Below are 72089 nucleotides of genomic sequence, written 5' to 3'. Positions count from 1 at the left end.
AAAGCTCTAGAACCTTTGAAAATGTGATTTTAAGCTTTTTCTTTGATTTGAATATGTGAAATTGTAAATTAGGAGCTGTTAAGGTTTGAAGTGCCTAAGGTTCGAATTTTAGGGTTTAGTTGAGTTGATTCTAAGTCCTAGCTGCTGGTTTTAATGGGTGTTGATGGTTTTATGCAATTTTAAGTTTAGAGTTCAAAGCTTTGAGCTTTAATGGCATAATTTGATTTATTAGTTTGTTCTGTGAATTATTGGTTGGAAATGGTTGTTTATGCATTGTATAGGTGTACTGGAGAGTTTGATAAAGTTTGGTTGAGATTTGACGTCATGGGGGGAATTTTTGGGTTCCCAGCACAGAACCGGAATTCCGGTTCTGGGGGACCTGTACCAACCGGTCGACCGGATGGTGACCCAGAACCGGATTTCCGGTTGGGAACCGGTCTGCCTGTTGGGGGAAATTCCAGAACCCTAGTTTTGGCCAATTTTGAGATATTTAGGGTATTGCCATGAGGTTTATCGATAGGGAAACTTTTAGTTTCAAGTTTAAGTCTCGGAAAGTGATTTGGTGAGTCACTCATCTGTGTTACAATTATTGTGATTAGGGCATCCATCTAGCACGAGAATTCCGTTCAGGTCGGCCAGCACACTTGAATTCGGAAAACAGGTAAGAATTGTGTATAATGTATGATGTGATTATCTGAATGTGTGTATATGTGATTGTATATGCATGCTTGAATTATGTTATGCACTACCAATACTTGTATGATTAAGTTATAGAGTGCATTGGTATAGTGATTATTATCACTGTGAGTACGATACAGTGATACCAACACGGGCACGGGAAAATGCTAAGGTGTGTGGTACATCACACAGTGTTCTGGGTAAACCCTACCAACACTCGTACAGTGAGGTACGATGTGTATGTGGTATAGTGGTTGTACCCCGGTATTGAACGTTCATACTCATCTGTTAAGCTCTGTAAATAGGTGTATGGGCGCCTATTTACAGGTCGAAAATTATATGGTATGTTATATGCATTTCTTACTGAGTCTGTTGACTCACAGTTTCTGCTTCTATGTGTAGGTAAAGGAAAGGCGAAGGCTGAACAGGAGTGAATCTGAGCTCGGGTGAGATTGTACATGTCAAGCAGCGCGACCTGGAGTGTTCGGTCTCGGGACATCTGGGAGTTATATTTTGAAAGTCGCTGTGCGACCTGGAAATTATGTATTTTGAAATGTATAGTTTGAAAAGTATATTTTACAAAGTTTGAAAACGGGATCCCGGAATCTGTAAATATTATATTATATTACAAAGTTTAATATTTAAAGCAAAAGTTTTAATTTGACACGTTTTTTGAGAAATTTCTTTGATTAGCAAAGATTGCACAATAATTGAAAAAGCACTGTAGCGTGCCTTAGCATTAGGGCGTTACACTAGGGTTTCATCCAACGCCTAGGTTGACAACCAAACTAGGGTTTGGGTTTTCAAGAACATCTTAGTGCAAATGGGTCAAACTTTGTACTGAGACTGAACTAGACATGTCATGAACATATTTGAGGCATTACAATTAAATTCAGAGTACCTTTTTTAGCAACCAAAGCACCGGGTGCCCCAAGCACCCAACACCCAAGGTTGACATTTTTTCAACTTGGGGCACTTTCAAGCACCAAACTGAAGAATTATCCAAAGCATTTTCTTCGTCTTCATAAAAAATAAGGAAACAAGTGCTTTTAGGGAAAAAATAGATCAATTTGGAGGCAAGAAGGGGGACCCAGCGCCCAGGTTGACATTTTGACAACCTTGGCCATTTCCAAACATTTTTTTTTTTTGGAATTTTTTTAAGAAAATTCTTCTTTTTCATCAAAGATTAAGATACAAGTGTTTTTGAGAATCAAATGGAGTCATCTGGTGGCCAAAAACTGGTCTGATTGCCTAGGTTGAAACCTAGTGTTGGGACGAGCACCTAGGTTGATATATTTTCAACCTTGGTTGTTTCCAATCACTTTCCTAAAAAGAGTTTTAGGCATTTTTTCCTTTGTCAAAAATAACAAAGATACAAGTAAACTTGGGGGAGAAAACGAGAATCTCGAGGGCCTAAACACTAAGTTGAGCACCCAGGTTGTCCTGGTGCTGGACCCAACATACAGGTTGAAGATCAATCTGGTGTGCTGGTTTCGATCACTCAAATGTAAATCCTTCTCCAAGAATTCTTTCCAGCATAGTCAAAAACGAGGTAGGAGACCTCATCCTTGATTTTAAGAACCTTAGAAGTATCAAAATGACATCCCAAAAGCTCCATAAAGACATTCAACGCCCCAGTTGACATATAACCTGGTGCGCTCGGTTCTGCTTATCCAATTTTGATTCCATCTCAAATGTTTGTGTAGTTGTTCATGTTAAATGTGAGCTATGAACTAAGTCGCAAATCGGGCAATTTAGAGTCTGTCGATTCTACAAAATAGAAACATCTTTGAGAATTGATGAACGACTTCACTAGAATACAAAAACTAGCCAAGTGATGTCAAAATATTACTTAGGCCATAAAAATACATCATCAACACGTTTGCCCTTGGCTTAGCATCCTGGTTGACATCATATGTCAACCTGGGCACCAGATGTCAACTTAGGCGCTGGTAGCAGAGCAGCCTTCCATAAAACATCCATACCTCACTCAATATTGATTCAATTGATGCGATTCAATTTGACACTTTAAGCTATTTCAATGCTCTACAAAGTTATGTCTGACACTCCAATCACAGTTCTTAATATTATCAAGTCCAAATTTCGTCCTCAAAAGAGTTATGAATTTAAGCTACAACTTACCCAAAAAAGGTCTTGCAAACGCAAGCCAAGCTCCAAAAATTGAAGACCGACCTCTACAGCCGATTTCACCGTTACATCATCATCAGCAGTCAAAAATAGCTTAAATGTATTTTTCATATTTTATTATTATTTTAATCGAACCTCCTTCCCTATAAAAGGAGAGGTCTTCTAGTTTGTTTTTAACATTCAGAGAAGTACCCATAAGGTTAGATTATCTCTCTCTAGAAATTAGAACTTTTAGACTTAGCTATTTTTCTTGTAATCATTCTCGTGAGATTAAAAACTCGAAGTAGACGTAGCTCTATTACTATTGCAACACAGGTAGTGAACTACATACTATAAACTATTGTGTGTTCTCTCTATTTTACTTAATTACTTCTAACTTTTATCTTGTCTATACATTCGAGTGAGTTGGCCAGATTTATTCATCAATAGATACCACATTTAGGGCCAGTTTGGCACAACTTTTGAAAAAACAAAAAGTTGTTTTCTCGAAAAGTTATGCTATAAAGTTATGGAGATGGTACAGTTAAAAGCTAAAGTTGGTACAACCCAACTTTAAGTACAAGTTGTTTTGATAAATTTCATTAAAACAATAAATTTATTTGTACTTAAATATATGTATACTTAATTATTATACTTACTAAAAATAAAAATATTTAAAATAAATAAAGGGTAAATACCATTTTGGACCCTGTGTTTTGCAAAAGTTACCAAATTGGACCATCTGTTTTGTTAAATAACAAAATGGACCTTGTATTTTCCAAAATTATACAAATAGGACCTTGAACTGATTTTTTTGTCAAAATAAAATTTAATAATAATTCAATCTACAGATGTTATGACAAAACTAGTTACATTTTCTATATTTGTTCGTGTTAGAATTTGTCTTAAAGTTGATTATATTAAAAAATAAATTTTAAAAAATTGAGCTTTGGATCCTATTTTTACCATTTAACAAAACAGAAGGTCCATTTTGTCATTTAACAAAACAGAGGGTCCAATTGGTAATTTTTGCGAAACACAAGGTCTTAAATAGTATTTACCCATATATAAATATTATCCTAAAATAAATAATACTTTGTTCCTTAATATTTATTTATTATTTTTTATTTTTAAAAAAATATTTTATATTTCTTACATATTTTATATTTTTTATAATTTTATGTCAACTAACCACATGAATTTAATGTCTAATATGATTTTTAAAACTGTAAATACCACACTGCAAAAATATAGTCTGTTGGAGTGCGATTTAGGCGGTTTACATTATCATCATTATCAAATATTAAAATAAAATAAAAATTAGCCTAATAAAGTTTCAGGAATTAAACAAGAAGAAAAAACTATCTTATCAAACTTTTAATTGCATAACATATATACTAATCTAATTATTGTATTAAATTGTTGCTAAAAAATTAAATAATATACATATATATATGTAATATATTATATATATATTGTTGATCAAGGTTTTTGACAACCAATTAAATGATATAATGAGAAGAGCTTTGGAATAAGTAATGCAGGTAGTTTTAACGTGGTTCGGGCATTAATGAGCCATAGTCCACGAGTCTTTGTTATGAATGAGAGTTCTTTTACAGAGAATGTTCTTGGTGAGTCCTCTCTCTCTTCTTTTTTTCTCTTCGATTGATCGATCCCCCTTTTCGTTTTGTTCAGGGGTATTTTTAGAGTTTTGTAAGGATCACTTAAAAAGGGATCACTTGTCTTTTAGTGCTAGCCCCCTAAGTGGACAAGTTCCTAAGAGGTCTAGAATAATACATACATGACCTATGTCGTAGGTATCATAGGGTTTAGGTGAGAGTAATCTTTGTCCTCTCTTGATTGAGCTGATGCTTCATAATGGAGTCGTCACTAGACTCTTTGATTATCGTGTAATTACTGTAAACGAGGCTGACGTCGTCTATCATATCCTTTTACGGGTGTTCTAATACGTTTCTCCCATGCCGCATTAAATGTGAAATGATTGTCTGAACAAGTTCTCCTTCTCCCGGAGATGCTTTGTTGTATCTCTAGCTCCCGGAGAATAAAGGCGGGCTTTATGCTCTTCTCCGGGGGCTCACTCCCTGAAGTGCACTTGCTTGTCTATATATAACTTAGCTAATTTCGCGGATGAGGTGCTCTTGACATCCACGTGCCACATGCGACTGCTGCCACGTATTTTGGGAAAAATCTGAGGCAACATATATATATATATATCAATAATAATATGTTAACAATAAGAAGTTAGAAAAAATAAAAAAAAATAAGAATAACTTATATGGATGTTCCTTAATTTTAATTATATGGCTAGGACTTTGTAAGTATCTGAGTTGCTCATATATGAAAAGAGAAATCATAATGTAAAAATTTGTATTTTTGTAATATATAATGCGGTACGGTTGAATCGCGATTATTAAATTCAAAACTACAAATCCTACCGCACCACCCGATTTGGCAAAAGCACAAACTCCAACCACACCGCAAAAGATTTTAAATTGTATTTTTGTACAATGTAGTGTGGTGGGGACAGTTTGTGTGGTATAGGTGGTTTGGTGAACACTCCTATTATCTATGGTAATGATAGTAATTACGATATATTTCTGCAAAAATATAGTAATGATAATTACATATATAATATAAAGCACCGTTATTAGTATTAGTGGTGCCTAACACTTTCTAGAGGTAGCGCATTGTAATTAGTTAGTAATTTTTTTAAAAATTATTATATTAAATAATATGAGACTCAATACTTAATGCCATATATGATATCACAATAAAAAAGTGAAAGTATCACTATATATTTTAGTATTTTTCTATAATATAATATTTAAACGTAAAATAGTTCTTTTCTTAATAAGATAAAAAAAATATTACTTAATTATAATTTATATGTTCTTTTTTTTTTTTGAACAATCACTTATAATATTTTCAGTAAAATAACCACTTAATTATAATATTATTAGTAAATAATTATCAAGGGGCAATTCATTTGGCCATGTGGCTAAATGGTTTAATAATTAATAATATGTATATAGGGGTTATATATATAAGAATAAGATTGCCCTTTCAAACATTATAACTTAATGCCGACAAATTGTTCAATTTGTTTGGTGATCACGAAATTAATGTAAGTTGAAGTAAAAATATAGTTTTGATGACGACTTCATGAGATGAACATATATATTAAAAAAATAAAAACAAAGTCATATATTATGGATATTATCTCTTCCACCACTATACAGTTTTTCTTAGATCGACTACCTTAATTATGTGTGCTCTAATTTAAGAGTGTTTATAAAATATTTGGTTCAATTCAATTTGCACGATTTAATTCAATTTAATTTATAAAGTGTAAATATTTGCACTCGTATAAATTGAATTAGATTAAAAAATTTAAAATCTGCAGTTGTGTAGATTGAATGTTCATTAATGTGTAAAAGTAACTTATCCAATCTAATTTACATATTTATATATACATTGGAAAAAAATAGAAAATTACAAAAAAGGAAAAAAAAATTACAAAAATACTATGGGCCGGCCCATTAAACATTTATACAGTCCACATACAAATATTTACAAAAATACCACATGCACTAAGCCTTTAGCTGTACAAAGCGAACGATGAAGATGAACGGACCTCGATTGTTTCAAAACCGCAAAACAACCAAAATGAAACCAAAACAAGGAAAATACAACCATTAATTTTAGCGAAATCAACTGGAAAAGAAGACCTGCAATAATCTAAACAGAAAATGATGAAAAAAATCAGAAAAACTGTGAAGAAACTGAAATTACACATTTGTTTTCTGTTTTATTCGATCAAAATAACTCCCCCTAATATCGAAATCCATATTCATGAAATGTAGATTTGTAACAAATAGATTTGAAGCTCCCACCAAATCCAAAACAATGTATGATGTGAAAAATTTTAAAAAAACCTCATGAATAATACATCTACGTTATATACAGTTGCATTTTGATTGATTACTGGTTTCCAATATAAATATATTTATTTAAAAACACAATAAGAAGAGTAAATTCGAATTAAGGTAAAACCAGTTACGTATAAGTCTGTTTATTTTTTGTTTTGGTTGCCTTATAGTTGCATTATCGTTTTATGATAGTTTATATATTATGCAAGAATTTAATTTGACGGGGACTAAGAAATAGTAGTTATACGTAGTAAGTTTTGTGCAAATAGTTGCATATTAGTTTTATAATGAAATAACATATGCAAGTAGCAAAACTATAATAAAACTACAACACAACTGTATACAAACTAAAATATAGGAAAAACTTTTTGAACATCAACATCCATGATAAATCTCATTGTTACCCATTGATGATATAAAAATGGACAGGAAACAACTAGATAAAAAATATATTAAAAAGAATACATACAGAAGTTGTTTACACTATTAAAAAACTATGAAAAAACTATTACAAAATGAGAAATCAATAAACACAAAACTCACAAAAGTTGAATATGAAAAAATTTCAAAAATGGGTAAAAACCAAAAAGAAACCGAAAACAAACCTACGATCGAAGACGAGCACCATCCTAATCATTTTTTTGAGCAGGAGCATGAGAAATTTTTTCATGGGCAATAACCTTTGATTTCTTTTTAGGAGGAGCTCGCTCACGTTTCGACAAATGAGGAGCAAAATCGGAGTCATCATCTTGAACAATAGGACGTTTGCCCTTATTCCTATTAGATACAGATTTCAATCCCATTTTAGAACTTTTTTTTGGCACAAGGGAAGGAGAAGAGTTCAGCTATGGAGGTTTTATTTTTTTAAAAAAAAAAAAACTGAAAAGAAATTGAAAATAATAATAAAAAAAAAGAGAGAAAAAGAGAGGAAAATGATGTAAGGTATGATTGATATAAATCATCAATGTAGGTTACAAGATATTTTTTTTAAAAAAATACTGAAAAGAAATAAAAAATCAAAGGAAAAAAAAAACGAAGTGATTGATGGTTGATTGAAGAGGAATGGGGGAGATCAACGTGTCATATGCATGGGGGAGTGAGCATGTGGTATATATGTAATAAAATAAAGAGAAAAGGTAAAAATGTTTAGGTAACCGTGTATAAGTATATATGTAATAAAAGTTCCATTTTATATTTTTGGTGTAAAAATTTCTTAAAAAATTATACTTAATAGATTAAATTTATATCTATTCTATATAAAGTGTGTCTATAAAACCGAATTTTGGTTTATGAGAAATTCGTGGGAGACTTTTTATTTATATTAAAAATAAAATAATTTATTATTAAAAATAAAATAGTTTATGAGAAATTCATGAGTCACTTTTTATTTACTAGGTGAATGTACGTGCCGAGCCACGTATTGATAGTTTTATTTAAGATTTTAGTCTTTTTAAGATTTTGAATATATTTTATTTTTAAAGATTTCAAATTTTTTGTTTGAAAAAATTAAATATTTATATTTGAAATATTATTTAATAATGTATTAAAAATAATATTAGTGTAATTATAAAATTGTAAATAAATTTATTATTGGAGTAGTAGATTATTCTATTTAGTTCTTTTTTTAACATAACATTGTAATGTAAGTTTATATCTATAAATATTCCGTAAAGTGTTAATATTATATGAACATATGCATTTATAAAGCTATAAAGTGGGTCAATGACAGAAGTGGTATATCTGGAATCACACAAAGATAGAAGTGGTATTTCTGCTAAACCATGACACTTGAATCATCGGGGCGAATTAACACCAACCAATAAGAAAGAAAAAAAAACAGAGAACGGTTTCAAGGTGGAGTATTGTGTTTAATATATGAGTTTGCACGATCAGATTTAGAACAATTACAAATAATGAGAAAGTAGATACAGAATTAAATCTAATCAAATTTAAATTTAAATAGTATATGATTTAGATATTTTTAATTAATCTATTTAATATTTAATAATTATTTAGTCAAAAAAAATATCTACAAACATCATAGTGAAAAAAAAATAATAACAATAAAAAAAATAGTTATCCTTATATAATAGAAAAATAGAAAAATTAAATTTTATCATCAATTAAAATTAATAATTATACGTGTATAATCAATAGGTTAAAAAACAGAGTATTGACATATATTATAGATAGATATATAGATTATGGAGTGCAAACACTTGACTACATTTGATGACTCTCTATTGCCAAAAATTTCTTCACATTAGAATAGAAAAGAAATTAATAAAGCAATTAAAAAGAATAACACCACATTATGCATAGGAATAAAAAAAAATAAAGATTTTTTAAAAAAGTAAATAAAAAAAATTATTAATATTCTCCCAAGATAGGTTTGTTAGAGAGATATATGGTTAAGATGATTTTTTTAATTTAAAAAGAGATTATTAATATTTAAAAGATTGTTTAATTTTTTGGGTTTAATTATTGAGTTTATTTGTTAACGGGAGATCAAACCTAATCGTTAAATTTAACAGAATATTCTTTTTTATTTTTAAGTATATTCTGTTAAACCAAGAAATGCCGTTAGATAGACACTTTTAATATATAAAGATATATAATAAAATAAATAAAATAAATCCCATTAAATCTAAAAAAGAATACGATTGGATTATTGCTGTTGTACATTTATGATTTTTCTCTTCTTCTTCTATTCTTCTCTTCTAGAATTACCATTTTCTTATAAAAACACTCATTAAAAGAAAAAGTTATATTTTAGCACATACAGTATAACTAAGAATTCATAAAATTTATAATTTCGTCTTCTGTTAAATAAAAATAATAGCAACTTGAAGCATTATTATAATTATGCTGCTTTGTACATGCTGCGACAAAAAGGAATGTCAATCTTATTAATTTCTCCATGTTCTAGCTATTAATGCAAACCAGAAAAAGAAAAACATTTACTAAAACCCACCAAAACTTATCATAATTAAACTTGAGGCATTAGATGCACAAAAAAAAAAAAAAAAAAAAAAAAAAAAAACAACAACAACAACAACAAATCAGAGAGTACATTACAGCACTGTTTTTGATCACGTGCTCATAAATTAGAAGCACAATTAAATATATTAGCGAAATAGTGACTAACATCCAAATTTCAGAGTTGATGAAAAATCTGCAACTGAATGAGGTAAAGACTACTACAATATTTACTTTATAAAACTTTTGTTTCAATATCTTACTATTATTAACACCATTTAATTTGGATGTAGAAAAAATATTTTTGGATTGAGGCGGCAATAAAAATAATTGATACTGTCCAGAGTTTTTATTACATGTTATGTGACACTTGTCATAAAAAAATAGATTTATACAATCGCAATGAAAAAATTATATGCGACAAGCCATCATGCAGCCAGGAAAGATTTCTTACATCACGGTATATTACAAAAAACACATGATGTTATTGAAATTAAGTTAAAATAATAAAAAAAAAAGATACTAACAATATTATTATGCATTTTACAGTGCTATATCATATGTTGAACTTGATGACAATACAAAGAGCCTATCTGCTGTCATGTTCGCAGATATTGTGGAAAAAATATTTTCGTGTACTGCTGCCCAACTAATGAAATATACCGCAAATGTGTAATTTTTAAAAAAAAAATAGTTTAACATGCCTTTCATAAGCTGATTTTTTTAATTAAATAAGCTATGCATACCATGTCTAATCATTTTAAATGAAAATACATCACAATTTGTAGGAACACCGCCGCTTTGTCGACACTACCATATTTAATTTATCAATGAAAAAATGGACAATCCAGATATATGCGGACCCGGCTAGAATGAAAAGTGCAAAATACAAAAAGTACACTATTGTCTCTATCGAAGCAAATGAAGATTGAAATCCACCAATGACTATCATTAGTTTTCGTATCTACAATTTTTAGACAAATGCTATCTTCAATTATCAACAATTTAGAGATTGATTTTTAATTTTCTTTCTATCTTACACCCATTTAAGTAATGTTTCTTTAAGTATTGGAACATCACCTTTGAATTTATTTTTGGATTAACTTAAGAACATATTTAAATCATCAAGTTTTCTTAAACATTAAGGTGGCGTTTGGTTGGAGGTAATGAAATGGAATGGAATGGAAAGGAAACAATTTTCATTCTATTCCTTTGTTTGGTTGCATTTTAAAGTATTGGAATGGCATTCCAATGGAATGCTCTTTCCACCATTTTGGTGGAATGGTTATTCCATTTTAAAAAGAAAGGAATGACCATTCCAATGTAACAAGAAAAAAAAATTAATGATTTTTTTATAATTTTTTTTATGCATTTTAAATTTTATTCCATTCCATTCCTATTCATATTCCCATTCCCATTCATATTCCTATATTTTCATTCCTTCCAACCAAACGCCTCCTTAATATATTACATTCGGTATTCATATTATTCCGCTGCACCCAATGTAAGGTTTCCTAAACTTTATATGTGTTTAATTTATCGTTTTAGAAAGTTCTTATTTAGGATGTTAATAAACATACTTGTGAGTAGATCTAAGATCCTGGTAAAATAATTTCCAAAAACTGGCCTCAGAGCCATGGTAATTGATTTACTTGCAAGAAATTTGGACTTTAAAACGATTGTTTGTATGTTCTTTGGATGGTATCATGTTGTATTGAGTGTTATTTGATGATTGATTGATGTTTGTAAATTTTCGTGAAAAATAATTGCGATTTTGTTTCTGGAATTATTTTTATTGGATAGTATGGGAAAAATTAAGCAAGTTAGCCTTTTACAGAACTCAATTTCGATTTTATTTGAATTAGTTATGAATTTTTTGAAGATTTGAAAAAATCGGGGCTGTGCTGATATTTTCCTACGATCGCAAATCTGTCCGTACAGTTCACAATTTTTTTGTTTTTCTTCGATTTTTCATGCTTTTTCATGGAATTAACTTCCGATTTTTGGTATAGTTTTCTATTTATACTATTACTATTCCTAATTCAATTCTAATTATCATTTTGAATTAATTTAATATTTTTTAAATTTAATTCAAGATATTAGTGTAATTTTAATTTGAATAGAATTAGTATCTATCTTCTTGCTTAAAAATCTATCTTATTTTAAAATTTGATTATATCTTATCTTATTTTAAATTTAAAAATAAGATATTTATAATCATGTAATTTTTAAATGATATAAGATATTTTGCTAATTTTTTAAATTTTGTTATTTTATTTATTTAAATTACATTTAAAATTTGAAAAAGATATTTATTTATCTTTTCTAATTTTTTATTTAATTTTTATTTATAAAATAACATTTAAAATTTAAAAGTAGTTAGCAAATTTTTGAAATGATATTTAGGTTGGTTGAAACGTAATTTTTCAAAAATTGTAGGTTTAATTTTAAATTTAAATTTTTTAAAAATTTCGAATTTTTTCAAATTTTTTTAAATTTTTCGAATTTTTTTTTATTATTTAATTAATTTTTTTTCGAAATTAAATATTTAATTTAAAATTAAATAAATCCTACATCCAACTATCCAACTAACCTTGTTGCAGGAGTATGTGTTTTAGCTTATGTGTAAGTTTTCAAAACCTATTATTACTTGATTGCAAATAGCCATGGTTACTTTTTGCCAGATCTAATGATCTGATGGCTCCCTTGGTCAAGATAATAATTTGTAACAGGTATATTTACAATCTTCTTTCATCTGTGTATGACCTAGCAACATGATAGGACCCACCCAAAGTGTGCCTGTGTGAGCCTATGTGTTTAATTTGATTATAGATACATATAGGTTGTTGTTGCTAAAATAAATTATCATAGTTCTTGATGTTGGAATTTATTTTACCAGGATCTTAGATCTACTCACAAGTATGTTTATTAACACCCTAAATATGAACTTTCTAAAACGATAAATTAAACACATATAAAGTTTAAGAAACCTTACATTGGGTGCAGCGGAACATAATGACTCCTTCCATCAGATATCTAGCCCTTGATTCCTTTCTGTAGCGGAGCATTATCAATATCTGAACCTGGATCTCTTTCTCTGAATCTTTGATGCTGAAACTCCTTTTGCTGAATGTCTTTCTTCACGATCTTCCTCACTATGATTGAGGTATCACTTGCTGTGTGTGGGCACTACTCATACACTAAGGATTTCGAAATTCAAGAGGAAGAGAGAGAAAGTGGGTTCAGCCAAAGATAGGGAGAGAGAAGGCTCACGTTTTTCTCTGAAGGAAAAATAGAAAATTTAAGTGTAGAAATTTAGTGTAAATTTTCTGAAGCCTTCACTATCTATTTATAGCATTCCACTAGGGTTAGGTTTGAATTATTTGGCATTAAAATAATGAAAAAATCAGTTTAAATTTCCTACAAAAGTGGCCAGCCCTATACAAGTGGATTTGGGCCTTACTTTTTGCAATTTTGCAGTTTTATCTTTTCTGCATCTGATTTTCTCAAAAACGCCAATTTTCAAATTCAACCATTTAAATGCCAATTCTAACTATTTAATAACTATAAATAATTATTAAATAATATTGTCATTTATCATATTTATTAATTGAACCATACAAAGTATCATAATTAACAAATATGCCCCTAAAAACTCTTTCTTTACAATTTCGCCCTTTACTTAGTGAAAAATTCACAAATAAACATAGTCTAATTTGAGAATTATAATTGATTAATCAAAACCAATTACATGAGTCTTACAAGCAATATTATCTCAACTAGTGGGGGGACCATGGGTCTATATAACCGAGCTTCCAATAAGTAGATCAAGAATTTAGCACTAAAATTCACTAACTTATTAATTCTTCGTTGAATCCACGCATAGAACTTAGAATTGCACTCTCAGTATATAGAATGCTCTATATGTTCCACCATATAGACACATCATTAGTTATCCATTGTTATAATCCTAATGTGATCAATGATCCTCTATATGAATGACCTACACTGTAAAGGGATTAAATTACCGTTACACCCTACAATGTATTTATTCCTTAAAACACTTGACCCCGTATAAATGATATTTCAGCTTATGTGCAATGAGTACTCCACCATTTATGTTCGTTTGGTCAAGCTCGAAGGAGATCATCCTTTGCTTACTATTCGCCAGATAGAAGCTATAGATTCCATGTTTATGCTAGCGCTCCCACTCAATTGCACTACCGTGTTCCCAAAATGTACGTATCACCCTAACCTAAAAGTAGGCTTAACTAACAAATCAAAGAACACGAATAGCCTCTCGAGATTGAGCCTAATCATATCAGGATTAAGATCATTTGATCTAGGATCAACTAGGCGATGTTGACTTGAATAGATATTACGGTAAGTTTAATAAATCTAAGTCAAAGTTCAATATCGGTCCCTTCCGATGCATACTCCATGCATCCAACCTGAGCTTTACTTTAACCAATGTTCTGGAAAGAACATAGTATTTCTCCAAATACAAGTAAACTCTTGTTGTAGATTATCATATCAGTAAAACCCTATGTCTGATAAATCTAGGAAACTTTATTCACATAGTCATGTTTACTTTCCAATGTGTTGACGGCACAATAAACAGGATCAAGTATGTGAAAAGGGTTTCAGATGAATTTATACATTATGTACATATAATCATGAAATAAATCATGTGAACCATGCAACATTAAATGTTATTTCTGATCTATATTAATAAGTAAATCTGATTATATTGAAATGAGTGTTATTTAGGGCATAAAACCCAACACTTGATAGAATTTATTTAGGCCCATTTAGTTATTGGGCTTATTCAATTAATAACAGTTGTTCTTATTAAGGTTAAATTTCTCTCTTTTGGGCCTTGTGTGAGAGTTGGGAGCCATAGAAGTGGGTACGACATACTGAACCCAGCACCCCCTCACATGAACCACCCCAACTGTGAAGGCCCATTTGCCTGATTTGAACAACTGTACTAGGTTAATTACACTAGTTTAACCTAATAAAATTGATTAGCAACATAATTAATTTCATTTATTTTGAAATTAATTTAAGAAAATTATAGTTTAAAGAATTTTTTATTCTAAGCTAAACTATATGTATTTTCTTGTATTTAATTAAATATAGAATTATAACCATCTAGATTCTTTCTGGAACTTAATTTAAATTTTTCATTAAATATTCTTATTTAAGTTGATATTTAGTTATCTACAACTAACCAACTTAAATCTGAATATCTTTTGAATTTCAAATTTCAAAATTAAGTTGAGGAATTTTAGGCATTGGTTATTAAGATTCTTTAGATATTTTTTAAGTTAATATCTTTTCGAATATTAACTTAAAATGGAATATTTTTGAATTAAGTGGTTACAACTTAATTTTTGATATTTAATTAAATTTAAATTTGAAAATATTTAAGTTCTAGATTTTTTCTAATACAACTTAAATTAGATATTTTTTTCAAATTTTGTGGAAAAGATACTTAGTCAAATAAGATATTTTCTAGATAGTTATTTCTAGACTACTTATTATTTTTAATATTACAATAGGAAAATATATTATAAATTGTGAAATTAATTATTTAAATAATTAATTTTGGTACAATTTATTTTAAGTATATTTTTTCCTAGTATTAAACTAGAGATTAATAATTAAGCCTTCTCTACACTTAATTATTTATTTCTTGAATTTAATACATTTAATTAATTTGAAAATTAAATATCTAAGTTTATTTTTATCATCATACTTAAATATTTCTTTTTCATGACATTTAATTAAATAGAAAATTATTTTTAGTTGAAATTTATTTTTTCAACTAAATTTAAACAATTTTCAAAATATATTTTTTCTTTATTTTATTAATCAATGTTCGAAATTGCATTTCTTAAATGCTAGAATTTCGAATTTTATCTTGAAAAATAGATTAAGTTGTAAATTAATTATTTATTTTAATTAATTCTTGGATCAACTTAAATCAATGATTTTTTTCATTTATTGATTAATTTAAAATAAATTGAATTAAAGTATATTATTAGAAATTGAATTAATTAGTCAAAGGAAAATCTAGATAGATGATATTTTTGCTTGAAGTATTTTTCTAGTGTATTTAATTAAATAGAAAATTAATATTTAAGTTGATTTTCATCATCATACTTAAATATTTGAAATTTTTCTTATATATTTAATTAAATAGGAAAATTATATTTTTTGTTGTAAATTAATTTTATTAATTAATTTTGGGCCAACATTAAATTAGAATAATTTTTCCAGTATTAATTTTTTATTTTAACATGCATTTTCGAAAATTGTATTCTTAAACACTTTAATTTTTCGAAATGCAATATATATTTATAGAAAATTAAATTTGAGTTGTAAATTAATTTATATTAATTTTGTAACAACTTAAATTGAATATTTTTCTAAATATTTATTGGAAATTATTACTAAGATGGAAATAATTCATGTTATTTTATATCCATCTAAGTAAAATTTATAAATATTAATTTAAAATTTATATTTAGAATTTTTCATTCTAAATTGGAAATTTTAAATAAATATATATTTAAAATAAATAAATTAAATAAAGAGAATCAAAGAAAATACAACTCACTTTAAATAATGAGCTTGATTATTATTAAGATATTCGATCTCCATTGTTGGTCTTACAAAAGTTAAATGTTTTCAATATAACCTCGAAACGCTAGACTTCGTCCCCCTATGGATGGTTATTCGTTGAACGCATTTAACACCGTAAGATTTCATTTGATAAGTGTTTTGTGAGTTTTCATCTCTATTTAGACTCTCCCCTACGGTGACTACTTAGAGATAAACTCATAAAACATGAAACAATGGTGGAAGCTCATAAAATGAGAATAACCTTGACTCTCGCCTACCGGGACAACGTTGGATTCTTATTTTGATCGAATAAAAGGTTGCTAGAATGGTTTCTATTTTAGAAGAGCTGACAACTCTATTCAATAAATGATGCTTTGACTCTCGCCTACCGGGACACTGTATCAATTTGTTGAAAACCTTGGAAATTATTTAGGATTGTATGTTTTAGTATTTTCACTAGTCATTCCTACTTGCTATATGCTTATAATTTCTGAATTGTGTATGAATTTATATTGAACCATGTTATTTTCTGTTATTAAGTTGTAGTTTAATTTTGAATCTTCATTGTTGGTCTAACATGTTTGTTTTTCTAATGAGATAAATCCCTAATGGATTTTCACCATTAGACATACATAATAGTGTAAGATCTCGAAAGATAAATATTGCATATGCAACATCTAGCTGTTCATCAATTGATGACACCTTAGACTAGTATTCTTACAATATGAAACAAGAAGATTACATAAATAAGATTACTTTGTCTTTCGCTAATCGAAGCATCGCTGGATTCTTATTTATAAACGAAATTATCCTAATTCCTCTTAGCTTATTCATTTCGAATTAGCTTCAAAACATATCATTGGATGAATGGTCTATAAATCATTTCATGTCATTCTATATTTTCTCTTAAGAAATTAAATGACGCATATGATTATAATCCCGAAATTCTATTCCCAATTGATATAAAACCTCAATCTTAGAAATCTCCTACTTGTATGGGCAAATCTGACTTAGAGTTTGTATTAGTAGTGCTGGTCCAAGATAGAATTACTCATTATTTTTGGTATAAATTTAAGTCTTTAACTTTAATTTTAAATTCCAAATAGAAATTTTCTTATATTTCTAATTCCAGAATACAATACAGTTACACTTTCTCAAGTGTTTAATATCCATCTTCTATTAATGGATTAAAACTGTATGGAGTATGAGTTAGGTATTCTGTGACCAGGATCCACTTGCAGTATTCTAAGAACTCTTTGATGTATCTAAACCTATGTCATCATAGACACTACCACATTTTTTTTTAATCTATGGCATTTGTATCTTGTTCATAGTGGATTTCACAAGATCAATCTTTGCAAAGAGTTAGTATGCCTATATCCACTGAAAGTAGTTCATCTCATTCGCAGATGGATGTACATTCAGGGGTGGATATGAGTTTTTCGTTGTATTCTTAAAACGATAACTCTAGATTATACCTTATGCAAAGAAATTTGAAATGTTTGAAAAATTTCATTAATTTCTAGCAATGGTTAAAACCATTAAGGTAAGTGGTTAAAGATCTTGCGAACTGATAGGGGTGGAGAAATAGTTAGTAGATATGCAGTTCAAAGATCATTAATTTGATTTTTGAATTATATCCAAACTTACCTCCCCAGAAATTTCGAGTTGCATGTTGATGATTAGTTACTAGTCGTTGCCTAAATCCTTCTGTGGTAATACAATTTCAAAATGATGTAATGTTTGTATACTTAATGTAAATCATTACTAGATTCATGGATGACCTAATCAAAATCTTAAGAAAAGCTAGAACTGTTAACCATGGTTTGTTAGCTATTCTAAGTGATTAGGGGTGGACCATCCCATTGTCAATAGATAAGAAAGTGTTTGTTCAAACAAATACTACTTTTCTAAGATAATGACTAAGTCTGAAAAACAAGTAGCAAATAAAGCAGATATTTTTCTTGATTCCAAAAGTGTTCTATCATCTTATATAACATATGATGATCCCACTGCCTCTGTTGTCTTGTCACAACCGAAGAGATCAATACCATTTAGTTTTCTTCGACATAATTCATGGTACCTTGTCGTAGTGGGAGAGTTTCTAGGAACTCACCTTCTTATGACTTGGGAGACACTAGTGATTAAAATCCATTGTGAGTTTAAACAAGTAATGGATTGTCAAGATAAGAAACTAAGAAGAAAGCCAATAGAACTATGGTTTAATCCATTCACATGGAGTAACCTAAAGTTTTCTATTACAAGGACATAAAAGGAAATTTTCGTTTATAAGTCCATTCAATGGACTTAACAAAAGTTCCTGTTCCTAGTATTATAGGTTTGAGTTTATCTAAACCTATGGCTTGTGGTATACCTGATAATTACTTACTCTAATGCAAGCAACTTACTTTAGTAAGATGCTGAAGCATTTTCTTTCTAATGGAAATCTATAGAAGTTTCACAACTTCTTAGGTATAGATTTTATTTATCTAAGGAAAAGTCTTAACTATTCCAGAAAAGATAAAGCCATGAAAGAATTTTTTATATCAACAGTGAGAGGTCTTAGATATGCTTTTGTATGCCTTAGACCAGACACCTGCTGTTGAGTGGGAGTAATGAGTAGGTATCAGATTAATCCAGGAGAAGAACATTGGAAGACAATCAAGTAAATTTTAAGATTAAGAAGAGGAACTATATGTTAGTCTATAAGGGTGTGTTTAAAACTCTTAGACTACACCATATCAGATTTCGAAATTTGCCTTTGTGCTAGTAAATATCTCTGATAAGATGGTGGTTACTCTGGGGGTGGAATAGTGATTTTGGAGAAGTGCAAAAACCTATATGAAGTTTCTAGGTCTACCAGAGAGAGACTGAATGTTAAAGCTGCAGGAAAGGTACTTATTCAGTCTAAGGAAAGTTCTATACATCTTTGGCACCATTCCAAATTGCCTTAAACTACTAGTGTTAATTTCCTGATTAACAAAAAGTAGTTGCCAAAGGTATAGAATCCAGTATCCCAAGAGAGTAGACATATAGAGAGGAATTTCACATTATCAATGATTTTGTGATTAAAGGAAGAGTAATGGTGGAGAAAAGGTTGTGTTTAATTCAACCTTTCAGATCCTATTACGAGGAGTTTACTACTACTACACTTGATTTGTATATCAAGGTGTTGAGATTATTTGAAACGCACTTTTTGTTTTATATTAGTGCAAGTGGGAGTTTGTTGGGTTTTATGCCCTAAATAAAACTCTTTTCAATATAATCAGATTTACTTATTAATATAGATCAGAAATAACATTTAATGTTGCATGGTTCACATGATTTATTTCATGATTATATGTACATAATGTATAAATTCATCTGAAACCCTTTTCACATACTTGATCCGGTTTATTGTGCTGTCAACACATTGGAAAGTAAACATGACTATGTGAATAAAGTTTTCCTAGATTTATCAGACATAGGGTTTTACTGATATGATAATCTACAACAGAGTTTACTTGCATTTGGAGAAGTGCTATGTTCTTTCCAGAGCATTGGTTAAAGTAAAGCTCAGGTTGGATGCATGGAGTATGCATCGGAAGGGACCGATATTAAACTTTGACTTAGATTTAATTAAACTTACCGTAAAATCTATTCAAGTCAATATCGCCTAGTTGATCCTAGATCAAATGATCTTAATCCTGTTATGATTAGGCTCAATCTTGAAAGGCTATTCGTGTTCCTTGAATTGTTAGTTAAGCCTACTTTTAGGTCAGGGTGAAACGTACTTTTTGGGAACACGGTAGTGCAATTGAGTGGGAGCGCTAGCATAAACATGGAATCTATAGCTTCTATCTGGCGAATAGTAAGCAAAGGATGATCACCTTCGAGCTTGACCAAACGAAAATAAATGGTGGAGATCTCATTTCACATAAGCTGAAATATTATTTATACGGGGTCAAGTGTTTTAAGGATAAAATACATAGTAGGGTGTTACGGTAATTTAATCCCTTTACTGTGTAGATCATTCATATAGAGGATCATTGATCACATTAGGATTATAACAATGGATAACTAATGATGTGTCTATATGGTGGAACATATAGAGCATTCTATATACTAAGAGTGCAATTCTAAGTTCTATGCGTGGATTCAACGAAGAATTAATAAGTTAGTGAATTTTAGTAATAAATTCTTGATCTACTTATTGGAAGCTCGGTTATATAGACCCATGGTCCCCCCACTAGTTGAAATAATATTGCTTGTAAGACTCATGTAATTGGTTTTGATTAATCAATTATAATTCTCAAATTAGACTATGTCTATTTGTGAATTTTTCACTAAGTAAGGGCGAAATTGTAAAGAAAGAGTTTACAGGGGCATATTTGTTAATTATGATACTTTGTATGGTTCAATTAATAAATATGATAAATGACAATATTATTTAATAATTATTTATAGTTATTAAATAGTTAGAATTGGCATTTAAATGGTTGAATTAGGAAATTGGCATTTTTGAGAAAATCATATACAAAAGGTGTTAAAATTGCAAAATTGCAAAAAGCAAGGCCCAATCCACTAAGTGTATGGCCGGCCACCTATGTAGGTATTTTAAGTTGATTTTTTCATTATTTTAATGCCATATAATTCAAATCTAACCCTAGTGGAATGCTATAAATAGATAGTGAAGGCTTCTAGAAAAATAAGACTTTTCTTCTGACACTTTCTGAATCAGAAAAACTGAGCCTTCTCTCTCCCTATCTTTATGTAACGCCCTAAATAATTAGGCACGCTACCCAAAAATGATTATGAAACCCTAATCCCCTAACTGGGATTACTAATTAAAAATAGCGCAGAATTTAAACTTTTATATTAAACAGACTGAAAATAATCTTGTAATATATTTAAACTTTTCAAACATAGTTGGGATCCCAAAAATATTTACAAAATTATTACAAGCTCTTTCTTACTAGCCGACCTAAGCGGCAAAACAGAATACAAAAGTCAACACTGCTAGACCCATAACCTGCTTGGTCTGAAGTGGCGTGAACATGTACATTCTTCGTCTGCTCCTGAAACTCATGGCTAATCAGCTATTGCTTTACCCTTTCCTGCACAGTAGAGCACCCGTGAGCCAAGCCCAACAAGACAGTATAAATCATAACAAATATATTATGCTTATTCACATATATGTCTGTATAGCACAAACCTGATCACTATATCAATATGCCCATTTATGTCTACGTGGCGTAGACCTATGTGTTGCTCTCACACATCTAATTAAATCTACGTGACGTAGACCCACGTGTTGCTCTCACACGTCTAATTACATTAAGGCCTTAGAAGTGGTTCATCTCGGTTATGAGTACCGAGTCCAACCTGATTATGCCTTGAGCGCATAATCCTTAAATTTCATTTCATTTAACATGGCATGGCATTATACACATATTCCACTAGAGTAATAACCCTAGGCTAACAAACCGTTCCTATTAGGGTAATAACCCTAATCCCGGTTACTAGACATTCATGCATATCATATTCACATAAGCGCCACTGCGCATACTCTACGTGCAAACTACTGTCTTACCTGTTGTCCAACTATAAAAGGAGATTCCGAATCCCCGGGTGCTCCTGATCAGGTGCCGATAATCCTAGTCACACAAATTCGGGATAATTCACACTTAGGTTTAACCCCTGATTTTCAACTCATAAAAATTCAAACATGGCATTTATAACTCACATAATCATACAGAGCTCGGAACGAGCTTTCCAACGATATAAAGAACTCCCAAATCGGAGTTCGAATCACAAAGTTATGCATTTTTGAAAATTCAACACAAACTGCCCAAAAACACGAGGGCGGGCCGTGGCATGCTCCAGACCATGCCGCGGCACCTGGGAAAAATTCCCAGGTTCACTCAAAGGAGCGGGCCGAGTCTGGGTGCAGAACCCAGAAAACCAGCAGCAAACTTCGAATTTCAGCAAGAACAATCAAACCTTTCACTCCAATTTCTCAACCAAGCATACAAATTAACCAAATATTGATGCTAGTAATTAACAAGGAAATAAAACTCATGTTTCAAACATCAATTTCCACCAATTAACCCAAGATTTCAGCTTGCATAAAATCAACTCAAAACATGCTTAAATTCACAAACTTTAAGCTTTCCAATTTGAGCTTCAACTCAATCATTTTCCAGCAGCAACCAACCACAAACAACATGAGATTTAGGTTAAGAAAACCCTAGAATCTCAACTAAAGCTCAACCAAACACCACAACAATGATTCAAGCACAAACATACTCAAATTAAACAAAGTTAACTCTAACTTTATCATACATGCATAAGCAAGATAACATCACCTAGTTCATGCTTTTCTCACAATTAAAATCTGCCATAAACAAAGTTTAAACCAAAGAAAATTACCTCAAATCCCAATTCAAAAGCAAGCTCAAGATCTACAACAATTAAGCTCCCAAGGCAAGACAAGATAAAGCTTTTCTTTCAAAAACCAAACTTGAAAAATCAAGAGGATTTGAGTGAGAGAGAGAGGTCGGGTGAGAGAAGAACACAACCAGAAAATAATCTCTTTTCCTCAAAAAATCACTTTTAATCAAATATAATCCAAATATGGTCAAATGACCATTTTGACCCTAGGGCTTATAAAACACACCTATTCACTTTCAAGGGCATAAATGCCATTTCACATTCAAATATTGCCAAATAAATTTCAGATTATCACATATCAAATAAAATGCCAAATAATCAATTCAATTTACATTTCGGGCCCGAACCCGGTTCGGCCCGAAATTCCCGGGTGTCACTATACCGCGCCAACCTGTCAGAACACACCTGAAAAGACAACACAGGCATACTATATAATAATATAGTTCTATTAAGCACGTAATTAAATTAATCTCAACAATTTACCCTTCTCGGGTCATAATTACCAAAATGCCCCTGGCTCACCAACGGGGTCTTTAACATGTTAAATTTCATAAAATTTCACATATATTGAACTATATAATAATATAATTCCTCAATTAACTCACAATTATCTAATTAGGGTTTTGCTAATCCTTTCCTTAATTCTGGGTATTACACTTTAGCTACCACTTCTTCTTTCTTCTTCCTTTGAATTTCGAAATCCTTAGTGATTAGAGTAGTGCCCACACACATCAAGTGATACCTCAATCATAGTGAGGAAGATCGTGAAGAAAGATCATCAGCAAAGGAGATTCAGCATCAAGGATTGAGAGAAAGAGATCCAGGTTCAGATATTGATAATGCTCTGCTACAGAAAGGAATCAAGGGCTAGATATCTGAACGGAAGGAGTCATATTATTCCGCTGCACCTAATGTAAGGTTTCCTAAACTTTATATGTGTTTAATTTATCGTTTTAGAAAGTTCTTATTTAGGATGTTAATAAACATACTTGTGTGTAGATCTAAGATCCTGGTAAAATAATTTCCAACAAAATCACGGTCACCGGAAAAGTCGGTGGAAAGTCAACGGAAAAGTCAACATCGCCGAAAAAGTCAACGTAATAGTTAACGTCGCTGGAAAAGTCACCAAAGTAAATGTCTCATATATAACTAAAAATATAACCAGTTATATGAATAAAAACTAATAACTCAAACCGGTTATAATTCAAATATAACCGGTTATGTAACATAATAAATAAATATAAATAACATAAAATAACTCAAATCAATTATAATTAAAATAGAACCGGTTCTGTAACAGTGTTATAATGAGTTAAAACAAATTACACAAAAGAACTCAAACTAGTTATAACTAAAATAGAACCGGTTATATAACATAATGAATACAAACAAGTAACACGCAATAACTCAAACCGATTAAAATTAAAAACAAAGAAGAAATCAATTCTTAAAACACTGAAATATAAATTAAAGACAAAACTAGTTTCACAATAAAATACTTCATAACACATAATACCTCATAAAACTGGTTATAATTTTTTTAAAAAAAAGTGGGGATCAAATGTCTCGGATATAATAAAAATAGAACCGGTTCTATAACATAATTAATAAAAATAAATAACACACAATAACTCAAACCGGTTATAATTAAAATATAACCAGTTTTTTTATATTATATTTTTAGTTATTGTGTGTTATTATTTGTGTTATTTATTTTGTTACGGAGCTGGTTCTTTTCATATTTATACTTCAGTATTTTTTCAAATTGATCCTTACCTTTTAAAAAAAAAAATTATAATCGGTTCTATGAGGTATTATGTGTTACGATGTAGAACTAGTTTTGTTTTTAATTTATGTTTTAGTATTTTAGGAACTGATTTCCCCTTTATTTTTTAATTGTAATCAATTTAAATTATTGTGTGTTACTTGTTTGTATTCATTATGTTATATAAGCAATTCTATTTTAGTTATAATCGATTTTGAGTTATTTCGTGTTATTGATTTTTATTCATTATAACACTGTTACAGAACCGGTTCTATTTTAATTATAACTGGTTTAAATTATTTTGTGTTATTTATTTTTATTCATTATGTTACAGAACCGGTTATATTTTAATTATAACCGGTTTGAGTTATTTTGTGTTATTTATTTTTATTCATTATGTTATAGAACCGGTTCTATTTTTATTATATCCGAGACATTTGATCTCCACTTTTTTTAAAATAAAATTATAATCGGTTTGATGAGTTATTATGTGTTATGAAGTATTTTATTATAAAACTAGTTTTGTCTTTAATTTATATTTCAGTGTTTTAGGAATTGATTTTCTTCTTTGTTTTTAATTGTAATCGGTTTGAGTTATTGCGTGTTACTTGTTTATATTCATTATGTTATATAACCGGTTCTATTTTAGTTATAACCAGTTTGAGTTCTTTCGTGTTATTTGTTTTTATTCATTATAACACTTTTATAGAACCGGTTCTATTTTAATTATAACTGGTTTGAGTTATTTTATGTTATTTATATTTATTTATTATTTTACAGAACCGATTATATTTCAATTATAGCCGGTTTGAGTTATTAGTTTTTATTCATATAACCGGTTATATTTTTAGTTATATATGAGACATTTACTTTGGTGACTTTTCCAGCAACGATGACTTTTCTGTTGACTTTTCCGGCGGCGTTGACTTTTCCGTTGACTTTCCGGCCATGTTGACTTTTTCATTAACTTTTTCGGCTACCGTGATTTTTCCGGTGCCGGTGACTTTTCTGGCGACTTTTCCGGCAAAACTTATTGTTGTTTTACAAGTATGGGATTTCTACTTGTTTTACAAAAATATGGCATAAAAAAACCATATAAATGTAAAAAAAAACAAAAAATCTATAACCATTTAGCTTTATTTATTTATGCCATAAAAAAATAAACTCTTCAAATTTTCTGATATTTAAGGTAATTTTCTGTTATTATTATATGTAGAGATTTCAATATGGGCTAAGTAATTTTTTAGCACGATACAAGATTAGTGCGAGTTTAGAAAGCACAAACTCAAAAAAAATATGAACTTAATCCACATCTTAATGTATAATTTGGAACAACATAACAACACGACAAATCCAAAGACACGGTAAAAAACATGATATTCTATTAATATTATAACGCTAGTATATTTTTATTTGCTAATTATATGTAAATTAAAGTTGATTAACATATTATGTAACTCTTATTTCTGAGTATAAACATTGAGTATTTATTAAGAAGTATTAAATTTCAATATTAATAAATATTCTTGATATGCTTGTGTGTAAAATAATGTTAAAAACATAATTAAAATTATAATAAAATACTAAGAAATGCATTTAGTATAGTGTGAGCCCTTAATTTTTTTTTTCTTGAATTTGTGAGCCCTTAAATTGTTAAAGAGAAAATGTAGGGTTCAAATTCTAACCCCTCTACGCCTTTTAGTAAAAGGGTAATTATATTTTCACCCCAAATAATTATAAGTACACCCCATGTTTAAATTGACCCCATTTAATAAATTAAAATATTATTTTTTGATAAAAACATCCCATCTATTTACAATTATAGGCTTTGAATCAAAAGTACACCCCACTCCACCCACCTTTACTATTTTTATTCCCCTTTTTTTTCATCAATTTTTTTTTCTCAATCTCCACCTGTCTTACTATTGTCTTACTATTAAACATAGTATCAATTTTGTTATATAAATTGTTATCATTGGAATATAAAGAATATAAAGCCTACGAGTCTTCAATTATGTTCAACAAAAAAATCATTAAAAAAAAATACAAATTAATTACAGAGTTACAGTAACATAAAATTAAAAGAATTAGTTTTTTTTAAGGAAGTTTACAGTAACATAAACCACATCAAAGAGAGATAAATCTCCAATAACATAAGAGAAAGTCATTGGGGAACCCATCCCCAAAATCGAAACTCTTATACAACTAAATTAATATCATACATATCTTTCTCAAAAAAAAAAAAGTATCATACATATCATTATATTAATGTTTCACAATCCATATAAAATCTTTGTAATTGTAATGTTGAATTGATGATTTGTTTAAGGTTGAATAAAATAGTTGAATTTTAATAGGTTGGGGTGTATTTATTAAGAATAAATTTTATAAGAAACTTCATTTTAGAATTGTCTATTTTAGTCATTTTATAAAAGGATAAAAATGTATTTAATTTATTGGGGTGTAAATATAACTCCCCTTTAGTAAAATAAAAGCTAATTAGGATTTTTGCCCCCTAAACTTTAACATGTACCAAATCATGCCCCCTGAACTTTTAAGGTCGTTAAAAATGTCCCTTGAACTATTAAGATTGTTGAATTTAAGGACTTTTGTCTAATTTTAGTAAAAATGTCTAACATTGATGAAAGTTCAGGGAGGATGATTTAGTACATGTCAAAGTTCGAGGGGCATGATTTGGTAGATATCAAAATCTCGGGAGCATGGTTTCGTACATAAATAATCATTGATATAGTGAAATTTAATAAAATTAGACAAAAGTCCTTAAATCTAGCAATCTCAATAGTTCAAGGGGCATTTTTAACGACCTAAAAAGTTCATGGGACATGATTTGGTACATGTCAAAGTTCTGAAGGCAAAAATCCTAATTAGCCTAAAATAAAATCTGGACCGATGAGATTTTGAGCCCAGCTTGACACAAGACACGACACAAATGGGCTGTGCCTATGGACCAGAGTGTTCCTTCCTTGTCATACCCGAGACGGATACGAATTTGGAAAACTTACAAAAATATTGTAAAATGGCAAAAAGTTTACAAAAATACTGTGACACTGAGTTTTTTATATTTTAACTAGACCAACTTTACAAAAATACTGTATTTAAAATTTTAAAATTATAAAAATAAAAATAACTCAAAAATAATTAAAAAAACGAACCTAGAATAACTTAATAAACAACTATAAAACAACAAAATATAACTGCAAAGCAGCAAAAAAATAACAAAATATTGATCTAATTACAATAAGCAAAATAATATCAACTCTTCAATAGGTTTTTGTATTACAATTTTTTTTATTTAGTTTCGACAACATGATTTACCTTTTTGTTATATTACACTGTCTTTTGCATAGAATTTATTGCTATAACTTTATTCTTTTAATTTTTTTCTTACTTTTTTCCTTTTTGAATTAGATAGTTATAAAATAACTATAAACTAAAAAGCAACATAAAAATAACAAAATATATCCACATATATACACCTGAGCCCTTTCGTTGAACTCAGTGATGCTTCTTACTGGACAACCTTTTAAGTCATCCCACAACTCGCCCCCTGCGGTTAGTAGATCTGTAGAGATCCCCGCATGAAGGGCTGTAAGTTGTGTGCTGTCACCCAAATTCCTAACCCTAGTCCCAGCCGTGCTAAAACAACTTAAGTATGCCTTAAGTGTCTCACCGGGCTGCTGCTTCATATTGGTTCGCGATGCCGCTTTGGGTCGTCTATCCCTAGCACCCTGGAACTATTTCTTGAAATCCCTGGACAGCTGCTCCTAAGAAGTTATTGAATGATGAGTAAACTTGTTAAACCTGCTGCTCGCTGCTCCAACAAGCGAGGTGGGGAACAAAATATAGCGTAAATTGTTCGTCACATTACTCACTCACATTATTGTGTTAAAGTTATTCAAATGCAAGACCGAATCAGTGGTTTCGTCATATGATGACAAATGCGGGTTTTTGAATCCCAAAGGAAAATGGGTATTCATTATATTCGGATGATACGGCTGAAGCTCCTTGTCTGAGTCGTATTCAGATTGTCTCCCTAGTTCTCCCACTTGATATCTCCTGAACTTGTCATCCAGCTCGTTTATCCGCAATTGGTTGGGATCCTCTTGCTTTGGACCAAGTTGTTGGCGAAGGTCAGGTTTCTTCTGATTCAAGTGCTCTCGCAGATCCGGTTGGGAGTAATTGTTGGCAGACCTCCTCTTACTCACAGCTCGCGTCCTACTCATAGACTTTGTATTTGAGTGACTCACGGATTTACTAGTTCCCATACTTTCTCGATCATTAGCTCGTTGAGTGCTTTCTCCTCTTCGAGTTGATCGATTGTGGGTTCTTAACCGCCTCGAGATCACACTTGCTTCTTCACGCTCTGTTCTTTACCCCTGAGTGCGGTTCGTTATATTTTCCCCATTAGGGTCTGTACGAGTCCTCGCTCTATGGGTTTGGAAAAAATGCTGGTGATTTCTCGCAGGTGACCTATGTTCTCCCGGTTGAGTACTAGGATCCTCCTCATTGTCATGAGAAATTTCTTGTTCATCAGTTTCCGGTTGCCTCCCATCTGACTGTTTGTTTTGATTTTCAAGGGGTATCTCATTTTCCCTGGGTTGTTCTTCCCAGAAATTTTCCTGTCTCCTAGTTCGTGAGCCACGAGGCCTACGTCGTGGTCTTCTACTCCAGGTTCAGGTTGATTTTGAGCATTCGTCCCTCGTGTCACCCTTGCCGAGGCTGCATCACGCTCTAATTCAGCGTTTCGATGTTGTGCCTCTTCTAGACGGCGTCTCAGGCGGCAGTTTTCCATTTCATAAGTACCTTCTTCGATAGACTAGGCACCTCCACCATTGAGGTCTTCATCCCTCATCCCAGGGTTCTGGCCACTCCCACACTGAGCTCTCCTCGAGCGTGTTGCCCACGTACTAGGACCAACGTCGTGTTGGGTCCTCATAGAACGGGTGGTCCATCTGGACCGCGAGTTGGTAGACCTTCTGGAGTCCATGGGCTCTTTCCTAGAACGATCATTAGTTTCCTCATGTGGGGTATTAACATTTTCTGGATTTTCAACCATGAAGGATGTTAGGTTATAATTAGCCTATGTTTCGGGTCTTTAAAGTTAGCATTATCTCGTCTATTGGTGTCTTTTGGAGCAGTTTTGCGCTTGATTTTCATTATTTCAGGTTCCCGGAGTGTTAAAGTTCAAATTCAGTCAAATGGCGAAAAACTGGGATAAATTGGAAAAAAATTGGAAAATTCGTCTCCAGAAGCTACAGTAGTCGCGACTTCATGAGAGCCAGGTCGCGACCCTTTTTCCTGGTCGCGACCCTGGTCGCGACTTCGAGGTTTGGCAGAACCTTCGATTTTTGAGGTTTGCCTGTAGTCGCGACCAGCTTAAGGGCTAGTCGCGACTTGGTACGGACGTCGTGGTTTTGACCTAATTTTGATTTTTTTTCTCAATTGGAGGCACACTACTCATCCCTATATAAGGAATACGACACTGAAGGTCAGGGAAAAAAAAACAAACCTAATAGTGTATGCAAGTGGAGAAGAAGCTATCTTGAAGACCCGGAGCGATATCACCTTCTAGTTTCTTTCTTTTACCCTTTGAATTCTTCTTTATATTTGTTTTTATTTCTGAATTAATCATGGATGTTTTTAGAGTTATTATGAACTAAATTTCCCAATAAGAGAGGATGATGAATGTTGTTTAAGTTTATGCCTAGTTAATAAATAATTGCCATTCCTTCATCTTATGTGTGAATATTATCTTTATTTGTGTTTAATTCCATGTGCAAGCTTGATCACCTTTTACATGTTTAATGATCTCAATTCGAAATCTGAAAAGTGAGAATTGAGAATGCTAAAATTTGGATAGTCTAGGTTTTGATGTAAAACGAAAGTATTTACATAGCCTCAGTGACTAATAGATTATTGCTTAATGCTGATTTTGTGTTGATTTAATTAAGAAGTTAATTAGAGAATACATTATTTAGAACCTAAAAGATCTGAAAAGAGTTAGGTTAATTTATAATCTGTCATTCACATTGAGATAAGGATAGCAATTAGGTATTAACATTGGTAGCTTAACAACAGGATTCACCTCCCTAATCTCTCATCTTGATTAATCTTCGTTTATTTTCTCTTTGATTTCTGGGTTATTTACTTTAAAATTGCAAACTTATTATTTTACCGAATAGAATCATAAGTATAGTTCAGTAGTATTTAATCCAATTCCCTGTGGTTCGACCTCACTTGCGTGAGATACTACTTGATTGCGTACACTTGCGTAATAAACATAAAATTCGTAACAAGTTTTTGGCGTCGTTGCCGGGGAATTGTTTAAAGATTAATATTACACAAATTATACTAACTTCTACTTTGGTATATTGTCTCTTGCTGATTTTTCTAACCTTTTTCTTGCAATATTTTCGTCATCTATTTCAGGAATCCTAAGTGTATGCGTCGTCAAGGACAAGCTGTCATATTACCAGTTGATCCTGAAATCGAGAAAACTTGTAGGAGAAACCGAAAGAACAAGAGGCAAGAAGGAGTTTCAGCAACTGCTGAAACTTTAGAAATCATGGCTGCTAATGCTGCGAACAATGGAGGTAATAACGGTAATAATGGTGGCGCCGTGGAAGATCAAGCTAATGGTCGCAGCTTGAGAGATTACATTCTCCCTACTCTGACGGGAGTGCAGTCATGTATCAGGCCACCGGCAGTGGATGCAAATAACTTTGAGATCAAACCTGCCATTCTTCAAATGGTGCAGTCTTCAGTTCAGTTTGGTGGCCTCCCTTCTGAAGATCCTAACCTGCATCTCTCTAACTTCATGGAACTTTGTGAAACTTTTAAAGTTAATGGAGTTAGTGATGATGCCATTCGACTGAGACTGTTTCCATTCTCTCTCAGAGAACGAGCCAAGAGTTGGCTAAACTCCTTGCCACCCAACTCTATTGCCACCTGGAATGATCTGGGAACGAAATTCTTGTCAAAGTTCTTTCCTCCAGCCAAGTCTGCAAAGCTGAGAGGAGAAATCAATAACTTCTGCCAACAAGATAATGAATCTCTCCATGAGGCTTGGGAGAGGTTTAAAGATTTGATCAGAAAGTGCCCTCATCATGGTATAGAGAAGTGGATGCTGGTCCACAACTTCTACAATGGGTTGGTAGGAAACACTAGAACTCTAATAGATGCAGCAGCTGGTGGAGCCTTCATGAGAAAAAGTGCTAATGAGGCTTATGATCTATTGCAGGAGATGGCTCTAAACAATCAGCAGTGGCCAACTGAAAGGAGTCAATCAAAGAGGGTAGCTGGTGTGTTAGAGGTTGATGCCATCACAAAGTTGACAGCTCAGGTTGAGGCATTGACAAAGCTAATTGCAGGGCAAGCTAAACAAGCCCAAGTTGTGTGTGAGTTATGTGGAGGAAGTCATCACTTTTCAGAGTGTCAAGCAGATGTGGATGATTTGCCAATGGATGAAGCTAAAGCCATTGGAAACTATTCACATAACAACAACAACAATTATGGGTTCAACTAGGGTAATAACCGAAGAAACAATGGGTTCTATCAGCAACGAAATTAGAACTAGAATCAGAATCAACAGTTTAATCAGCAACAAACCTCTGGTGGAAATTTTAGTTTGCAAACAGATTTATTGCTTCAATTCATGACTGAAACTAGATCTTCAATCAAAGACCTGCAGACACAGATGGGCCAACTGGCAACTCAAGTAGCAACTCGTCCTCAAGGGAATCTGCCTAGCACAACTGAAGTAAACCCCAAAGAAAACTGCAAAGTAATTACCCTTAGAAGCGGTAAAAATTATGATGGTCCTGAAATGCCACAACTAGTGAATGGAGAAAAGGAGAATGAAGCTCAACCAATGTCAACCCCAACACCCACTTCAACGAAGGCTACTGACAGTCCAACACAGCCACAGCAGTCTCCACCAATTAATAGTGATCACCATGTGAAAATACCCTACCCTCAAAGGCTTAGAAAGTCAAGCCTAGACAAGCAGTTCACCAAATTCCTAGAAGTCTTCAAAAGACTTCACATTAACATTCCCTTTGCTGAAGCTTTAGAGCAGATGCCAAGTTATGTGAAGTTTATGAAGGAAATTCTGTCAAAGAAGAGAAAGATGGAGGATTATGAGACAGTGGCTCTAACTGAAGAGTGCAGCGCCATTCTACAGAAGAAACTCCCTCCCAAACTCAGAGATCCAGGGAGTTTCACTATTCCTTGTACTATTGGGAGAATTGAAGGAATAAATGCACTTTGTGACTTGGGAGCCAGCATTAACTTGATGCCTCTATCAGTGTTTAAAAGATTGCAGCTGGGTGAAGCAAAGCCAACAACAGTAACTCTCCAATTGGCGGACCGATCACTAGCCCATCCTAGAGGAGTCATTGAGGATGTGTTAGTTAAAGTTGACAAGTTCATCTTTCTAGCTGACTTCATCGTTTTGGATATGGAAGAAGATAGCAATGTCCCAATCATTCTTGGGAGACCATTCTTGGCAACTGGCCAAGCCTTGATCGATGTTCAGAAGGGTGAATTAAAGCTGAGAGTCCAAGGAGAAGAAGTGGTCTTTAATGTGCTAAAGGCTATGACGTACCCAAAGGCAAGTGATAACTGTTTCTTCATTGACTTAATTGATAAAATTGTGGGTGAGAAAAAGCTGCGAGATGATCCTCTTGAACTAAGTTTAACTGAAGATGAATTGACGGAGCAAGAGGGACAAGAGGTCATGGGTTATGTGAAGTGGCTTGATTCCTATGGGCCCTTGAACAGAAGATATTTTGAGGAATTGGGAGCAGTTCCAAAAGAGCTAAAGCCATCTACTGAAAAGCCTCCAGAACTTGAATTGAAGGTGCTTCCTAGTCACTTGAGGTATGAATTTTTGGGTCAAGATAAAAAGCTGTCAGTTATTGTTTCAGCTTATCTCTCTGATGTGGAAACTGAAAGACTTTTGAGGGTACTCCGAGCTCATAATAAGGCCATCGCTTGGACACTAGGTGATGTCAAAGGAATCAGTCCTTCAACAGTGATGCATCGAATTCTCATGGAAGACAATACCTGTAAAGCCCGCTTAGTTAATTTGGAAATTAGCAGTTATTTATGTTAATCAGGAAATTATTTATAGCTATTTAAATAATTTATCATGGATATTTATGGAATTCAGATATGCATATTTATGTCATCAGCAGTTTTTATATTTCGCATTTCCGGTGTCCGGTATTTTGGAACGCGGCGTTTGGCTCAGTAGAAATCACAACTTAGTATGTTAGTATTTTGGGGACGGGTTTAGACATTGGGAATGTCGGGAATGGCCGGGAATTTAGAATGTCCCAAAAATACCCCCTTTAGTGTTTTGTATGTGGTTTTAGTATGGAGGGGCAAAATGGTCTTTTTGCCCCAATGATATTTTGTCTTATGTGATTTTTAAATGAATTAAATGTTTGTTTCTAATTAATCTTTTTGGCTGAAATAGATTTAAATAAAATGATACTTTAAGCTTGAAAATCCTTTTCTCTCATTTTTACACTTAGCCAATTTTTAAAAAGTTTAAAAATTAGAAAAGCTCTCTCTCTCTTTTCCTCTCTTTCGGCTGAGATTGGAGGGTTCAAGGCTGGGATTTTTGTGGGTGATTTCTAGTGTCTTAGCAAGATCAAAGTGTGTTTTCTTCAAGGTAAATCTTGTCTTGCTTTTTTCTATTTAGTTTTCTTGAGATTTCAAGTGAAAAATGATGAAAATGTGATTTGCATGTTGGATTTTTATGTTGTTGTTGCTGCTGTAATCTAGTGATTATTTTGTGTTTAAGCATGTTAGTTTAGGGTTGTTTTGATGCTTGATTACTAGGTTGAGCATGCTAGATGAAAATGTGTGAAAATTGATGATTTTTGTGAGAAAATGCATGTTTTGTTTCTGTATAATTGCTGGTTGTTATTGTTAGTTTGCAGAGGTGTTTTAATGCTTAGTTAAGTAGAATTAACTAGGCTAGGGTGCATGCTAGAGGGTTTAACCAAGTTTGAGTTCTTGAACTCAAAGCTTGGTCTTCAATGGTGAAATTTGCTTGTGAGGTTTCTGGGTAGGTTTGAGGCCTTGGAATGGTCATTTGGGACCTATGTAGGAGGTCTGGAAAGTTTGGGATCAATTGGGTTCGAATTGGTCAAGATATGTGAAATTTTGCTTGCTGCCTGCGAGGAACCGGAATTCCGGTTGAGCATCCGGAATTCCGGATGGGGGTTCGTATTTTCCCGAACCGGAATTCGGTTGGGCAACGGACTTCGGATGGGGGATTTTTCGAACCCTAGTTGTCCTCGTTTTTGGGTTTTTAGGGGTATTGCCATGCTTTTTATCGATAGGGAAACTTTTAGTTTCGAGTTTTAGTCCCCGGGAAGTGATTTAGCGTGTCACTTATAGCGTTGTGGTTTTTATGGTTTAGGAGCCGATGTCCGCCGTTCGGCTTCGATTCCGATCGAGTTGGCCAAGGCACACCTGAAATCGGAATCCAGGTAAGATTAGTATAACAGTATGCATATGTAGTTTACATGTTTAGCATGCATGTAGGAAGCCTGTTAGTTTACATTAGATATGTATTTAGGCTTCGAACCACCCAACCCTGTCACGTCGGTACGGTGGAGTATGACCGACGGCGGAGTATGACCGGTTCGGCCGATCAGTGACACCGGTTGGTGGTTCGGTCTTATTGACCTATCCCGTCGGTACAGCTGGAGTATGACCGCGGCGGAGTATGACCGGTTCGACCGATCAGGAGGATACTTGTCAATAGTGCCGTCCCCTGAACGTTCAAAACTCAGTACCATGTTAGACATGGCAGTAGTGCTCAGTACCATGTTGGACATGGCAGTAGCGGGACTCAGTATCGTGTTGGACACGGCAGTCAGTTTTATGTATGATATTTTTATGCTTTTCTTACTGAGTCTGTCGACTCACAGTTTACGTTGCATGTGTAGGTAAAGGCAAGGCAGTTGCTGATGGACCGTGAGCGAGCTTATGGGATTGTACATGTCGGGGCGGTTAGGCCTGGAGCGTACGATCCTCGGGACGACGGGCCGAGATTTTGTAATTGTCGTTAGACGACTTTATTTTGATGTAAAAGTTGAACAGTGAAAACGTTTGTAAATATTTTTATAAATCGGGATCCCGAGACTTTTTGGTAAAATGGTTTATAAGTTTAATGAAAAAGCAAAATTTTAATTAACCACGTTTTTCCATAAACCTCGTTGATTAGCAACGAGCTGCACAGTATGTTTAAAAATCACGTAATACGCCTAAGTTAGTTAGGGTGTTACAATTTGGTATCAGAGCCGCCAGGTTGTCTTCCGAAGATCGTCACGACATGTACAATCATCATCAGCAGTTAGCTCGGTTCACGGTTCAGTAAGCCTTTATTGCTTTAGTAGTTTATTTTATTCAGTTATGAAAAAGAAAAGCCTGTTAGGAAGCATGTTAGTAGCCTGATAGTAGAATAGGCGCATGTTTCATTTCTAATTTCCAAATTAAGCGGCATTAGTAAGCTCGCCTTGAATGCGACCTGATATGCCAACTCTTGGTTTCGCAGGCGGTTCTAACTAGATGGACGCCAGGCGGACTACCAGGAGTCGAGGCAACTCAGTGGGGTCGAATCAGGGAGAGGGAGCTCGGTTTCCCCCACTCGCTGGGGGCGAGGTAGAGGTCCCCGAGGCGGGGCTCGTGGTCGGGGTGATGAGAACCCGCCACGGGCGCCCGAGCTCCCCCGGCCGATCGGGGAGCCCCGAATCGGGAGTTGCGGTTTGCGGAGATGCAAGCCGGGATCGAAGAACAAGACCTCGAGATTCGAGAGGTTGAGACGGCGGGGTGCTCCTGCGGTTCCGGTGCCCGGTAGTTCCGGCGGCACTGCCCCTGCCGCCTGTGCCGAGATGGTAGTGGCGGCCCACATTGGAACCTTTATATGAGCGGTTCCGGAAGCAAGCACCTCCGGTATTCCTGGGAGGTCCGGATGTGTCGAAAGCCGAGCAGTGGCTTACGGTGATCACCAGAATCTTGAACTTTATGGGTGTCACCGGCAACGATAGAGTGGTGTGCGCCACATTTCGGTTCCGGGAGGATGCCACAGTATGGTGGGACATGGTGTCTCAGATTCACGATGTCACCACCATGACTTGGGAGAGGTTCCAGGAACTTTTCAACGCGAAGTACTACAACGAGGCGGTTAGAAGCGCCAAGAGAAAGGAATTCGTTCACCTGACCCAGCGGGAGAACATGAGTGTCACTGAGTATACTACTCAGTTCGACCGGTTGGCGAGGTTAGCCTCGGGAATTGTGCCGACCGACTTCAGCAGGAAGGAGAAGTATCTGGACGGGTTGAATCCCAAGATCAGGCATGACCTGATGATTACCACTGACGACAGCACCACCTACGCTCAGATGGTGGAGAAGGCACTGCGAGCTGAGGGCGCAGTGGGGTGTATGTCAGATTCAGCCAGTACTCCGGTTGGTGGCGGAGCTCCTACCCCTCTGCATCGGGCTTCGGCGGGGGAGTAGTGGTTCGGCCATTGATCGGAGGAAGAGGGCACCCAGCTTCGGCGGCTCGAGTCGAACAAGAGGTTCCGGGGGAACCAGAACAGAGGGAGTCGTCCTGGTGGTAATGAGACTCGCTTCTCCTACCCCGAGTGCCCTAGCTGCAAGAGGCACCATCGGGGAGAGTGCAAGGGGCAGGGATGCTTCCATTGTGGCATGCCCGAGCACTTCAAGAGGGAATGTCCCCAGCTCCGGCCAGAGGCACCGAGAGCTCCAGCGATGCCCACTCCAGCCAGGGTATTCGCGATCACGCAGCCGATGCGGATGCCGGCCCATCGGTTGTTACGGGTCGATTCTTATTAACGACTCGTTTTATTCCGTCTTTGTTTGATTCTGGGGCTACACGTTCTTATGTGGCGGCCAGAGTCTTTGGTAAGTTGGGTAGACCCTTTGATAGATATGAATCAGGGTTTGGAACCCTGTTACCTGGCGGAGAATTGGTTATCTCCAATAGGTGGATTAGGTCTATGCCGATCAGGATAGATGGTAGAGAGTTGAGCGCTGATCTGATAGAGATGAGCTTAGTCGAATTTGATATTATTTTAGGAATGGATTTCCTATCTAAATATTCGGCGAGCATTGATTGCAAGAGGAAGATGGTGGTCTTCCAACCAGAAAGTGAAGAACCGTTCGTATTTGTGGGTTCGGTTCAGGGATCTCGGATCCCGGTGATCTCGGCTATGTCAGCGAGAGAATTATTGCACGGTGGGTGCTTAGGGTTTCTGGCCGTGGTGGTGGACACCACTCGGCCAGACACCATTCGGCCAGAGGACATCAGAGTGGTTCGGGAATTTTTGGACGTTTTTCCCGAAGAACTTCCAGGGTTACCACCTCATCGGGAGATCGACTTTGTGATTGACTTGGCACCAGGGGTGGATCCGGTTTCTAAAGCCCCGTATAGGATGGCTCCAGCTGAACTTAAGGAGTTAAAGATTCAGCTCCAGGGGTTGCTTGACATAGGGTTCATTCGGCCCAGTGTGTCACCTTGGGGAGCCCCGGTTTTGTTCGTGAAGAAGAAGGACGGCTCTATGAGGATGTGCATCGACTACAGAGAGTTGAACAAGCTGACGGTGAAGAATAAATATCCATTACCTAGGATCGATGACTTGTTCGATCAGCTTCAGGGGAAGACGGTCTTCTCTAAGATTGATCTCCGTTCGGGTTATCATCAGTTGAGGATCCGAGAGGAGGACATTCCAAAGACGGCTTTCCGCACTAGGTATGGACACTACGAGTTCCTGGTTATGTCATTCGGACTAACCAACGCTCCTGCAGCATTCATGGATCTGATGAATAGGGTATTCAAGGATTTCCTCGATATCTGTGTGATTGTGTTTATCGACGACATCCTCGTGTACTCTCAGTCAGAAGAGGAGCATGAGTTACACCTCCAGATGGTACTGCAACGACTTCGAGAACATAGACTCTACGCCAAGTTCAAGAAATGTGAGTTACGGTTGTCTCGGGTGTCCTTCCTAGGGCACATAGTGAGTAAAGATGGGATCAAGGTGGATCCGGGAAGATCGAATCCGTCGGGGATTGGCCGAGACCGAAGACGGTGACGGAGATCGAAGCTTTTGGGATTAGCTGGGTATTACCGTAGGTTCGTGGAGGGGTTCTCCAAAATTTCAATGCCCCTAACCGAGCTTACAAAGAAGAATCAGCGATTTATCTGGTCAGATAAATGCGAAGCTAGTTTTCAGGAGCTGAAACAGAGGTTGATTACCGCTCCGGTACTAGCTTTGCCTTCGGACGAGGAGAAGTTCGTGGTCTATTGTGACGCATCCAAACAGGGTTTGGGGTGCGTATTGATGCAAGCCGATCGGGTTATCGCTTACGCCTCCCGTCAGTTAAAGGATTATGAACAGCGATACCCGACTCATGATTTAGAATTGGCCGCAGTAGTTTTTGCACTGAAGATTTGGCGGCATTACTTGTATGGTGAGAAGTGCGAGATCTATACCGACCATAAAAGTCTCAAGTATTTCTTTACTCAGAAAGATTTGAACATGAGACAGAGGCGTTGGTTGGAGTTAGTGAAGGATTATGATTGCGAGATCCTCTATCATCCCGGAAAAGCCAATGTAGTGGCCGATGCCCTGAGTAGAAAGGGGCCCGGGCAGGTAGCTAGCATGGTTCAGATCTCACCTCAGCTAGCAGAGGATATGGTCAGGTCCAGCATTGAGTTTGTGGTAGGTCAGCTACACAACTTAACGCTGCAATCTGATCTGTTAGAAAGAATAAAAGTTGCTCAGACGACAGATCCGGAGTTAGTGAAGATCCGAGATGAGGTGGACTTGAGGAACGAGATCTTTGAGGAGGCTCATTCTACCCCGTATTCTCTGCATCCCGGCACCACCAAGATGTACCAAGACTTGAAACCGTACTTCTGGTGGAACGGTATGAAGAAGAATTTGGTAGAATTCGTATCGAGATGCCTCACATGTCAGCAGATCAAGGCTGAACATCAGAGACCAGCAGGGTTGTTGCAGCCTCTAACCCTACCAGAATGGAAATGGGAGGATATTACTATGGATTTTGTGGTCGGGTTACCTAGGACCACGGGTATGTATGATTCCATCTGGGTAGTGGTGGACCGATTTACGAAATCTGCTCATTTTCTGCCGGTTAGAACAACGTTTACAGTGGATCAGTTGGCAGAGTTATATGTCAGGGAGATAGTGAGACTTCACGGGGTACCGAAGTCTATAGTTTCGGACAGGGATCCGAAATTCACCTCCAAATTTTGGCAAAGTTTGCAACGGGCAATGGGTACAAAGCTAAAATTCAGTACAGCATTTCATCCTCAGACAGATGGTCAGTCCGAGAGGACAATTCAGATATTGGAGGATATGCTGAGAGCCTGTGTTATGGACTTTGAGGGTTCATGGAATAAATACCTACCGTTAATAGAGTTTTCGTACAACAACAGTTATCAGAGTACGATAGGGATGGCACCCTATGAACTATTGTACGGTAGGAAGTGCAGATCCCCTATCCACTGGGATGAGACAGGGGAGAGGAAATATCTAGGTCCGGAGTCAGTTCAGCGGACCAATGAGGCAATAGAGAAGATTAAAGCTAGAATGCTTGCCTCCCAGAGCAGACAGAAGAGTTACGCAGATCCGAAACGTCGAGATGTTGAGTTCCGAGTAGGGGACCATGTGTTTTTGCGAGTATCTCCGATGAAGGGGATTAAACGTTTCGGGAAAAGAGGCAAGTTATGCCCTAGATTTACAGGACCTTTCGAGATTCTCGAGAAGATAGGTCAAGTGGCATATCGGTTAGCATTGCCTCCAGCTTTATCAGCAGTGCACAACGTATTTCATGTCTCAATGTTGAGAAAATACGTTTCAGACCCCTCTCATATAATCAGTTATGAGAGCCTTCAGCTTCAGTCAGATATGTCCTATGAGGAACAGCCAGTGCAGATCCTGGATAGAAAGGATAAAGTCCTTCGGAATAAGACCATAGCGTTGGTCAAGGTTCTCTGGAGAAACAGTAAGGTGGAAGAAGCCACCTGGGAGCTAGAATCAGATATGCGAGCTCAATATCCAGAGTTATTCAGGTTAGATTTCGGGGACGAAATCCTTTTAAGGGGGGGATAGTTGTAAAGCCCGCTTAGTTAATTTGGAAATTAGCAGTTATTTATGTTAATCAGGAAATTATTTATAGCTATTTAAATAATTTATCATGGATATTTATGGAATTCAGATATGCATATTTATGTCATCAGCAGTTTTTATATTTCGCATTTCCGGTGTCCGGTATTTTGGAACGCGGCGTTTGGCTCAGTAGAAATCACAACTTAGTATGTTAGTATTTTGGGGACGGGTTTAGACATTGGGAATGTCGGGAATGGCCGGGAATTTAGAATGTCCCAAAAATACCCCCTTTAGTGTTTTGTATGTGGTTTTAGTATGGAGGGGCAAAATGGTCTTTTTGCCCCAATGATATTTTGTCTTATGTGATTTTTAAATGAATTAAATGTTTGTTTCTAATTAATCTTTTTGGCTGAAATAGATTTAAATAAAATGATACTTTAAGCTTGAAAATCCTTTTCTCTCATTTTTACACTTAGCCAATTTTTAAAAAGTTTAAAAATTAGAAAAGCTCTCTCTCTCTTTTCCTCTCTTTCGGCTGAGATTGGAGGGTTCAAGGCTGGGATTTTTGTGGGTGATTTCTAGTGTCTTAGCAAGATCAAAGTGTGTTTTCTTCAAGGTAAATCTTGTCTTGCTTTTTTCTATTTAGTTTTCTTGAGATTTCAAGTGAAAAATGATGAAAATGTGATTTGCATGTTGGATTTTTATGTTGTTGTTGCTGTTGTAATCTAGTGATTATTTTGTGTTTAAGCATGTTAGTTTAGGGTTGTTTTGATGCTTGATTACTAGGTTGAGCATGCTAGATGAAAATGTGTGAAAATTGATGATTTTTGTGAGAAAATGCATGTTTTGTTTCTGTATAATTGCTGGTTGTTATTGTTAGTTTGCAGAGGTGTTTTAATGCTTAGTTAAGTAGAATTAACTAGGCTAGGGTGCATGCTAGAGGGTTTAACCAAGTTTGAGTTCTTGAACTCAAAGCTTGGTCTTCAATGGTGAAATTTGCTTGTGAGGTTTCTGGGTAGGTTTGAGGCCTTGGAATGGTCATTTGGGACCTATGTAGGAGGTCTGGAAAGTTTGGGATCAATTGGGTTCGAATTGGTCAAGATATGTGAAATTTTGCTTGCTGCCTGCGAGGAACCGGAATTCCGGTTGAGCATCCGGAATTCCGGATGGGGGTTCAGATTTTCCCAACGGAATTCGGTTGGGCAACCGGACTTCGGATGGGGGATTTTTCGAACCCTAGTTTTCCTCGTTTTTGGGTTTTTAGGGGTATTGCCATGCTTTTTATCGATAGGGAAACTTTTAGTTTCGAGTTTTAGTCCGGGAAGTGATTTAGCGTGTCACTTATAGCGTTGTGGTTTTTATGGTTTAGGAGCCGATGTCCGCCGTTCGGCTTCGGTTCCGTCGGGTTGGCGGCACACACGAAATCGGAATCCAGTAAGATTAGTATAACAGTATGCATATGTAGTTTACATGTTTATCATGCATGTAGGAAGCCTGTTAGTTTACATTAGATATGTATTTAGGCTTCGAACCACCCAACCCTGTCACGTCGGTACGAGCTGGAGTATGACCGACGGCGGAGTATGACCGGTTCGGCCGATCAGTGACCGGTTGGTGGTTCAGTGCTATTGACCTATCCCGTCGGTACAGGCTGGAGTATGACCAGCAGCCGGAGTATGACCGGTTCGACCGATCAGGAGGATACTTGTCAATAGTGCCGTCCCCTGAACGTTCAAAACTCAGTACCATGTTAGACATGGCAGTAGTGCTCAGTACCATGTTGGACATGGCAGTAGCGGGACTCAGTATCGTGTTGGACACGGCAGTCAGTTTTATGTATGATATTTTTATGCTTTTCTTACTGAGTCTGTCGACTCACAGTTTACGTTGCATGTGTAGGTAAAGGCAAGGCAGTTGCTGATGGACCGTGAGCGAGCTTATGGGATTGTACATGTCGGGGCGGTTAGGCCTGGAGCGTACGATCCTCGGGACAGCACGGCTGAGATTTTGTAATTGTCGTTAGACGACTTTATTTTGATGTAAAAGTTGAACAGTGAAAACGTTTGTAAATATTTTTATAAATCGGGATCCCGAGACTTTTTGGTAAAATGGTTTATAAGTTTAATGAAAAAGCAAAATTTTAATTAACCACGTTTTTCCATAAACCTCGTTGATTAGCAACGAGCTGCACAGTATGTTTAAAAATCACGTAATACGCCTAAGTTAGTTAGGGTGTTACAATACCAAACCGACAATTGATGCTTAACGAAGATTCAATCCACCCATGAAAGAAGTTGTCAGAAAAGAAGTAGTTAAGTGGTTGGATGCTGGAGTTGCTTATCCTATTTCAGATAGTAAGTGGGTTAGCCCGGTGCAAGTGGTTCCAAAGAAAGGTGGAATGACTGTGATCAAGAATGAAAATAATGAGTTGATTCCTACAAGAGCAATCACTGGTTGGAGGATCTGCATCGATTACAGGAAACTCAACAAAGCAACACGAAAAGATCACTTCCCTTTTCCCTTCATTGATCAAATGCTAGACAGATTGGCGGGGCAAGAATATTACTGCTTTCTTGATGGATATTCTGGATACTACCAGATAGCTATAGCACCTGAAGATCAGGAGAAGACTACTTTCACATGTTCCTACGGTACCTTTGCTTTCAGAAGAATGCCATTCGGCTTGTGCAACGCCCCTGCTACTTTTCAAAGGTGTATGATGGCTATCTTTTCAGACTTGATTGAATCTTGTATTGAAATCTTTATGGATGATTTCTCAGTTTTTGGTTCTTCATTCGATCATTGTTTGGAAAATTTGGAAAAAGTGCTAACAAGGTGCGAGAAGTCTAACTTGGTGTTAAACTGGGAGAAGTGCCACTTTATAGTAACAGAAGGAATTGTTCTTGGGCACAAAATTTCAAAGGCAGGAATTGAGGTGGATAAGGCTAAAGTTTCAACAATAGAGAATTTGCCACCTCCAGTTTTTGTAAAAGGAGTGAGGAGTTTCCTAGGACATGCTGGCTTCTACCGCAGATTTATCAAGGACTTCTCCAAAATCTCAAAACCTTTATCTAGCTTACTTGTCAATGGTATTCCATTTGAGTTTGGAGAAGATTGTTTAAAAGCTTTCAAGGTTCTAAAGGAGAGATTGATTACAGCACCGATAGTAACTTCACCAAATTGGGAATTGTCGTTTGAGTTGATGTGCGACGCAAGTGACTATGCCATTGGAGCGGTCTTGGGTCAAAGAGTTGACAGAGTATTCCACACAATCTACTATGCTAGTAGAACTCTGAATGATGCTCAATTAAATTACGCCACTACAGAGAAAGAAATGCTGGCAATAGTGTTTGCTTGTGACAAATTCCGACCCTACCTGATTTGAAATAAGGTAATTGTCTACACAGATCATTCAGCAATCAAATACCTTATGACCAAGAAGGATGCAAAACCGAGACTCATTCGGTGGGTACTTATACTTCAAGAGTTTGACTTAGAGATAAAAGATAAAAAGGGCACCGAAAACCTGGTAGCAGACCACTTGTCAAGATTAGAGCTGGAAGAGAGTCAGAATACAAAGGAGGTACAGATAAATGAGCAATTTCCTGATGAACAACTCTTTAGTGTGAGGGAAAACCTGATGGTACCGTGGTACGCTGACTATGTTAATTTCTTGGCTGCAAAAATAACTCCTCCCGAGCTTTCGCGTCAACAATTGAAGAAGTTCTTTTCTGAGGTGAAACATTATTATTGGGAAGAGCCAATCCTCTACAAGCACTGCGGTGATCAAATAATTAGGAGATGTGTGCCTGAAGAGGAGATGTATTCTATCCTAAATCATTGTCATGCTTTACCATGTGGAGGACATTTTAGTGGAAACAGAACAGCTGCAAAGGTGTTGCAAAGTGGATTCTTTTGGCCAACGCTATTCAAGGATGCTACTACCTTTGTAAAGGCATGTGATCGTTGTCAACGAACAGGTAATATCTCAAGAAGAAACGAGATGCCTTTAACAGGAATTTTAGAAGTTGAATTGTTTGATGTGTGGGGAATAGACTTCATGGGTCCTTTTCCTTCATCCTTTAGCAATCAGTACATTCTTTTGGCTGTCGATTATGTGTCTAAATGGGTCGAAGTTGCAGCTACACCTCAGAATGATGGTAAGACAGTTCTCCGCTTTCTACAAAAGAACATCTTTACTCGGTTTGGTACTCCTCGAGCAATAGTAAGCGATGAAGGGAGTCACTTCTGTAACAAGCAGTTTAAAGCACTTCTTTCAGATATGGTGTCCGACATCGAACTGCTTTACCATACCATCCCCAAAGTAATGGCCAAGCTGAAATTTCTAATCGGGAGATTAAGATGATTCTAGAGAAAACAGTGCAAAGATCAAGGAAAGATTGGTCAAGAAAATTAGATGATGCATTGTGGGCATACAGAACTGCTTTCAAGACACCGATTGGCATGTCCCCATATCGGTTGGTGTTTGGAAAGGCTTGTCATCTACCGGTGGAGTTAGAGCATAAAGCTTTTTGGGCTATGAAGACTCTTAACATGGAACTAAAAGCTGCAGGGGAGAAAAGACTGTTACAGCTGAATGAGCTAGAGGAGTTTCGAAACGAAGCCTATGAAAATGCAAAAATATACAAGGAGAGAACTAAGAAGTGGCACGATCAAGGTCTAGTACGGAAGGAGTTTCAACCAGGGCAGCAAGTGTTACTCTTTAATTCAAGGTTGAAACTGTTTCCTGGAAAGTTGAAGTAAAGGTGGTCAGGACCATTCACGGTGGTCAAGGTGTTTCCTTATGGAACGGTGGAGTTAAAACGTGATAGTCCAGCAACTTTCAAAGTTAATGGACAGCGTTTAAAGCTCTACTTGGGAGGTCAATTTGACCAAGCCAAGTCCGCCATGATCCTGGCGCCACTTTGAAGTACAAGGCTCAGCGTCCGGCTATATGACGATAAAGACAGCGCTCTTGGGAGGCAACCCAAGTGTTTTTTTTTAATTTTTTTCAGACTTTTGATTATGTTTTAGTATGCTTTACTATTTTAAGTATTTTCAATTTTTAGATTAGAACCAGACATTATTTCTTTTTAATTGAATCGTGAAAAGCGTGAAAAAAAAAAGTTTTTTTTTCGACCTGGAGCCCAGTGGTCGCGACCTGAGGGTTCCTGGGTCGCGACCTATTTTTCAAGTCGCGACCCTGGTCGCGACCTGAACTTTTACAGAAACTCACGATTTTTTTTGGTTCCAGTGGTCGCGACTAGCCTTTGGCCAAGTCGCGACTCCAGTCGCGACTTCCTGATTTTCCAGAGAGGCTTAAAAATCGATCGTAAGCTAGTCGCGACTTGCCCTAGGCCAGGTCGCGACTTGCCCTAGGCCAGGTCGCGACTTACTCACGAATTTTCTATAAATTCAAATTTTTCCCCCTCATTCAACCCTACACCAAAAAAATTTCAAAATTCAAATCCTCTCAGCCGAACCCTACCCCTTTCCATCTCAAAATTTCAATTTTTCATCTCCAATCTTCAATCTTTTCATCTTTTCTTAAATTTCTTAAACCCAATCCATTCAAAAACCCAATTTCACCCAACAATCTACACATATCATCAAAACACATACCAAAAATAACCCATAATACCCGAAATCCGAAAATCACCATTGTCTTCAACTTTAACCTCAAGCTTTCAAGAACATTCAACAATGGAGGTGGAGTAAAGCTTTTTCGGGTTCGTAAGTATCACTTTCTTCAATCTTTAAAGAATTTGATTAACTTTTTCTAGATTTTGGGTGATATAATTGTGTGTTGTGCAAAATATTGTTGATATTGGGTTTGTCATTATTGTATTGTGGTATTGAGTGTTTGGGAATATTGTTTGAGTGAATTTTTTATTTTTGGATAGAGAAAAATTAAGGGGAGGTGCTGCCCAATTTTTTTTTAGAAAAGAAAAAAAGAAAAAAAAAAGTATCAAAAAAAATCGAAAAAAAAAAAGAAAAGAAAAAAATGGCACCCAAGAGGACTAGGAATGTAGAGGAGGGTTCGTCTTCAAACCCACCACCAACGGGTTTTGATAGGACCCGCTTTCGAAACATTGAGGCCCAAAATCGCTTCATGAGGCTAAAGAATAGGGCTTATATTGATGATCGGGGTATTGAATTCCCGGAGAATCCCTTGAGGCGTCAACCTCGATTTGAAACAATCAGAGCTCAAATAGAAAGAATGAAGTGGGGGAGCTTTGTAGATGCTCGGGGTCGGGCTAATGTTACTATGGCTTGTGAATTTCTTGCGAATTGGCCCGACCGCCGGAATGGGGAAGTGAAAGTGCGTGGGAAGAAAGTTCACCTTTGGCCGATGCATTTAATGTGATGTTCTCTGTCCAAGATTACACTAGGGAAGAACAACGCCTCCGAATTATTGAGGAGGAAGAGCAGTTTGATATGGTGGATGTGGCGGAGACAGTGGGATTTCCTGGGTTGAGGTTCCATGACAATGATGGCACCGAGGGGTCGCCAAATATTCTATACCGGTGTGAGCTGAACCCGGTGGCAAAAACATGGTTGTACTTTGTGAGTGCTCGGTTAGTGCCAAACAAGCATTTCTCCGATGTCCAAATGGATCGCCTGAAATATGTGTACGCCATAATGAAGGGGTACAACATTAACATTGGACAAGTCATAAGGCAAAGCATTGAGCAGATCGTGCAAGGAGCCACGGGAGGTGGTTTTGGTTTGGCAGGAGTTATCACAGAACTCTGCGGGGCATATGAAGTTCCCAATTAGAGTATGACAACACGGTGTTGCCACTTCGCAAGATGGACATCCCCTTTGTCAACAGGCTGAAAGAACCACATCCCTATGGCCAACCACCACCTGATGCACCGCAAGGGCGTAGGCGGCAACGTGAGCCTAGTGTTGAAGAAGAAGAGGAGCAGCCCCTACAATTGTCTGGGCCTATCGATCCTACAACACAATACACTCATGCACAGCTGAGTTATATAATTCAGCAGAACAAACACATGCAACAATACATGGTGTAGAGGAGTATCTATGATGAGGGACAAGTTCAGCAACTCAACTCTCTTATCAACAAAATGAACATTGGGATTGATGACCCGAACTATTTGGCACAACCTCCTCGGTTCTATCCCTATGACCAGCCGCCACCACCCAACCCTTTCTGAGAGAGTCTCAGGTAAGTCTCTTTTCTCTGCATATTCCTGTATACATTGGGGACAATGTCATATTTAGTTTGGGGGGAGAGACTTAAAAATTTTAAATTCTGCACTTTAATTTCTGCATTTCAATTTTCTGTTTTAGTTTTTTGTTTTAGTCAAGGAATGGCAATAAGCTTGGTGATAGTTGTATACTGCTGATTAGTGCGATGTGATCTGAAATTGTAAAATAACTGTGTGCTTGATTCTGTTAACTCTTTGGATTAGTTTGGATGCTTAGGAACCTGTGAACAATTGTAATTACTCAATATGTGAAAATTGTTATAACTGTTTTACTATGGTTTGTGGTAAGATTGACAGGATAGCTTAGAACTTGCATGTTTATTCTTTTGAGGAGAAATCCTTGATAGTGTTCAATTGGAATATGACTTAGGCATTTGTTGGATAGTTTGAGCCTTTCAAGCCTACCATAATAATGTTTATCCCTAGTGAACCTTTTGAGCCTAAACCTGTGTTGTTTTTCACCCGTTGATTTGAAAAATTTTGTAACCACACTATTAATTTTTTCTTCACCATGTTATCCATGATATCATAAGCTACATAATTAGTTTGGGGGAGAGGAAACACTTAGTGAGAGAAATTAGTGAGAGGGAGAAAAACTTGTAAGATTGAGAAGAGGAAAAATCGTACTTCAATGTCACTGATGAAAAAAATTAAAAAAAAAAAAGAACAATAAAAAGTGGAAAAAAAATATGTTTGAAAAAAAAGAGACTCAGTGATGTTGGGAAAATAATAGAGATATCTTCTATCAATCTTGGTAAATTTGGGGAACATTATGGGATTCTAAAAAAAAACAAAGTGAAAAGCTTGTGGGTTCTATTTGTGTGCTTATGATATGTTGAGCCAAAAAGATTGTCTTTTGCCTATCCCTGAATATCTGAGCCATTATACTAAAGCCTTTAAAAGACCTAATGATTCCAAAGAATACTGTCAATAATAGTGGAGAAAGGTAAGCATGCAAGCTTATGAGTTATCGGATTGTGGAATTAATGGAAAGAGTAAAATTTTTATAACAATGTTTCACATTTGAGTAAATTGTCGCAGTGGTACACCGTGTTATTAATGGAGCATCCGAGTTAATTGGTAGAGTTAGTAGGATCAAAATTCTAGTTTATGCAAGTAAGAAAACAGAGCATGAGTCAGCAGCATAGTGATTATCTGATAGCGTAGTTAGTTTTTCTTTATCTTACTCGGGGGCGAGTAAGAATCTAGTTTGGAGGATTTTGTTAGGTTATAATTAGCCTATATTTCGGGTCTTTAAAGTTGGCATTATCTCGTCTATTGGTGTCTTTTGGAGCAGTTTTACGCTTGATTTTCATTATTTCAGGTTCCCGGAGTGTTAAAGTTCAAATTCAGTCAAATGGCGAAAAACTGGGATAAACTGGAAAAAAATTGGAAAATTCGTCTCCAGAAGCTACAGTAGTCGCGACTTCATGAGAGCCAGGTCGCGACCCTTTTTCCTGGTCGCGACCCTGGTCGCAACTTCGAGGTTTGGCAGAACCTTCGATTTTTGAGGTTTGCCTGTAGTCGCGACCAGCTTAAGGGCTAGTCGCGACTTGGTACGGACGTCGTGGTTTTGACCTAATTTTGATTTTTTTTCTCAATTGGAGGCACACTACTCATCCCTATATAAGGAATACGACACCGAAGGTCAGGGGAAAAAAAACAGACCTAATAGTGGATGCAAGTGGAGAGGAAGCTATCTTGAAGACCCGGAGCGATATCACCTTCTAGTTTCTTTCTTTTACCCTTTGAATTCTTCTTTATGTTTGTTTTTATTTCTGAATTAATCATGGTTGTTTTTAGAGTTATTATGAACTAAATTTCCCAATAAGGGAGGATGATGAATGTTGTTTAAGTTTATGCCTAGTTAATAAATAATTGCCATTCCTTCATCTTATGTGTGAATACTATCTTTATTTGTGTTTAATTCCATGTGCAAGCTTGATCACCTTTTACGTGTTTAATGATCTCAATTCGAAATCTGAAAAGTGAGAATTGAGAATGCTAAAATTTAGATAGTCTAGGTTTTGATGTAAAACGAAAGTATTTACATAGCCTCATTGACTAATAGATTATTGCTTAATGCTGATTTTGTGTTGATTTAATTAAGAAGTTAATTAGAGAATACATTATTTAGAACCTAAAAGATCTGAAAAGAGTTAGGTTAATTTATAATCTGTCATTCACATTGAGATAAGGATAGCAATTAGGTATTAACATTGGTAGCTTAACAACAGGATTCACCTCCCTAATCTCTCATCTTGATTAATCTTCGTTTATTTTCTCTTTAATTTCTGAGTTATTTACTTTCAAATTGCAAACTTATTATTTTACCGAATAGAATCATAAGTATAGTTCAGTAGTATTTAATCCAATTCCTTGTGGTTCGACCTCACTTGCGTGAGATACTACTTGATTGCGTACACTTGCGTAATAAACATAAAATTCGTAACAAAGGAGGTGGTTTTTCTTCAAAACAATGGAAGGTTTTTCTGAGCTTTTCCACAAATGCTCTCAATGAAAGCACCAAACTGTTAACACAAATTTTCGTTAACTAAATTTGAGCCTAACTATGACAATCTCACACAGAAAAAATTAAAGTTATAAAATAACAAGTCTGAACACACAAGGTTTTTTATGCGGTTTTGCAGTTAAAATTCTGCATAGTCCACGAGTGAATCTTATTCAGATTTCTGATTATTTTTCAAGGCTTCTTTTGTATGAGTTTTTCCGTTCCCTTTTGATCTTGTTTGTCACTATTTATAATTACATAGTGAGCAGTTAATTACAAAGTTGACTGTAATCTGTTTACAACGATCATCCCCTAAAATCATGGGGTTTGATTACATATCACGTAGTGTAAATGCGGTTATGATTTGAAAATCATATAGTTGTGATTTTCCCGCTTTTACTAGGTTAAAATGATAGTGTATTAAACACGTCTTTAATTGTTGTATCTGAAGATGTCTCGACAGAAGCTTGGTTTCAGTGATCTCAAGAGCGAGCTGGGGCCATTTTTCCTTCCAAGGTCGACGATGCATGTCTTGTGACAATCGCGGTTCTTATTTACAAAGAGTTCTTCGAAGCTCGTTTGAATGTTAGCTTCTGGCTTGTCAGGATTGTAAGCCTCACCGAGAAAATGTCTGAAGTTAACTGGGAGCCTTCCCGAAGCGAGATAGGCACCTCACTTACTAGATCTCGAGCCAACTCGAGTGTTGCACTTAGTTTGTTCATTATACAATAAGTGCTTTTGCAATTGATATGTGTTGCTTTCGTCTTCCTATTTGTACTGTCCTTGATGCCTCGCTATTTGCATTCAGCGACATATGGTTTCTCGCTAATATAATGAGTACTAGTTTGTATATTGATTCCTCGCCTAAGACCTTACAGTTAGCATGTTACAAATATACTCTGATACTTACGTAATTAATGAGTTATTCCATAAAAAGCGATTGCATCAATCCATATTCTCTTTATCTTGACACGCGTCCTCCACTGAGATGGCAGCTGAATTTCAGGTATAATACTAGCTACTGAGCCAACATTGTATCTATGTCACACCCATATTGTCCCCAAATCATAAATTAATAAAATACAAAAAAAATATAGAGTATCGTACTACATTATCGTCCCACTATCATACCTATTTTCTCTACAAATTATACATCAAAAATTAAAAAATTAAGACTCTTGTACCCACATCGTACCACAATCAGACAAATAATACTATCAATGAAAAAAAATAATTAAAACCATCGTCCTAAACGTCATACCCCTGTCGTTCCATATATCGAACTATCATCTTCAACCTAAAATTTTATTTTCTACCTAAGACTATCATACCAATATTGGACGTATATCGTACCCTATTGTCCTAGTTTTTCCCAACCTGCAATTGCATTTCTCAATACGACACTATCAGACCTATATTGTACTTATGTTGGAGATCATCGTACCACTACGAAACTCAAAGAAAAAAAAACAGAAACACAAATTTCACCCTATTATCACAAATTCAATTTTTCTTGTGCTAAAAACATGACAAATCTAACCAAAACCTATTCCACTATACAAAAAGCAAAATTAAATCTTTAATACTAAAAACACAAAAAAAAAAAAAAATCTTAAACAAACATTGCCAAACACAAAATATTCCTAAAAACACCAAAACAATTAACTAAGACTCACTTTTAACATTTTATTCAATATCATCGTGGTCAGTGGTGCGTGAAGCATCGTGGGTAGATTGAGGGTTGTGGGTATCGAATTTTTTCGCTCCGATGTGGGTCGTGGGGTCTTAAAGGTTTTTGATTTTGGGGTCGTGGGTAATCGATGGGTGGTTTGGATTGGCACAGTAGTTTGACGATGATGGGCCTAGGTTGGCACGGTGGTTCGACAGTGGTTTTAGGTGAGAAGTTGTGAAAGTGAAAGCGAGAGAACAAGAAAGAGGGTAAGAGAGCGAAAGAGAGAGAGAGAGGGATAGGTGTTTGAATGAGAGGAGTAATTTGAAGTATAATGAAAAATTGGCTCATTTAGATTATTAATTTTAGGGATTTTTACACCACATTCTAAAATTTTCAATTTTTTTTACTGCCGAGCAAATTTTTTTAAAAAAAATACTGTATATGTTTTATACTGTGCAATGTATTAAGTTTCATTGCTGTTCCACAGTTGTTTTTAGTTATTCTACTGTTATTTTAATTGTTCTGTTTTATTGTTTTACAACTATTTTATAAAAAGAAAAGACAATATTTTTTAAAAATATTCTGTGTGGCAGTATAATTTAAACTTTTACCCAAAATTTATTATTTTTAGAGTAAATACCATTTTGGACTCTCTATTTTACAAAAGTTATCAATTGGACCCTGTGTTTTGTTAAATGACAAAATGGACCCTGTATTTTCTAAAATAGTAAAAATAGGATCCTGAATTAATTTTTTGTCAAAATAAAGTTTAATTATAATCCGATCTAAAAGTGTTATGACAAAACTGTTTACATTTTTTTGTATCTGTTCGTATTAAGCATTGTCTTCAAGTTGGTTGTATTAAAAAAAAAGTTGTTAAAAATTAAGCTCAGGGTCCTATTTTTACTATTTTAGAAAATACAGGGTCTATTTTGTCATTTAACAAAATACAGGTTCCAATCAGTAACTTTTGCAAAACACAAGATCCAAAATAGTATTTACCCTTATTTTTATAAGTCTTAAGTTTAAGCTATAGTAAACAATAAAAAAAATTCCATCATCAAATCAATAATCAACAATATGATGGCGAATTTTTGGTGGGGATTGAATGAAAATGGCTCTAAGATTCATTGGCGCTCATGGAACTTGCTTTGTAAAACTAAGGGTGAAGGTGGAATGGGTTTTCGGTCTTTTATTCAATTTAACCAAGCCCTTCTCGCTAAGCAACCTTGGAGGATCATTGAGTACCCAAATTCACTCCTTAGTACACTTCTCAAGAGCAAATATTTCCCTCACAACTCGTTTCTTGAGGCTGGTATGGGACATTCTCCTTCTCTTACATGGCAAGGGATTCATTGGGGTCGTGAGTTATTGGTTCATGGTTTAAGATGGAAAATAGGTGAAGGCCGAACAATAAGAAGTGGTTTTGATCCTTGGCTCCCTGGTCATTCATCCTTCATACCGATCACATACTCGGGACCACCTAATGGTGTGGTGGCTAATCTTATCACTGATGAGAGGCAATGGAATATCCCTCTGCTACAACAATATTTTAGTCCTCTCGACATTGAAAAGATCCTCACCTTACCATTGAGCTTCTTTCCCACAAGAGATAAGCTTATTTGGCATCATCACTCTTCCGACAACTTTACGGTTCAAAGTGCTTATCACCTTGCAACTTCATTGGATAACGAAGACCTTTGCTCCAGTTCCACTTCGGCTGTACAGTGGTGGAAACTTTTCTGGTCTCTCCAAATTCCTCAAAAGGTAAAAATCTTTGCTTGGCGTGTTATCCATGATGCTTTACCTGTTGCTACATCGCTTGTTCGAAGAAAAATCATCAATGATTCCACATGCTCCATTTGCAAACAAGCTTGGGAATCAGCAGGACATGCCCTCTTCGGTTGCAAATATGCTAAGGCTGTTTGGCGATCGTTCAATTTCAGTTTTAATTGGTCAGCGGCTATTCCAATGAGAAATGGAGATTACTTGCTGCATCTTTCATCATTATACACCAAAGCTGAAATGGAACAACTCTTTTGTACGATGTGGGCAATTTGGGGCGAAAGGAACAAAGTGGTTCATGGTAAGGTTGCAAGACGTGCTACTGACTTGGCTGTGTTTGCATCAGTTTTTCTGCAGAATTTTCGAGCGGCTCAACACAAAACTGCTGATGCAGCAGCCTCGTCTGCTGTCCCAGGTCCTTCACAGCAGCCTCCCACAACTCAAACTGCTGCTGCTGCTTTATCCCCTTGGCGTCCACCTGCTACTGTTGGCTATAAACTCAACACAGACGCAGCAGCCCAGAATTCCTCAAATACCATTGGTGTAGGTGCGGTTCTTCGAGATGAAATTGGATCTGTTACTGCTGCCCTCTCTATGCCGATTGTGGGGAATTTTAAATCTCATGAAATGGAGGCCAAAGCTCTTTTTCACAGTCTCAGTTGGGCTCTACAACATCAATTACCTATTACAGATATTGAGACTGATGCTCTTATGGTGGTCAATGCCTTGAAAGCTCCCTTCAATTTAAATTCCGAATTCTCAGATTTAATTAGTGATGTTCTTAGTCTTTTATCCTTTTTCCCAAGTGTAAATGTATCACATGTCTATCGTTCTGCTAATAATGCAGCGCATGGGCTAGCTAAATTTGCATTAGGGCTGGATGAGGCTTGTACTTGGTTGGAGATTATTCCTCCGCCTATATACTCGGTTATTGTAAACGAATCTTGATTGGTTAATAATAACTAAGTATTTTCCCTCAAAAAAAAAAATAAATAATCAACAATATGTGTGTAATGCTGCGGCTGATTTAAAAACTTTTTTTTTTTTTTTTGAGAAAAGACTACTATATTAAAACTAAGAATTATAATATAATGGACAATAGTGGATGTGGAAATTCTTCCAACCATAAACAATGAGTATCTACCGAAAGAGCAAATTTAGCAAGAGTATGAGCAACACTATTTGCGCCTTTCTTGACATGAGAAATTTGAACTCCAAACTCGGACACTAAAAGTAAAATATTAGACATAAAGCAATGAAAATTCGAGATTGGGGCTTGTTAGGATTTCAAACCATTAATAACTACAACTGAATGAGACTCTATGGATTTACAAACTTTTATGTATTTACAATGTTAAATTTTGTGTGTCTCACCTGCGTGCGTCTCATTTGTTTCCCCCAGTGCACACACATACACTCACCCATGGATGACTTAACCACCTCTCTCTCCATTGCTCTTAACCTCACAGATACAGAAAGCACTGTCCAAACTCTCTATGAACCCATACCAGCTGATGGAAACGTGGATGAGCAACTCCCTGCTGGCCCTTTCTTTCTTGTAGCCAAGCTCTACACTGTCAAAACTTTCAACAGGAAAGTTTTTATGGACAAAATGACAGACAACTGGTATAATATATCCCGTTTTCCCGTCACCATAACTGAACGTTCGAGGGATCTTTTCCTCATTGAGTTTGGGTGTGAAGGCGATCGGCGTCGAGTTCTACTTCAGCAGCCTTGGACATATCTCAATCAGCCTATCCTTATGGATATCCCGGGCTCTGTGGATACTCTCAATGGAGACAGCCTTCTCAAAATTCCACTTTGGGTGCAAGTCTTCAATACCCCGTTTCTCAGACGTACCGACCAACTGGCGGAACTCGTTTCTTCATCTCTCGGACACCTCCTAGAAGTCTACCGTCCTTCTTTTCGAGAAACTTGGGGTCCTTATTTTCGCATTAGAATTATGTTCGATGTGGCACAACCACTTCCAAGAGGTGTTCCCGTTAACTTTACGGGGATAAACAAAGTGGTTTGGCTCGAACTCAAGTACGAAAATCTACCGGACATTTGCTTCTTTTGCGGCCGCATGGGTCACAGTTATAACAAAGGCTGTATTGAATACATGAAGGCCTGCGATGAAGCCCCACTGCCCCCTGAACTCAGGTATGATATCAAAACAATAACGGGCAAAGTTAAGGTTTCTACTAATCCCATGCTTTACTGTCCTGAACAGCTTACTTTCGCTACTCCTGTTGCTGAGTTCATGACCACGAATCCGGCAAGTAATGTGTGCGTTTCCATAAATGAATCCGTGCCGGCTTTTCCTACTTACACACCCCAAGACCAAAATACAACACTCGGCCAATCTCAGTTAGTTGGACTCTATAAATCCGGTCCCTCCGCCCCCTCAAATGATATTGTGCCCGAAGCTCAACTCCCAATAGCTCTCCCTCCCCAAACCGAAACCAACACACCAACTTTTACAGCTCTTTTAAGTGCCACCATGAGTACCACTAGTACCCAAACAGCCCCTCAAGCCTCGGCTTCTAGCCTTTCCTCTAACTCGCAAAGCTCAAGTACCTCCAAAGCCACTAGTACCAAGCATTGCAATGTTCCACTCCCAATCCACATTCCGCTCCTTGATACTAGCAAAAGACTGGAGGCTATGAACTTGCACTACCATCCTGGGACGGCCACTCCATCCAGTTCCGCGGGCAAACAGAAGAAAAACAAAGTCAATGTGAAAGAAAGGTTTAAACGACAAGCCGAAATGGTCAATGGAGAGCTTCGCCAAACTGTCAAGCGCTCTCGCTCCGAGAGCTACACCGAGCCTGGAAACTCCCCTGATAGCGCAGGCCTGGCCTTCGAGCAGGCCTGCCTGCAGCCATGAAGCTTCTCAGCTGGAATGCTCGCGGTATTGGGAGTGAGCGAGCATTCCGAAACCTCTCCCGTTTAGTTTCTTCTTGTAAACCGGACATTTTGTTTGTTATGGAGTCAAGACCAGTTAAAAATGCTGTTGACAATCTTCGAATTAAATTAAAATTTGACTCTGGTTTGGAAGTCCCTAGAATAGGTAGAGGCGGTGGCCTTCTTTTGTTATGGAACAATGATGTAACTTTAACTTTGCTGTCTCAATCTATCAGTCATTTTGATTGTTATGTCTCGTTTCCTGTTGATAATAAGTTTTTTCATCTTACGTGTTTTTACGGTTCCCCGTTCGTAGCCCAAAGGCCTCATACTTGGCGAATTTTAAATAGGATCGGGGATAATAATCCTACTGATCCTTGGCTTATAATTGGGGACTTTAATGCGTTCCTCAGTTTGGATGACAAGCAAGGCGGAAATCCTGATCGGGGTCCTTCCATGGACTTTCGACGCCTTCTTGATTCCTTCAATTTAGCCCCTATTGACCCCAAAGGACCCCTTCTCACATGGAACAATCATGTTGCTGCCCCCAAAAACATCCAACAACGAATAGATTGGTGCATTGTTAACCCCGTGTGGACTAACCTTTTTCCGGACGCTCTTCTTTCCCATTTAGGTTTCTTTGGTTCTGACCATCGTGCTCTTGAACTTAACACTGAAGGAACATCCAAGCCTCCTCATGACCACGGTCAGAAACGTTTCCTTTTTGAAAATGTCTGGCTTTCAGAGCCCAAATGGGATGATGTTGCACTTTTGGCTTGGAAGTGCCCAACCCATAATCTTGAGATCATTCCTCGATTAGTTGCCACTCAATCAAATTGCGCTGCCCATCTAAACGACTGGAATCACAAGAAAAATTTCCACTTCAAAAATCGCATTTCTAGCCTCGAAAAAGAACTGGAGCAAGCTAAGAATAGCTCGAATTGGGATCTCGATACGGTGAACAAAATTAAAAGTCTCCACTCTCATTTGGATGCTCTTCTTTACAAGGAGGAAACCTATTGGAAACAAAGATCGAGAACCCAGTGGTTAGCCCAGGGGGACAAGAACACAAAATTCTTTCACCGTCATGCGTCCCACAAAAGGCGAATAAATAGGATTCTTAAGATTCATAATTCCAGTGGCACTCTCCTTACCAAGGAAGAGGACATCAATCACGAAATTGAATCCTTTTTCCAAGCGCTCTTTACTTCCACCAATCCTTCTAATTCCGACATGCATCTGGCCCTTGAGGGTATCGACTCGCGCTTGACTGATAATGACAAATCTCTGCTTGATGAAATTTTCACGGTGGATGAAATTGAAAAAGCTTTCTTCCAGCTTCCGGCTGACAAAGCTCCTGGTATTGATGGCTTCAATTCTAATTTCTACAAAGCCAATTGGTCTCTCGTGAAAAATGATGTCATCTCAGCTGCTCTCAGTTTCCTGAATGAGAATGGTAACATCAGCCTTCTCAACACTACCCTCATCACCCTTATTCCGAAAGTGAAGCAGCCTCTTTCGGTGAAGGATTTTAGACCCATAAGCCTTTGTACTATCATTTACAAAATTATCTCCAAAACCATTGCAAATAGGCTTAAGCTGGTCTTAAATAAGCTGATTTCCTCTAATCAGAGTGCTTTCCTTCCTGGTAGGCTCATCTCGGACAATATCATTATTGCCCAGGAAGTAGCTCACACCATCAAGCTCAAATCCCAAGGGAGAAAAGGTTGGATGGCTCTTAAGCTTGATATGGCTAAAGCCTTTGACAGGGTCGAATGGGCCTTTCTTAGTGCTATCTTAAAGAAAATGGACTATCCCCTGCGTTTCTCTAGGCTTATCGTTGATTGCATTACGACCGTCACTTTCAAGATGAATGTTAACGGTAAAGTCTTTGGCCATATCACTCCCACCCGTGGTATTCGACAAGGGGACCCTCTCTCCCCCTATCTATTCTTGCTCTGTGCAGAGGGTTTATCTTCTATCATTCGGCAATTTGAACGAACTGGGGATTTATCTGGCTTTAAAGTTGCCCGCAGAGCTCCTCCAATCTCGCACCTTCTTTTTGCTGATGACAGTTTTCTCTTCTGTCGAGCCTCTATAACATCCTGCAACGCGATTAAGGAGGTCCTAAGCTTGTATGATCGGGCCACGGGACAAAAAGTGAATTTTGATAAATCTTCCTTGTATTTCTCCCCAAATGTTACCCTCACGGACCAGACTTTAATTTCGGATTACATGCATATTCCCGTGAAATCATCTTTTGAGAAATACTTGGGACTCCCACAACACATTGGCCGAACGAAAAAACAAGTCTTTCATTATCTCCACGACAAAGTTTGGGCTCATCTCAACAACTGGAAGCATAAAGTTTTCTCAAAAGGAGGCAAGGAAATCCTTCTCAAGTCTGTAATTCAGGCAATCCCCACCTACACAATGGCCTGCTTTCGCCTTCCTGTCTCCACTTGCCGTTCCCTTGAATCCATCATGGCTAACTTCTGGTGGGGGTTCAATGAGAACAACCGACCCAAAATTCACTGGCAAAGCTGGCCTAATCTCTGCAAGTCTAAGAAGCATGGTGGGCTCGGCTTTCGCTCCCTCGTTCACTTCAATCAGACTCTGCTTGCTAAACAAGCCTGGCGCATCCTCAAGCACCCGAACTCAATGGTGGCCCAAATCCTCGCTGCAAGATACCACCCGAACTCCAGTTTTATGACCTGCTCTCTTGGGCACTCCCCCTCTTTTGTTTGGCGTAGCATTTTTTGGGGGAAAGAGTTATTACATAAGGGTCTAATTTCCAAAATAGGCAATGGGCAGAATACCTCTACTACTCTTGACAACTGGATTCCTGGGCATAACAGAGTCACCCCCATAGGTCCAATCCCAGATCGAGTGTCCTCCTTTATTTCACCCAATATGACCTGGGACCTTCCTAGTCTTCAGAGCTGTTTTCCGTCTTATATTGTCCAAGAAATCCTATCCATTCCTCTACCCTTATCGCCCATGAATGACAACCTGATCTGGAAGCTCACTAAGTCTGGAACCTATTCTGTCAAATCAGGTTATCATCTTAGTTTTTCCTCGACCTCACCTCCTGATATCCCCTCCCCTTCCTCCCCATCTCCCTGGTGGCAAAACTTATGGCTTTTGCATGTTCCACCCAAGGTCAAGCATTTTGTCTACCGTGCATCCACCAATACCCTCCCAACCAAAAAGAATCTAGCTCTTAGAACAATCCTCCCTAACTCCTTGTGTGATCGCTGTGGTCACCAAGAAGAAACTGTTTCCCATGCTCTGTTTTTCTGCAGGAACGTTCGAAGTGTCTGGAAAGGTACAGTTTTTCATAGTTACATTTACTCTTTGCCTTTCATTGTTTCTTTTCATGACATAGCACACTTGATATATACTAAACTGACCAAAGAGGAAGTAGACTCTTTCCTCTGTATTTCTTGGCTTATTTGGCATAACAGGAATAGAGCTCTCAGGAACCAAGCCCAGGATCAAAATCATGCAATTCCCAGTCTGGCTAACAGCTTTCTGGCAGAGTACAAAACCTCCTCCCAAGCTTCTCAGTCTCAGGGTCCGGTGACTAGGCCCCCCCCAGTCTCTGTCTGGGAGCCTCCTCCAAACAGTTGCCTCAAATTGAACACTGATGCAGCTATCCCGAAGAATAGCGCAAAAGCAGGTTTCGGAGGAGTAATTCGCAATAGTGAAGGTCAGGTGGTAGCAGCTGTAGCCAATTCTCATCTCGGCGGAGGTGATGTGGCAACCCTTGAAGCAAAAGCACTCCTCACATCGATTAATTGGTGTATCGAAGAATGCTTTCCTATTCACCAGGTGGAGACAGATTGCAAGACGATTACCGACGCGCTCACAAGTACTAAGGAAGATCTCTCTCTCTTTCGTGACATCATTCGTCAAATTAAGGAAGCTTTATCTCTTTTCCCCAACGCTCGAGTCTCTCACATTAGTCGTTCAGCAAATGCCATGGCTCATCATTTCGCTAAGTGGGCAGTGGGGATAGATGAAGCAGCAATTTGGATTGGCGATGACCCCTGCAGTTTAGTTTCTTTTCTTTCCCTCTAAGGGCATCCCTCTCTTCAAAAAAAAAAATGTTAAATTTTGAAGAAGTTGATATTTTATTTTCAAAAAATATATATATGTAATGCTGCCACGTGGCAAATAAGAACCGACAGGAGGTTTTGAAAAGAAAAAAAAGGGTGGTTAATTATGAATCGTGTGGCCGACCAAGCAAGATCGGTGAGAATACGTGACCTCATGGTCATACACGTGTCAATTTCTCTTTTTCTGATACGTAGAGTTGTGGCCCTCTTGTGAGTTGTATGTAAAGCCCGACACAATTATTGCTTGCTTCTTTAATTATATTTAGTTCGATAGCTAATAAAAGTTAATTTAATTGGTTATTGAGATACTAATTAAGATATTAATTAAGATATATTTAGACAATAAATTTGATTTTTCATTTTTGATTGTGTGTTTTGTTGTTTTCAAAATTAGTTTTGGGAATTAGAATGGTGATAACCAAAAATTAATACTAATAAGTACACCCACCTATAATAACAGCATGAAATAACAACACATATCGACAAAGCTTTTTCAATATATAATTCCGAATTGCAAACAGTCGAAAGGGGTGAAGAATGAACTGGTACCGCCCACTTTTCATTTTTTTTTGGAAAATATATAGGCCATTTTTGCCAAAAGAATTTATCATTATGAATAGTACTATATACCTTCTCCAATGTGAGTCTAATTAATCAAGTATATTGCCTAGCTTAATTTGAACACTACCCACCTAAAGCTGGAATATATAATATATAGTTCTCTGGTTATACATATATATAAAGCTAATTAACTATTTATAGTAACATATATGAAAAAAGTTGTTACTCCCTCTTTCTTCCATCAATTGAACCATTAAGAGATAATTATAAAAACATATATTAATTACTAAACTAATGTTGGCTTGAATATTAGGAACCAAATTTTGTGGGAAAAAGATTTACAAAGTGTTAATAGCCGTACTGGTTAAGGCGGATTCATAGCCTGAATATTAGGAATATAAGTGATGTAGACAAAAATTGGATTGAGGGAATTTGTTTATAATTGTTTTAGGTGGAATTGAGTGTATAATATAGGGGTCTGGATTGTTATTGGTGTTGATGTACACATTGGTTTAATTAGAAGTGCAATACAATCATCTTATTTATCAAAAAAAAAAAAAATGTTGGCTTGAATAAATTTGCATTTTATGAGAGAGAGAAAAAATGATAAGGACATGGTTGGAATAACACTAAAGACATATATTATATGTATACATATGCTTTATTTACCATGACTTACTAGTTACTACTAGTTGCAATAAATATAACTTCAAGTAAATTGAAATAAAAAGAGAGGTGTTTTTTTTAGTGGGATAGAGATATATGGGACCACAATTGCACAAAGAAATTATTATTATTAGTTCTTTGGAATTATAACAAAGATAGAAGAGACATGTATAGAGTGTAACTAAGTCAAAAAACAGAAAGACGATAAGAACATCAAATAGGGAAAGACAATTCAGGGAGTGACGTCACCACTGTTTTACCCTTCTGTGTTTTTTGGTACTTATTGTCTCACTTATTGTTATATATAAATATTGTATGTATATGTGTAGAGACATCATCAACACTAGGGTAGTTACAGGATGAGAAAATGCACATCATATCCAGGAGCTTTATATTTCGTTCATTTAGCAGCTCAAGGAAATTATATAAAAACATGCATACATGATTTTATGGCCAACAAGGATCATTATATATGCAAGTAGATCATGATGATTTATGGGCGGACTATACTATAGCTTTCGAAATGGTCTTGTTTACGGTGTAATTCATTAGTAATAATATTTTAAAATTGTGCTAGGCTCCCTTTTGAAAGTTGAGTATCCTGTTTATTTATTTATTTATTTTTATTTTCTTCTATTGTTTTGTCACACTCCTTTCTTTTAAGTCCATGTCAATCTTTAAGGATGTGGAAGAGTACTAGAGTAGAAAAATAGAGTGAGTGAATGGTAAAATGTATGAGATTCTATCTCAAAAAAAAAAAAAAAAAAAAAACAGATTTAGCAAGAAAATTCAGAAATTTTATATATCTATTATATTTTCAAACAATTACATTTAACAAATTCCTAAATTCTAATTAAGAAGAGACACAGAGTAAGGATGATTTTCATCATATAACAATGTAGAAGCTAGCTTCCAATAATATTAGAGTACTTATGGGCAATTATTCTTTTCTTCTTATTAATTTTCTAATATTATTATCAATTTGACATACTTTTATAAAAGTTATGGATCAACCCATCAGTTCTTTCATTTTTTTTTTTTGGTAAACCAGATCATTTTATGTCAATCCATCAGTCCATCAGTTTATTTGTTTAGTGAGTACAATTCAGACACTTTTGTTTTGTAAAATTAGTAGAATATATAAAATTAACATAATATTTAACGTACTCCACTCACTTAGAGCATCTCTATTGAATATGCAAATAAGTGATATAAATCTAAAATATAATCCATTTAAGAAAAAATATGCTTGTGCCAAAAAATGATACAAATTTAACACATATCAAATGTTATACTAAATTTAGCACAACACTTGCTATAGTTCAAAATTTTTATCACTATAAATGCACAATTTTATTATTGACTTTTATGTTACTTTTATTAATATGTTTAACCATTGCATTAATGATGAATTATTTATTATTTTTTTATTGTTTTACATAATAAAAAAAATAATAATATTAATAATAAAGCTATTATTATTTTTTATTCTTATAATAATAAAAAAAATCCATCAAATTTTATAATTTTATATTGGAGCACAATGTCAAAAATTAATACAAATATATCACAAAATATTTTTTTTTGCACCAAATGTGATACAATTTTTGCATCTTTCATTAGAAATGATCTTACTATGTAGCATTTTATTTACAATTGTGACTCGATTGTAATCCAATCATAATCATAAAAATATATATTTTTTTATTTTAAAAATAAAAGATCTATTTGTTATGAATTAATTATATTTAACACTGTTAACTCTTATGCTTTATGCTTGATAATAAATTAGTTAGTATTAATATGTGGAAACTTGTGTTCATAAATTGTACTATAAAAGATGGTAGTATTTTTACTTTTTTTTTTGTTTTCAAAACGAAAGATACATAGCATATTTTAACCCTAGCTAGACAGCTAGTTTCAAAAACGAAAAATAAGATGCTCCTTCGTCTGTGTATAGAGCTAGGACCACCAACCTTGGTGGAAATGATATAAGTTAGGACTTAGACCACTTAATAATTAAAGCAATATAAATATATATAGATAGTATTCATTCCTGCCTATATATGGCAAATTCTGTGTAGTATTATTCAACAAATATAGGCCCTCCAGCAAGGCCTCTATATTGATGCTAAACAAATACTTGTACAAATCAAAGCAATATATAAAAAGTAGGAATTATTTCACAAAACATAAAAACAACAAAAAAAAAAAAAAATTACAAAAATACGGTTTTACACAATTTTAAACATTTTTACGATTTTTTTGATTTTATTTACAGAAAATACGGCTTTTTTATATTGTAATCTTGTTAATTTGTTGTTAATTTTTTATTATCTGTATGTTATTTTTTATTGTTATTTTAATATTATTTTGATATTATTTTTATGTAGTTTTCTTGTTAATTTTATTTATTTTCGTATTGTTTTTTAGAAAGTTGTAAAAATGTAAAAAAAAATATTATTTGAACATAAAAATATAATTATTTTACAAAAATAGCGCGTAATTATTCCTAAAAAGTACTCTTCAAACACACCCGTCTCCCAGTGTGAGACAAGACTAGACTATTCAAATTATTTTATCAATGGACGTAGGTCCAATAAGGGCCCAATGGAGTTGCATGAATCCATCCACAGATAAGATATGAACCCTCTGTCCCTTATCAGTGCTCTTTCATATAAGACCTCTCAAGTCAAAGATATATATGACTTTTCTATACTTTAATTCTACTAAATTGTTTTACACCAATTATACAAAACACAATACTGTTAAGAATTGATCTAGTAGAGAATTATATTTGATGAGTAAAAATTAAACACAAATATGTGCTATAAGAGGGGAAACCTAATATCACTTATGCAATTATTTATATATTTATTGATTTCTTTTTAGAAAATAGATGTTTTAATGTTTGAGATAGATTTATAATATATAATATTGATGACATTATCACATGATCTTACAAATTTGTATTATGATATTTGTAATGATAATAGAAGATTAAAATATGGAGGTCACACTAATTAGCACGTACAAACTCTGTCGTCGAATATATATATTATTAGAAATAATGTTACATTATGTAATGAGTGTAAAAGTTGTAAGACTAAATTTCATTGGCACCATGTGAAAAAAGAGAAGAAAAGGTTATAAACTAAAAGTCTCCAAACTCCAATAATCTATGTCCAGTGGCCAGTGGAGATGAGCAATTCATGTATAGCAATTTTTAAAAATACACTTTTTTAACGTACAAGCTTAGAAAGACTAGGTAGAGAGACCTATACATTTGTTTAAGCACGCGTAGTGAATTTTCTAAAAGTTAAAGTTACTGCCATTGCAAAGACCCTAACATTCTTTACTTCTTTTAATCAAGATCATTGCGATGTATGAGTGGCGCCTAACATTATGTCTTCACTTATGTATTCAACATATTCTAATTCCACATAATATATATCAATTCTCATTAATTGATCAATGCAAATAAAACCTTCTCTTATGAAAAGAAAACAAGGGACCATAAAGTTAATGAAGTATTGTTTATCAATAAGATAAGTAAATTTGGGATTTGTTCAGTCAAATTGATGCATTATTTACCTGTTTATTTACATAATTATTAACAAATCTAGTTCTTGAATCGGATTGCTTGGTGGCGATTAATGCTATTTATAGTCATTTAATTAGGAGCTCTCCTTTCGACTTAGTAGTTGATGATTGTCGAAGGTTATTTGTTTGTTTAAGAGGTGTGTTTTTATTTTATTTGTGTATCGTTCTACTAACAAGATAACTCATAGCTTAGTTAGAGTTTTTTGTTCTTTACCAGATCGTAAATTATCCTGTTGAAAAAATCTCTACTTTGTTAGACGATATTTTCTTCTTAATGAAATTTTATTTTCATTAAATTTTTATATAATTATATGTTTAATATAAATATTTTTTTAAATCTAAAACATATAGATAAAATCATATATAATTATAGTGACTTAATTACAATTGAATATAATTATGATTATATGTTTAAATAAATGTGTACTAAAATCAGTTAGTTTGCAGGATTTACACTAACTTGTGTAGATAAAAATTTGGCCAATATTCCCTCATTAAATTGGTGAGATGTGGTATAAGTTAAATATATAAATAAAATGACACAAGAGATTTTTTGTATAGTTTACTTCTCGTGGAGCCAGTGGCGGAACCAGCCCTTAGTCTTAGGAGGGGCCTAAGTATGTTGATTTTTTTTAGCATAAGGATAAAGATTTTTTGTTCTTTTTTAGCACAAATATGAAGAATTTAGTACATTGAGAGCATAGGGTAAATTTATAGTATACCCCTTAAGGGGTTGTATTTGTTTTAGCATTCAGGACAACTTTTAGTCAAATATTTTTCCATAATTGCGTACATTACAACTATATAGGATCACTTATAAATTTTTAGAAAATTTCGAATAGTATATAGTGTAAAAAATAAGGTTTAAATATTTAGTTGAACACACGACTGTTTTTTCTTATACGTGTGGTAAATAACTGTTTGAGCTTTATTTTCGGTACAGTAAACTATTTAAATTTTTTTTGAAAATTTTATATATGGTCCTAAATAAGTACATCCTATGCGATTATGAAAAAAAAAAATGGACTAAAAACTTTTGGGTGATTCTACAATGCACCCCCTTAAAAGGGGTGCACTAATGCACCCTTACCTATTTCGACATTTAGAAAAAATTTTAAATCTAATTTTTTTTCATATTCATATTCGTTTACGTTATAGTTATTTAAGATATCCTATAAAATTGTGAGAAATTCGGAATAATTTACAATATAGAAAGTAGTGTTCAAACAATCTATTTCACACGCGTATAAAATAAAATAGTCACGCGTGTAACATATTTTTTGAATCCTATTTTCGGCGTGTTAAATTTTTTCAAACTTCTTAAAATTTTATAGGATATCTTAAATAGCAATAACGTACACGACCATAAGAAAAAATTTGACTAAAAAATTATTTAGATTCTAAAACAGATATAGTGCATCAATACATTCATTTAAAAGGGGGTGTATTGTAAAATTTTCCAAAACTTTTTTAGATGCCGAAATAGATAACACGTCTACTAGAACGACCCCTTAAAGGTCGTTTCTAGAGCATACTTTGATATTTAAATTTATTGAAAAATAAATTTTTTAAAATTAGAAAAAGAACTTTCAAAAGAAAAAAAAATCAAAAAGAGTGAACTATAAAATGTATAGGATGCAAATGATATTGATACAATTCTAAACAAAATTGTTTTAGTATAAAAGCATAAATAATCATTGGCCCATTTATGAGCTTTTGAGTTTTGAAATAGTCAATTTTTTATCAAGAAATATATATTTTAAAAAAAGCAATTAATATAGAGAGCCTATGAATATATGTATATACATTTAAAAATCAAAATGTGAGGAGGGGCCATGGCCCCTGCAGCCAGCAACATAGTTCCGTCATTGCGTCGAGCTACATCTACTTCGAGTTTTATTGCTCACAAGAATTACAAGAACTTGGGTAAGGCAAGAGCTCTAATTTCTAGAGAGAGAAAGTAGAGAGAGATGCTCTGACCTTACAGGAACTTAGAAGAATGAGAAAAAATAAAGTTGTGGAGCTCTCATTTATATGGAAGGAGGTGCTATTAAAATATTAATAAAAGAATTCAAAAAATATAAAAAAATTACTTTGGGTTGATCTTGACCATTTATGATGATCTAATGGCAAAAATTGACTCTTAATAAAAATTGTCAATTTTTTGAGCCTGGATCTTGTCCGTTGGATCAATTTTTGGTAATTTGTGGAAAAAATCACACTTGTTTTGGGGATGGAGTTGGGACTTGATGTCTTCAGAGTTGAGATGTGGGTATGAGACATGAGTTGAAAGATCTTCGAAGGGGCTTTAAAATAAAAGTTGAATCGCATAGATAAATATTGAGGGAGTTATGGTCGTTTTAATGAAGGTTGTTCAGGATCCAGCACCTGCGTTGACATACTAACGTCAACCTAGATGCTTAAGTAAGTGAAAAAAATTTCACAAACTTGTATTTTTGATGCCTAAGTGATATGTTAGCATCACTTAGTTAATTCTTAGTTCTGGTGAAGTTGTTCACCAATTCTCGGAGATATCACTTTTTAGTGAAATCATGTAGACTTGAAACTTCATGATTGTGCTGATATTCCACCTAGTTCAAAAGGTGAAATATCAAAGTGTGAATTTGACCTGTCACGTGTTGTAGCTCTAATTTACTACAATAAAATAGTTAGATGCTCGATATAGAATTAGAATCTAATAAGCAGAACCCAACGCACCAGGCTATACGTCAAGCTGGCTGTTGGGTGCTTCTCGGGTAGTTTTCTAATGCTTGTTTTGATACTTCTAAGGAATTCAAGTTTTTGAACAAGGTCTCCTACCCTGTTTTTGACCAAAATAAGAAGAACTCCTAGAGCAGAATTTGTATTTGAGGAGCAGAACCACACACTCCAAGTTGAATGTTAGCCTGGGCGCAGGGCCCAACGCCCATGTTAACTGTTGGATTTTATGCCGTAAATAAAACTCTTTACAATCTGATTAGTTTCAATATAAGAAATTTGAAGTGATTGATGTTTGCATGAATTTTACATGCTAGTGGTTCAATATGTTTATTACATTTACACACAGAATCAGTTAAATCCAGATCATATGTTTATTCACAATTACAGTATCGTCAACATAGTGGAATGTGATTGTGATCATATGAATCAAAAGAATTGGTCCCTGTTTCATCAGTGTTATTGGATTTACACTAATGTGATAATCAGCGATGATGTGTACTTACACTTGGAGTAAGTGTTATGTTCTTTTTCAGGACATTAGTAAAGTGTACTAGTTTCGAATGTATGGAGTATACATTGGACTGGACCGATATTGCAACTAAGTTAAGATATTACAAACTTACCGTTATACATATCTTTCCAAGTCAATATCAGTAGTTGATCTTAAGATTAAAAGAATCTAAATCCTGATATGCTTAGGCTCAACTCAAGAGTGCTATTCATGTTCTTTGATTTATTAGTTAAGCCTACTTTTAGGTCAGGGTGATACGTATATTTTGGAAACATGATAGTATGATTGAGTGGGAGTGCTGAACATAAATATGGAATCTATAGCTTCTACTGGTGTGTAGAAGTAAAGTGATGATTCCCTTCGAGCTTAGCAAATAGAAGTAAATGGATGAGCCCTTGTTTAACTGACTAATCATTAGATCAATAAACACCATTTACAAGTAGCTAAGTGTTTTAAGGGGCAAAATACAATGAGGGGTGAGAACGGTAAAGAAATCCCATCTCGATGTAGATCATCTATATAGAGGATCTTTAAATCACAATAAGATTATAACAATGGTTAAATGAGATAGCATATTGATATCGTGGAACATACAATATGCTCTATATAAGTCTGAGAGTGCAATTCTAATTTCTAAGAGTGGATTCAACGAAGAATTAATAAGTAGGAATTTACTTGGTAAATTTGGTTCACTTATTGGAAGCTCAGCATATAGATCTATGGGCCCCATTCTAGTTGAGAACATTCTGCTTGTAAGACTCATTAATTGATTCGTGATTGATCAATTATAATTCTAAAGTTAGACTATGTCTAATTTTATGAATTTTCACTAAGCAGTGGTGAAATTGTAAAGAAAAGAGTTTCTAAGTTTATTTATTTATTAATAGACTTTATATGTCTAATTAATAATTAAATTAAATGACAATATTATTTAATAATCTATTTTAGTTATTAAATAATTAGTTTTGGCATTTAAAAGGTTAGAATTGGAAAATTGGCGTTTTTAAGAAAATAGAAATAAAATTTGATAAAACTGCAAAATCATGTGGGGCCCACTACTACACCTTGGCCGGCCACTAAATGTGGAGTTTCAAATTGATTTTTTCATTATTTTAATGCCAAATAATTCCTAACCTAAATCTAGTAGTTGCCTATAAATAGAAGGTGATGGCTTAGTCAAATAACAAGTTTTCACAAGCATTTCTGACAGAAATTTCTCTCTTCAGAAAAACTAAGCCTTCCCCACTTTCTATACCTGGCCGAAACCCTCTCTTATCTTTTCTCCTTCATCAATTTCGACCCTAGTGAAAGAGTAAGTGCCCACACACAGCAAGCAGTAACTCAATCATAGATTGGAAGACTGTGAAGCATCAAACTTGAAGAAGAAGGACATTCGGGCTCAGATTTTGATTATACTCTGCTACAGAAAGGATACAAGGGTTAGAGATCTGAGCGGAAGGATACATTAATTCTGCTGCATCAATGTAAGGTTTTTCTTAACTTTATATGTGTTTAATTTAACGTTTTAGAAAGTTCATATTTAGGGTGTTTAAACAACATACTTGTGAGTAGATCTAAGATCCTGGTAAAATAAATTCCAACATTAACCTAGTTGTTGGGTACCCTATTCTGGCTCCTTAGATATCTCATTTTCTCTACGTGATCACTTAAATCCATGTTATTGTTTAAACAGAAAGGATGCCCAAAACAATTTTGGGGAAAACTGATTAGAAATATCACAGGTTGACAAAATGTTAACCTAGGCACTGGGCCCATCGCCAATGTCAACCTAGGCACTGGGTCCAGCTTTTGACACCAAATGATTTAGTTTGATTCTCGAAAATACTCGTATCTCAGTTATTTGTGAAAACAAAGAATATGCCGACAATACTTCTAAAAAAACTAATTGGAAATAGCCAAGGTTGACAAAATGTGTACCTGGATGCTGGGCCCAATGCCGATGTCAAAATAGCCTAGGTTGAAACTTCCCTGTTTTGGCTCCCAGATGACTTCATTTAATTTCAAAAAGCACCCAAATATTAATTATTGATGAAAATGAAGAATATGATAAGAAGACTTCTTCTGATCTGATGTTGGAAATAGCCCTGGATGACAATATGTCAACTAGGCCGTTTGGACCTAGCATTAGGTCATCTTGGGTATTGGGTCCAAGTGTGTGCTCAAGGTCAATCTATTTCTTTTCTGAAAACACTTGCTTACATATTTTGGATGGAGACAAAGAACATACTTTGGATATTTCTTCAATATTGTGGTTTCAAGTGCACCAAGTTGACAATATTGCATGTCAACCTAGGCGCTAGGTGCATCAAGGTTGCTCAGGCACTAGGAGCCCGAGTGCTCCGGACGGAAAATGCTCTAATTTTGATTATAATGCCTTTAACATGTTCGTGATAGGTATTATTCATGTCAAAGTAAAATTTTTGAGCCATTTGCACTATGATGGTTAAAAACTGAAACCCTAGTTGGATTGTCAACTTGGGCGCTGGGTGAAAACCCTAGGCACCCGAGTGGACTTCAAGGGTGTTATTTCATCTATTTTTAGTTTCTAAGGCTTGGACATGGATTCTTCTTTTCTTATTTGTTTATTATACTGAAAGATAGTGAGACGGAAACATTTTGGGAGGATTTAATCACTCATTTTGGAGTTCCTAGAGTCAACGTGGGCGCAGGGATAGCGACCTCTCCCTGGTTGACTACTATGACTCAAGACCAGGCCGAACCTAGGCATAGGCGGGCTAGGCCCATGCCTAGGGCCCACACCTTTTGGGGGCCCAAAATAAAAAGAAAATATTAGACTTTTATTGAAGTAAAATTAAGTGTATTAAAAACAATAAATATTAATAGGTTAGTTGATTAAGGTGTATGACATTTTATACAATGTCAGGGGTTTGAATCCCATAACACTCTTTTCAATATATTTTTATATATAATTTTGAGGGCCTCAAAAAATCTAATTCGCCATAGGCCCATATATTCTCAGGGCCGGCCCTGCTCAAGACTACTCAATGCCGAGA

The 72089-nt window shown here is 35.3% G+C and overlaps 2 protein-coding genes and 1 non-coding gene across 3 annotated transcripts; 2 read left to right on the top strand and 1 right to left on the bottom strand.

Annotated features, from left to right (window-relative positions):
* Positions 1–31588: 31588 nt before the first annotated feature.
* LOC115698415 (small nucleolar RNA R71) lies at positions 31589–31695 on the bottom strand. The gene has a single exon (XR_004008163.2). It is a non-coding gene; the product is annotated as a small nucleolar RNA R71 (small nucleolar RNA).
* Positions 31696–44820: 13125 nt separating this feature from the next.
* Positions 44821–45126, top strand: LOC133039619 (uncharacterized). The gene has a single exon (XM_061118524.1). It carries the CDS (start codon positions 44821–44823, stop codon positions 45124–45126), a length of 306 nt encoding a protein of 101 aa, XP_060974507.1.
* LOC133039618 (uncharacterized) lies at positions 45123–45524 on the top strand. Its single transcript, XM_061118523.1, has one exon. The coding sequence runs from the start codon at positions 45123–45125 to the stop codon at positions 45522–45524; it is 402 nt and encodes a 133-aa protein (XP_060974506.1).
* The last annotated feature ends 26565 nt before the right edge of the window (positions 45525–72089 follow it).

The sequence above is a fragment of the Cannabis sativa genome, chromosome 7 (genome assembly GCF_029168945.1).
Source record: "Cannabis sativa cultivar Pink pepper isolate KNU-18-1 chromosome 7, ASM2916894v1, whole genome shotgun sequence".
In the NCBI taxonomy this organism is placed as follows: Eukaryota; Viridiplantae; Streptophyta; class Magnoliopsida; order Rosales; family Cannabaceae; genus Cannabis; species Cannabis sativa.
This window is presented reverse-complemented; position numbering and strand designations above follow the sequence as displayed.

What these genes read in the sequence shown, in the direction of transcription:
- LOC133039619 (XM_061118524.1), top strand. Translation starts at nt 44,821, where the DNA reads ATGGGTCCTTTTCCTTCATCCTTTAGCAATCAGTACATTCTTTTGGCT.
- LOC133039618 (XM_061118523.1), top strand. Translation starts at nt 45,123, where the DNA reads ATGATTCTAGAGAAAACAGTGCAAAGATCAAGGAAAGATTGGTCAAGA.